This window comes from Apteryx mantelli, chromosome 15 (assembly GCF_036417845.1).
Source record: "Apteryx mantelli isolate bAptMan1 chromosome 15, bAptMan1.hap1, whole genome shotgun sequence".
Classification (NCBI taxonomy): Eukaryota; Metazoa; Chordata; class Aves; order Apterygiformes; family Apterygidae; genus Apteryx; species Apteryx mantelli.
The window spans coordinates 607,201-673,964 of NC_089992.1; the positions used below are offsets into that span (position 1 = coordinate 607,201).

Below are 66,764 nucleotides of genomic sequence, written 5' to 3' on the forward strand. Positions count from 1 at the left end.
GAGCGTGTCCTGCAGCCCTGGGGCCTGCGCGGAGCTGCGGAAAGGTCTGGCTCCGCAGGGCCGGGGGTGCTGCACACCCCTGGGTGCCGGGACGGCTCCCTGAGCCCTCTGCAGCCGCCAGGGACACCGGCAGAGTTCCCTGAGGATGTTTCTCATCCATTTCCTACGTTCGTCCCATGCCCAGTGCTCCAGGTCCTGGCAGGGCAAGTCCTGCTGATGTCACGGCACTGGAGATATCAGATCTTGGGAAAAGGCACTTTCTGTTCCCGGGACAGGATGGATCGCGCTTCCTCTCCCCAGCCCTCCATGGGACTTTGTGCCTTCACACCTCTCTCCCTGGCAGAGCTCCCAGGCAGCCCCCAGGCCAGCTCCCGTGCCTGGCAGGAGGGTGGATCTGGCTGCTTTCCCCGGTGAAGGCAGAGCTCGCCCTGCCCGTGCACGTGGAGCAACAGGTGCCCCTTGCCCTGCATGGCAGTGCGTCGGGCTCCGGGAGGTTTGCACAGCTCCCGGCTGGAGCCTGGGGTCCCTGCACCGTGGGGTGCAGGCGAGGCTGTGCCAGCCCACGGGACGAGCCGGCCGTCGGGAGCCGGCACTCGCCTGGCGCTCGCCTTGGCCTGCCGTGGCCGCGGTGCTCGCGCGGGCTGAGTGCTGCTCGCGATGCCCGAGGCCGCTCGGGGCCCCACGGTGGGAGCACCCCATGCTGGGCACACGCTATCTTGAGCCGGATTCATGGGTCCTGGAGTTTGAACTCCTCCGGTACAATATAAACCTGATAATACGATCTTGGACTTTGTGAGCGCTGTGGGCAGGGCAGTTTCACCCCAGCGTGGCCCCGCGGCTCCCAGCCTGCCGACCCGGCGGGACCCCGGGTCCGCGGGCTGCGCTGCACCCTCCTGCTCGCCCTGCCGGTGCGGGGAGACCCGGCGAGCTCTGCCAAGCCACGGGCAAGCAGGGAGACGCCGAGTCCGGGCCGGGGTCCCGGGGTCCCGGGGCCGCTCGCCTGGCCCTGCAGAGAGCCGGGGACGTGGCCACCGGCCGTGACACCCGCTCTGTGCTCCCTTTCGCAGGGCCAGGCAGGCGCCAGGGAGGGAACGCAGGAGTCCTGGCCTGCAGCCCGCGCCCGTTCCCGCACCGCCTGTCCCTCTTGGTGCGAGCCGGGCTGCAGTAACGCTGCACTTCGCATCGGCGCTGCGGCGAGGTGGGGAGGCGGGTGCGCGGAGAGCGCGTCCCCGGGGGCCGTCACTCCCCCCCCCGAGCCTCATGGCCATTTAATACTTCACTCATTAACCTGGACTAATAAACCTTGTGGGAGCGAGAAGCTAAAAGCCGTGCCAGGCGGGCAGAGCCTCCTTCCCCAGCGCTGCTCCCGCAGTCCCACCATGGGGGCAGGCTTCTTCATCAGCAAGAGCGTCGGCATCGTGGCCATCGTGCTGGCCCTGGGGGCCGTGGCCACCATCATCGCGCTCTCGGTGGTGTACGCGCAGGAGAAGAACAAGGTCTCGGAGCCTGTCGCCCCCTCCACCACCACCACCACCGCCACCACCACCACCACCACCGCCGCCCCCGACAACCTCTGGAACCGGTGGAGGCTGCCCACGACGCTGAAGCCACAGAGCTACGAGGTGACCCTGAGGCCCTTCCTGAAGCCCAATGAGAACCAGATGTACATCTTCACGGGCAACAGCACTGTGGTCTTCATCTGCGAGGAGCCCACCGACATCATCCTCATCCACAGCAACAAGCTGAACTACACCATGCAGGGGAACTTCCACACCTCGCTGCAGGCGGTGGACGGCTCCAGCCCGCCCGCCATCACCAAGACCTGGCTGGAGACCACCACCCAGTACCTGGTGGTGCAGCTGGGAGCACAGCTGCAGAAGGGCCACTACTACAAGCTCTTCAGCATCTTCACCGGGGAGCTGGCCGATGACCTGGCTGGCTTCTACCGCAGTGAATACATGGATGGGACGGAGACCAAGTAGGTGGGGGCAGAGAGGGACGGTGGGGGGCAGGGAAGGGGGGAGGGAGCCCAGGGAGAGCGGGTCTGTGGGGAGGGCTGCAGCGAGGCACGGGGCTAGCCCAGGGACAGCAGAGCCAGGTCGGGGGCATCTTGTCTCCCGCTGGGACTGAGGAGCGAGGAGGCTGCGGGCACTGGGGAACCTCTGTGTCCCCGTCCCCCCCCCGGGCACAGACCACCCTGGGTCGTGCCTGGAGCGGTTCCCCGTGTTCCTGCCCGCGGGTCGGGCTGGCGGGCAGGGAGCAGGGTGAGTGCTGCTCCCTTTGCTGTGCCGAGGGACCCCGGCTCTCCCGTGGGGCCACGGGGGCTGGCCCTGGCGGGTGGCCCGGGCTCAGAGACCGCCGGCTGCGGGTGCTGATGGGGGATTTGCTTGCAGGGTCGTGGCCACGACGCAGATGCAGGCGGCCGACGCGCGGAAAGCCTTCCCCTGCTTTGACGAGCCTGCCATGAAAGCCAACTTCACGGTCACCATCATCCACCCGACCGACCACAAGGCGATTTCCAACATGCCCCCCAAGAGTGAGCGGGGCAGAGGGAGCCGCAGGGCTGGGACAGGGGGCCCGGGACTGGCTGTTGATATCCCATCCCTCTTCTCCTCCTGCAGGCACCCGGCAGCAGCAGATTGACGGGGAGAGCTGGAACGTCACCGAGTTCTTGACCACCCCCAAGATGTCCACCTACCTGCTGGCCTTCATCGTCAGCCAGTTCGACAGCATCGAGAACACCTCAGGCAACGTGCTGGTAGGGCCGGGGACGGGGCAGAGCCCGGCGGGGGACGGGGCTCGGGGCGCCGGCACGCGCGGGATGGGGCAGAGCCCGGCGGGGGGCTGAGCCCGGCGTCTCTCCTCTCCAGATCCGCATCTGGGGCCGCCCCCAGGCCATCGCCGAGGGCCAGGGCAGCTACGCGCTCCAGGTGACCGGGCCAATCCTCAATTTCTTCGAGAGACACTACAACACAGCGTACCCGCTGCCCAAGTCCGGTGGGTGCTGCGGGGCTGGTGGGGCCGCGTGCCCTGGCCGGCGTGCAGGGTTGGGGGGGAGCGGGATCACGGTGCCGGCTGTGGGAGCGGCAGCCGGTCCGACCCCCGGGAAGCACCGCGCCGACGGACCGTCTCCCTCCCGCAGACCAGGTCGGCCTCCCCGACTTCAACGCGGGCGCGATGGAGAACTGGGGGCTGGTGACCTACCGGGAGAACTCGCTGCTCTACGACAACGTCTACTCCTCCATCGGCAACAAGGAGCGGGTGGTGACCGTCATCGCCCACGAGCTGGCCCACCAGGTGCCCGGCGGCCCCCTCCCGGCCCGCTCCGCTCCACGCCGTGCCGTGCCGTGCCGTGCCGTGCCGCGGCGGGCTGCTGACGGCTGCTCTGCTCCATCCGCAGTGGTTCGGGAACCTGGTGACGCTGCGCTGGTGGAACGACCTGTGGCTCAACGAGGGCTTCGCCTCCTACGTGGAGTACCTGGGCGCCGACTCGGCGGAGCCCTCCTGGCGCATCGTGAGTGCGGGGCGCGGGGCGCGGGGCGCGGGGCGCGGGGTGGGGGGCCGCCGCCGCGGGCGCTGACGACGCCGGCCCCCCCGCAGAAAGACCTGATGGTGCTCAACGAGATGTACGCGGTGATGGCGACAGACGCCCTGGCCAGCTCCCACCCGCTCTCCTTCAGCGAGGAGGAGATCAACACCCCGGCCCAGATCAGCGAGGTCTTCGACTCCATCGCCTACAGCAAGGTGGGCGCCGGGGGGAGCCGGGGGGTGCCGGGGTGCTGGGGGGCCGCCCCCCGCGCCCGTCCCTCACCGCCTCTCCGCAGGGAGCGTCGGTGCTCCGGATGCTCTCCGACTTCCTCACCGAGGACATCTTCAAGGAGGGGCTGCAGGTGAGGCTCCGCCGGCGCCGGACACCCCTGGCCCGGGAGGGAGGGCAGCCCGTGGCGGGGGCTGGTGCCCCCCCGGGCGCCCCGGTGCCTGGTCCCTGCCCTCCACCGCTCTCTCCTCCGGCTCTTCCAGTCCTACCTGCACACCTTCGCCTACGGAAACACCGTCTACACCGACCTCTGGACTCATCTGCAGATGGTACGAGCAGGGCTGGACGGTCTCCCCCGCCCTGCCGAGCCCCCCCAGCCCCCCGCGCGGGGACCGGCCCCACGGCGCTGCCGACCCACCACGGTGCCTTCTCCCGCAGGCCGTCAATAAGCACGGCGTCTCCCTGCCCGGCTCTATCGACCGCATCATGGACCGCTGGACGCTGCAAATGGGCTTCCCCGTGGTGACCGTGAACACGCTCGACGGCAGCATCAGCCAGAAGCACTTCCTCCTGGACCCCACCTCCAAGGTGGACCGACCCTCCTCCTTCAAGTGAGTGGCCCCACGGGCCGGCGGCAGCGCGTCGAGCGGTCCGTTCTCTGCTGCTGCGCGGCGGGGGGGGGGGGTGGTGGTGCGGAGGGGCGAGCGGCGGTGCCACGCTCTGCCTGTCTCCCCGGCACAGCTACACCTGGATCATCCCCGTCGCCTGGCGGACGTCCAGCAGCGCCGACAAGAAGTACTGGCTGGAAGGCGTCTCAGGTCTGCGGGTGCCGGCGCGGGTGCCCGGCATGGGGGGCGCGCTGGGGGGCGAGCTGCGGGTGGAGGGGGGCCGGGCCGGGCCGCGGCCGGGTCCCCCCCCGCGGCGCACGGCCCCCGCGGACGCTCCTCTCCCCCCTGCCCAGCCACCAACCAGGAGTTCAAGGTGAGCAGCCCCAACTGGCTCCTGCTGAACCTCGGGGTGAGCGGCTACTTCCGCGTCAACTACAACCCGGAGAACTGGGACGAGCTCCTCAACCAGCTCTCCAGAAACCACACGGTACGTGGGGCCGGGGGCCGGTGGGGCTGGGGGCACGGCGGGGCCGGGCTGCACCCCGTGCCCGGGCTGCCCCGACGCACGGCCGTCTGCTTCCTCCCAGGTCATCCCCGTCATCAACCGGGCCCAGATCATCGACGACGCCTTCAACCTGGCCAGGTGAGCGGTGCCGACCGCGCGGGGGGACCGCGGTGCTGCAGGGGCGAGGGGGGGGGGGGCCCGGGAGCCTGACCCGTCCCTCGCCCCTCCGCAGGGCCAAATACCTCGGCGTGACGGTGGCCTTGAACACCACGCGGTTCCTGAGCAAGGAGACGGAGTACATGCCCTGGCAGGCGGCGCTCAACAGCCTGGCCTACTTCGAGCTGATGTTTGACCGCAGCGAGGTGTTCGGGGCGATGACGGTGAGCGGCGCGGCGCGGGCGCTGGCTCCGCGCCGGGAGCCGGGCTGGGGGTCGCCGCCCACCGGCGCAGCGCTGACCGCCCTCCCCGCCTGCAGAAATACATCCAGAAGCAGGTGACGCCCCTGTTCCAGCACTACGAGAACGTCACCAAAAACTGGACCACCATCCCGGACGGCCTGATGGACCAGTGAGTGCTGCGCAGCGCCGGGGCCGGGCCGGGGCCGCGATCTGCGCTGTCCCCCCAGCTCCTCGCGGGCCATGGGGGCTCCCCGTCCGCGCCAGGACCACAGGCTGGCTCGTCTCGGGCCCCCGTGCTGGTCCCCAGTCCCGTTCTGCTCCCCCCTCCCCAGGTACAACGAGATCAACGCCATCAGCACCGCCTGCTCCTACGGCATCTCCGAGTGCCAGCAGCTGGCCACGGCCTTCCTCAACGATTGGCAGAAGAACCCCAGCATCAACCCGTGAGTCCCTCTGCGGGGGCCGCGCCACGCCGCCAGGCTGGGCACGGCGAGGGCTTCCCCATCCCGTCCGACACGGCCTTTCCCTCCCGCAGGATCCCCCCGAACCTGCGCTCCGCCATCTACTGCAGCGCGGTGGCCACCGGCGGCGAGACGACCTGGGACTTCATCTGGCAGAGGTTCCGCAACGCCACCGTGGTGTCCGAGGCGGACAAGCTCCGCTCGGCCCTGGCCTGCAGCACCGAGCCATGGATCCTCAACAGGTGGGACGGGGGTCCCCGGCGCGGGACCGTGGCGCTGCCGCCACCGCCGGCCCTCACCCCCGGCGTCCCTCCCCAGGTACCTGCAGTACACCATCGACCCCAACAAGATCCGGAAGCAGGACGCCACCTCCACCATCAACAGCATCGCCAGGAACGTGGTGGGGCAGCCCCTGGCCTGGGACTTCATCCGCAGCAACTGGAAGATGCTTTACAGCCAGTGAGTGCCGCGTGAGGGGGGCCGTGGGGCCGGGGCGGGAGGGCATCGTCGGTGCCCTGTGGGGGCGGCAGCGGTCCCGGTCCCCCCCGTGTGTGCCGGGACCCCGGCAGCCTCGGTGCCGCTCTGCGCCCGAGCAGCGCGGTGCCCCCTGCTCAGCCGTCCCTCTCCGCTCCCGCAGGTACGGAGGCGGCTCTTTCTCCTTCTCTCGGCTGATTTCTTCAGTGACCCAGCGGTTTTCGACGGAGTTTGAGCTGCAGCAGGTGAGTCCCGGCTCCGGCAGGGTCCGTGGGATGGGGGCTCCGGGGCCAAGGCTGCCTCCGGCCCGGTGCCACGCGGGGGCACGTCGCTGCCCGCTGCCTCAGCCCCAGCCCCGGGGACGGGCATCCTGCCCCAGCCCTCGCGGGCCCAGGCGTCCGGCAGCCCCCGTGCCCACCCCGTGCTGCAGGTGGCCAGGTCCGGCGATGCCCTCGGGCGCCGTCGCCGCGGGGGCCCCCACGCCTGCTCCAGCCCCTCTTTCTCCCCCTGCAGCTGGAGCAGTTTAAGGCGGACAACCAGGACGTAGGCTTCGGGTCGGGGACGCGCGCGCTGGAGCAGGCGCTGGAGAGGACGAGAGCCAACATCAACTGGGTGAACGAGAACAAGCAGGCGGTGCTAGCCTGGTTCCAGGGCGAAACCGGCTCCAGCTAACCGCGCCGCACCGCCGCGCACCTTCCTTCGGGACTGGCTGCTGGGCTGGCCGGGGCGGGATGGGCTCTGCAGGGGACCGACCCGGTGCTCCCGGACCCCGCCACTCTTGTCGGCCAGGCCGGACTCTCACCCGCTCCCCGGATGCCCCCCACACTCCATCCTCCCTCTGCCCCCCGCCTCCGGACACTCCAGCCCGGCTGCCCCCCGCCGTGCTCCTTTGCGGCTCCCGATGGGAACGCGCCGCTGCCCTGTCCAGCAGCCGTTGCCTCTGGCGATGCCCAGCACCTGTGTGACGGGCAGAGGACGGGCCGGACTGCGAGGGGCTTGGGGCTGCTGGCGGGGCCCCGCTGCCCCACGGCTGCTGGAGGCCGAGGCGCTGCCGGGCTCCGTGAAGGCCCGTGGGAGGTTTCGGATGCTGCAAATAAAGGGTTGCACGCGAGATTTTTGCCGGCGGTCGTGCCAGGCGGGGTGGGGGCACGGAACACGTGTGGGGGGGCTGGAGGGGGCAGGGGTCTGGGCAGGAAACGCCTGGGACCCCGCGGCGGGCACCGCGCAGGGGACCGGGGAAGCAGAGCCCCCCCCGGCCATTAGGAGCCTGGTGCTAAGTGGCTCTGGGGGCTTCGCAGACGCCAGGCTCCCCGGCCCCTCCGTCTGACGGCTGCGTGCGAGCTCTCCTGCTGGGCCCCGGCCAGCCCCGCGCCGCTCACGCATCCGCTGCCGGCACCCTGCTTTTGGGCACTGGCTCCCTGGGCAGAGTGGTCCGGGCAGAGTGAGGGCGTTTCTCGGGGTCCCAGCCCGGCTGGGTGCCGGGGCCGTGGCGGTGGTCGGCGGCCGCTGGACCCGCCGGCATGGGGTGCACTGGAGGCAGCCCAGCTGCAGAGCACGGCTGCAGCGCCGCGGGCACCAGCGCAGCCCACGCGGCCCTGGTCAGCGTCTGCAGGGTCTGTGTGGGGACGCTGCCCGGCTTTGCGGGGCTTTGCCCAGGGAGAGCGCCAGGGCTTGACGGGCAGCTCCGGGCTCCCCTTTCCAGGGGCCGGTGTGGTCGTGGGATGCAGTGGGCTGGGGAATCCCCTGAGGATCCCCTCCGGCACCCCAGGTCCAGGGGCATCTTGGAGCGTGGGGGCCGCTGGGCTGGATCACTGAGCCCCAGCCCGGCGGCAGCGAGGGGCGCGCGGTGCGGGTTGGAGTTGAGCTCTGCCCTGCCGCGGCCGTCTGTGGCCACCGGCCGGGTGCTCTGGGCAACCCGCCCCTCCCTCGCCAGGGCCTGACGAGCGGGACACGCAGGGACCCCGCAGTAACGAGACACAGTGCGAGCAGCAGTGCACGGCAGCTTTAATGAGGATCCCTTCCCCGGCGCCCAGCGCGGCACAGCCAGGCTGCCGTCCTCTGCGCTGCCCGTCCAGCGCCGGGCGCGGGCTCAGCTCCACCATCCCCAGCACCGTGCCGGGGCGCAGCCAGGTGGGCCGGCGGCTCCCTGGGTGCCCGGCGTGACGAGCGGGTCCAGGGCCTGCGGGCTGCCGAGCTGTGCCGAAGGAGAGCTGTGTCAGACCTGCCGCGGGATGGGACCGTGCCCTGTGCCCCGCGCCCTGCGCCCCGCGCCACCAGGCTGGCTCTCCTGCAGAGCCGGCTCCCCATCCCGCGGGGAGCATCCCCCCGTCCCGTGCCGAAGCGCCGGGTGGCTCCATCCCACGACGCCCCCCCCACCCCGGCTGTCTGCCTCCATCCCGGCTGCCCCCCAAGCAGGGAGCAGGGACCCGTGGCAGGGGCAGGGGGCTGCGCGTACCTGGTAGCGAGCATCAAGCTGAGAGCCGTGCGTGGGGAGTCCGCGGGGCCCCGTGTCCATCACCGCCGCCCTGGGGGCTGCCGGCTCTGCGCAGGAGGAGGAAACGGTGCCGGTGCCCGTGACCGCGTCTCGTCTCCGGGAGGGGTCCAGCGGGGTGGCTGCTCCGAGGCCACGGAGTGACGACGACCAGGACCCCGAGTCTGAGCCAGGGGTCCCGAGCAGCTCTGGGGGGGTCCCAGCTGCGGGGCCACAGGGCAGTGACCCCCAGGTGCCCGTCCCCATGCTGGGGGCCCCGTCCAGCTCCAGGGGAGTCCCAGCCACGGGGCTGCAGTGCAGCAACCCCCAGGTGCTTGTCCCCACACCGGGGGCCCCGTCCAGCTCCGGGGGGCTCCCTGCCCCTGCGCAGTGAGGAGGGGGCAGCCAGGAGGACGCATCGATGATGAGTGCCCCGTCCAGCTCTGGGGGGGACCCAGCCATGGGACCATAAGGCAGCGACCCCCAGGTGCTTGTCCCCACTCCGGGGGCCCCGTCCAGCTCCGGGGGGGCCCCGGCCGCGGGACCATACGGCGGCGACCCCCAGGCGCCGGGGGGCGAAGCGGGCGGCGGCGGCGGCCGGCAGCAGCCCAGCCCCGGGGGGCAGAGCGGGCAGCGGCGGGCGGCCGCCCCCCGGCGCCGCGCCAGCGCCTCCTCGCTGAGCCCCAGCAGGGCCGAGAGGTGCCCGATGTAGCGGGCGGCGAGGCGCAGGGTCTCCACCTTGGTGAGGCTCTGCCCCGCGGGCGCCAGCGCGGGCGGCAGGTAGAGGCGCAGCGTGCGCAGCGCCCGCGCCAGCTGCCTCATGCGCAGCTTCTCGCGCTCGCTGGCGCTCTGCCGCGGGCCCCCGCCGGGGGCCCCGCACCGCCCCGGCCGCCCCCCGGCCCCGCGCTCCCGCAGCAGCGGCGCAGGGGAGCCGGCCATGCCCGGGGCTGCGCTCCGCCGCCCGCCTCTGCGGCAGCCCGCAGCCGCCCCGGCTTTATGCGGGGCCCGAGGTGTGAAGCGATGCCGTTGCGGGCCACCCGGAGGTGTCAAAGCCCAGGGAGCGCGGGCTGGGGCCGGGGCCGGGAGCCTGGGAAAGCTGGGCCCATTTGCGGAGGTGTCAGTTCTGACTCCTCCGGCCCTTAATTGGCGCTGCCCGCCGCTGGGAAGTGTGCAAGGATCAATTCACACGGTCGTGAGAGATGCTAACGTGCCTACCAGCCCTGCCAGAGCCCGCCTGCAGCCCCTGGCTCTCCTGGCCAGTTTGCACGGTGCTGGGCTGCAGCGGGGACTTGACCTTGCAGCACTGGGAGCGAGGTGGGAGAGCTGCTGAGCACCCTGAGCCGCCGGCTCTGGCGCCCGGGTGGCTGCCAAGCCAGCCCCGTGTCCTCAGGGGTGTCCCCCCGCTCTGCACCTCAGCAGGGATGATGCCCAAACAGCCCCTGACTCTCTGCACAGCTCCCACCCACGGTCCCTGAGGGCTGGGGGTCCTGGTGGGCTCCCATCTCTATATAACTGGCTCAGGGATGCTCAGCCAGGCCAGTGCGTTTGGGGCAGACTGATGTGCTCCCTTGCTGGGATGCACCGTGGCAGTCCCTCCATCCTGGCCGTGCTGCCTCGGCCTCCCCGCACCCTGTGAGATGCAGCCCTGCCTCTCTGAGCTCCTTGCGAGCTCTGGAGAAGCTGTAGAACAGCCTGCACTGTCTGCGGGGGCCCAGCCCTGTGCCCTGCCAGGCCGCTCGGCTGCATGGAGCAGGGCTCTGTGCACGCCTGGTCCAGCCAGTGCAAAGCCCAGACCCTGGGCTGGAGACCCCAAGTGGGACTTGCACCTTCAGCCCTCTCCACACATCACTCCATAAGGCCTGGCCTGGCTGTTCTCTTGCCAAGTCCCTGCTCATCGCACGGCTGCGTATCCCGCTCGGCTCTGCCCTGTGTGGGGTAGCAGGTTCCCATCGCCCCCGCAGCCTGTGGAGGCAGGCTGGCCCCATGGCATCGTGCGCTTTGCAGTGGTTAGGCTGGATGACGGGGCAGGCTGGCTGCTGTGGGGCCGGGTTTTGGGGTGGCTTTACAGGCAGGCCGGGCCCCGGCGCCGTGGTGGTGCCAGCCTCATGCTGGTCCCACATGTGCATGTCCTGGGGGTGGGGGGGGCTCTCAGTCACGGGATGCCTGCTCCCTCCTGCACACCCTGCGCGGCTGCGGGAAGCACCAGGCCGCGGCGCTCGGCTCTCTGGGATGCTCGGGGCCAGGGAGCCTGCCTGCACTCTGCAGGCTGCGGGAGCCTAGCGAGGGGTACCAGGGGGGCAGCTGCTAGCCCAGGTTTGGGGTAGGGAGCTCTCCTGTTGCATTCAGGGCTGCTTTTTGGTGCGCTTTCTGCAGCGCTCTCCCCCAAGCAGGGCACAGCCTCCCCGCACCGTCCCCACCAGCCATTCCCCTGCCCCAGGCGGAGGCAGAGGAGCGCACAGCGAGGGGCCGGAGCTTTGCAGGTGCGTGGCCACAGCCACTCTCTGTCCCTGCCCAGAAAGGCCTGAGTCCTTCTTGCCCCTTCTTGCAGAGGGAGCAAAGCCAGGGCGTGGGGCTGGGCAGGGGGGTCCTGGGAGAGGATGTGCTGCCGTGCGAGGAGCAGAGGAGGACGCCGGAGCTCGGAGGAGGAGCGTGCAGGAGAGGGGAGGGCTTGCTGTACCTGCCCAGCAGCTCTGCAAGGTGCCCGGATGTGTCCCCAGAGGTGCTGGTGGAACCAGCCCATGAACTCCTCTGGGCTCAGGCACGGTGCTTATTCAGGGTCTGCTCCAGAGATAGGTGGCCTGGGTGGGCGGCTGCCCATGTCACAGGCCGGAGGGACCCCCGGGTCCCCCACGGGGCTGGGGGCTGTGACCTCTCCCTGCGGCAGGGGCCCAGCTCTAACCCCACGTCCCAGCACTGTCACGGCCCCGCCGCGCTCCAGCACTTGTCTAAACACAGAGGGAGGTGGGAACCGGCTGCCCAGCGGGGCCGCAGAACTCATTACCCGGGAGCTCGTCAGCTAATGAGACCCAGGAGGGGGCCTGGGAAAGGGGCAAGGCAGCGCCGAGGGGCGAGCGCTCCTGGAGGTGGCTGTGCGCGGGGAAGGGGCGCCTGTGCGTGGGGCCGCTGGGCTGCGCGCCCCTGGGCTGTGCCGATGGCCATGCTCTTGGCTGCCCGCCTGCAGCCCCGTCTGTGGGCAGCCCAGCTCTGGGCAAGGGGTGCCGGCTGCTGTGCCTGCAAAGATTAGTCAGGTTTCTGAGCGTGGAAACACTTTGCAGGCTCTGAGTTGGAGTCAGACACCGGCGCGCTTGGACCTTGGATGGGGGGAGTGATACAGCACTTCTTCTAGTGTAAGAGAGGGCAGGAGTGGGTAGCAAGAGCTATTGATTCTTCAGTCATTTATCTGTTACATTTGAAATGTAGATAGCTGTCAATGTAGCTGCCAGTGTCCTTATGATACCTGATAGGTGCTGCTTGGGCTACGGCAAAGGTCTGGGGTGTTAACCGTTAACAGGGCTCGGCTGGGTGGTGGGTGCAGGCAGCAGTTAACCCCTGCAGTGAGGTGCGCTGCGCATATTTGCCCAGGCCCTGGCAGCAGCCGAGGCTGCAGCAGGGGTTGTCAGTGCTCCGCCTGGGGCTGGGCACGGGTCAGAGAGCAGAGCTGTGCCTCGCCGGCCACGGCTGGGTACAAGAGCATGTGTGGCTGCAGGAAGGGCTAGAGGCAGAGGAGTCCCCTGCTCCCCACGGTGTCCGCACCAGTGACCCACCAGGGCTCGGACAGGCCCCAGGATGACCTGCACAGGGTGGTTTTGAAAGCCAGAGCTGCCCCCCACACAGGTTCCCAGCTGGGCCCATAAGCACCTGGTGGCAGCGTGCTGCAGCCCGTGGTGGGGCGGCTGGTGCAGGGGCCAAGCCGCGTTGCCGGCCCCGGGGAGCACTGAGCCTTGTCCTCCACCTCCTCCTGCCGAGGAGGGTGCGAGCACAGAAGCTGCAGGGGTTTGGCTTGCTGGAGCGCACAGCCCGGGGTTAGCGATAAACAGGGCCAGACTTATCGCACTGCCTCCGTGGCATTGCGCAGCATTTCCAGTGATAACTTAATAACCTTCATGTGACTGTTTGGAAATGTGAGCCCCATCAGTGACAAAGCCTTGGCTCATCCAGCATTAGCTCCAGCTTGGGTGGGGAAAGTCCCCCTGACATGTCCCTGGGAGGGGCTGGCAGAGCCCACGCACCCCACGGCCAGCCCCACACCCTGTGATTGCCTCTGTGCTCTGCGCCCAGCTCTGTGCCCCATGGCCAGCCTGTGCCCTGCACTCAGTCTGGTTCCCCATGCCCACCTCTGTGTCCCTTGGCCAGCCTGTGCCCTGCACTCAGTCTGGTTCCCCATGCCCACCTCTGTGTCCCTTGGCCAGCCTGTGCCCTGCACTCAGTCTGGTTCCCCATGCCCACCTCTGTGCCCCTTGGCCAGCCCGTGCCCCACACTCAGTCTGGTTCCCCATGCCCACCTCTGTGCCCCTTGGCCAGCCTGTGCCCCACACTCAGTATGGTTCCCCATGCCCACCTTTGTGCCCCTTGGCCAGCCCGTGCCCTGCACTCTGTCTGGTTCCCTGCACCCTGCTCAATTCCCCCTGTCCGGCCCAGTTCCCCATGGCCAGCCCTGTGCACTGCATCCAGCTTCATGTCCCATGCCCAGTTCTGTGCCCCATGCCCAGCTCCATGCCCTATGCCCAGCCCTGTGCCCCACACCCAGCTCTGTGCCCCATGCCCAGCTCCATTCCCCGTGCCCAGCTCAGTTCTCTATGCCCAGCTCAGTGCCCCACAGTCCTGGCCCTCCAGGGTCCCTGTTTGGGTGTTTCCATGTGTACCTGCTCAGTGGGAAATTGTGAGGGGTGGCTGTGCACACCGCTGTGTCCCTGGGGGCTGTGCACTCCCGGTGACATGGGGGGCTGTGCACACCACTGCATCCCTGGGGGCTGTGCACACCACTGTGTCCCGGGGGGCTGTGCACACCCGGTGCTATGAGGGGGCTGTGCACATCGCTGTGTTATCAGGGGGCTGCACATACCTACATGTTACGGGGCCCGTGCAGCCCCCCCCCCCCCCCGGGTGGAGGCTGCGCTGTGTTGGGGGCCTGTGCAGCATGCCGAGGGCTCGCAGCCTGTGTTTGGGAAGCGGGTCCCCCAGGCCCTTCCCTCGGAGCCCACTCCCTGATGTGTTTTCCTTGCGCGCCGCAGTGCTGGGTTTCCCTGGAAACCTTTACACCAGCCGTGGGGAGCGACACCTGCGCGGGGCCTGGGAACGCGGCGGGGGGCCCCCTCCCAGCCCTCGCGCCCCGGCCCCCGGCGAGGGGCAAGGCCCGGCGCGGGCCGTGCTGGGGAAGGGGCCGTGCCCCCCCCCGGGCTGCGCCCCCCCGGGCTGCTCCGCGCCCACCGCCAGGCTGCTGCTGGGGGTCCTGAGCCCCCGAGGGGCTGCCTGGAGCTCTTGCCACCGAGTGCCCCCTTTCTCACGGGGGATGCTTTTGCACAGGGGCTGGGAGCGGAACCGGAGTCCCGAGTCCGGGTGCTGGAAAATGCGGGGTGCTGAGAGGGGCGCGGGCTGCCCGGGCGCCGGGGCCGTGCCGTCCCTCACCGGGGCTCCGGGGCGCCGCGGGCTCTGCCGTCGGGGGGCTCCGGCGGGGCCGCGCGGCCCAGCAGGCGTCAGGGCTCATTAGTGGGAGCGTGTGAAACGCCATTAGCGGGGGCTGCGGGGGGGCTTCCTCCTCCCTGTGCCCCGCGGCGCCGGGGGAGCGCGGCCCCGCTCCCGGCCCGGGCCGCCGCCAGCGGGTGCCGCGGTCCGTCCCGCGCGGCCCCGCCGGACCCAGGGCTCGTGTCCGGGCCGTGAGGGCCGGGCCGGGCCGGGCCGGGCCGGGGGCACAGCGGCCCGCGGGGGGGGGGGGGGGGGTAGCAGCCTCACAGCGCCGGGGTAAAATTCGTCACCAGCGTGTTCAAAGGCCGGCGCCCCCCCGGCCTTTGAAGTGCTGACGATGCCGGCCGAGGTGCCACTTCACACCTCGGGGCCGGCATAAAGCCGGGGCCGCCGGGCGCCGCCGGCACACGGCCCCGCCATGGCAGCCGCCGGCCTGGAGCTGCTCCGCGCCTGGGGCGGCCGCGGCGCCGCGGAGCCCGACGGCTACAGCAGCAGCAGCAGTAGCAGCAGCGGCAGCAGCAGCAGCAGCTCGCCCGCCGCCTCGCCGGACTCCTGCGGCCGCTCGCCGGCGCGCGGGCCCCGCCGCCGCCCCCCCGCCGCCCCGCGCCCCCGGGGGGGCCGCAGCCCCGCGGGCGGCGGCGGCGGCGGCAGGAAGGGCGCCCGGGGGCCCGGCGGCGGCCCGCGGCAGAGCGCCAGCGAGCGCGAGAAGCTGCGCATGAGGCAGCTGGCGCGGGCGCTGCGCACGCTGCGCCTCTACCTGCCGCCCGCGCTGGCGCCCGCGGGGCAGAGCCTCACCAAGGTGGAGACCCTGCGCCTCGCCGCCCGCTACATCGGGCACCTCTCGGCCCTGCTGGGGCTCAGCGAGGAGGCGCTGGCGCGGCGCCGGGGGGCGGCCGCCCGCCGCTGCCCGCTCTGCCCCCCGGGGCTGGGCTGCTGCCGGCCCCCGCCGCCGCCCGCTTCGCCCCCCGGCGCCTGGGGGTCGCCGCCGTATGGTCCCGCGGCCGGGGCCCCCCCGGAGCTGGACGGGGCCCTCGTCGTCGACGCGTCCTCCTGGCCGCCCCCTCCTCGCTGCGCTGGGTCACAGAGCCCCCTGGAGCTGGACGGGGTCCCCAGTGTGGGGACGGGTGGCTGGGGGTCACCACCCTGTGGCTCTACGGCCGGCACCCCCCCAGAGCTGGACGGGGCCCTCGTCATCGATGCGTCCTCCTGGCTGTCCCCTCCTCACTGCGCAGGGGCAGGGAGCCCCCCGGAGCTGGATGGGGCCCTCGGTGTGGGGATGGGCGCCTGGGGGTTGCTGCCCTGTGTCCCTGCAGCTGGGACCCCCGCGGAGGTGCCCGAGGCTCTCGTCGTCGACCCGTCCTCCTGGCCGCCCCCCCCTCACTCTGCAGGGGCAGGGAGCCCCCCAGAGCTGGATGGGGCTCTCATCCTTGGCGCATCCTCCTGGCTGTCCCCTCCTCACTGCGCAGGGGCAGGGAGCCCCCCGGAGCCCCCCAGCAACCCCGTCCTGGACGCGGGGCTGACGCTGCCAGAGTTTGCGGATGCCGGGATGATCACCCAGGTAGGTGCGCTCTGTCGCGGGGTGGGATGAGCCCAGATGTCCTTCCTCTGCGTGGGGCTGACGAGAGGCAGAGCTCAGCCTTGGAGTGCCTGTGGCCTTCACTTGGGGCCGTGCGGGGGGGCTGGTGCTGGGGTGGTGGCAACGCTGCCTGGGAATGGGACCAAGAAGCATCCCCCTTCCTCCCTGAGACTGGTGCTGAGCCTGCGGCGGGTGCATGCCTGGTGTGCGCTCCCTCAGCCTCCTCCGATCCTCCCTGGAGGGTCTCCCCATGTGTTTGCTGGGGTCTCCACTGGTGGGATGGACCTGAGGCCACAGAGCAGCTTGGCCCTGACCAGGTGCTGTCCTGGTGGGTGGCTCTGGGCTCTGCTGGTCTGTCCTCCTGGTCCCACCAGGAGACCCCCAGGACCCTGCCCTGAACCCCCTGCACTGGCCGGTTGCCCCGTCTCACCCATCCCTCTGCTTCCCCACAGGAACTCTCCGCGGATCTGCTCTCTCTCTTGGAGGCTCTGCTCCCGCCGCAGCCCCAGGACTGACCCGTCCTTGCCAGGACTCCGGGGACTGGAGCCCCAGACGCCGTGTGGCTTTGTGGTGCACCAAGCAGATGTGTGTGGCTCTGCAGGCTCGGGGGACACGTGTCCCCTCTTGGACAGTTGGAAGGTGGCGGGGACGAGGTGCCTCTCGCGTGAGCCCGGATCTGTGCTGCACGTGCTGGGGCTGGCCACGATTGTACATAAATAAACCCTTGTGCCCATCCTGTGTGTCGCCTCTGTCCCCGCAGTGGGAGCCGGGCTTGGGCGGGCGCAGGGCATGGCTGGGGTGCAGCATGCCAAAGTCCCTGCAGCAGCCCCCAGACAGTGGCTTGGGGCTGGGAAGGAGACCGGAGAGGCCGGTGGAGCCAGTGCAATTCCTGCTCTGCAGTGGGGCACCGGCCTCCCTCCGGGAGTGGGGCAGGGGCGCCGGGCACCGATGCGGAGCTGCTGTGCCCCCGCCGTGGGGCTGCGGGGCTGGGGGGCTGCAAGGCCGTGCAGCTGCGGCCAGGCAGGAGGCTGCAGCCCTGCGGGACGGCATCTGGGAAAGCAATTGCTCAGAGGTATCAGGAGAGACACCTCTTCCGAAGGGCCGTCTTCCGGCCCCGGGGAGCTGGGGCCTCCCCAGCACCCCCGGCTCGCGGGGCAGCGACCAGCCTGGGGTGAGAGCATGTGCATGGGGGGCTGCCGGGGGGAGCCCCGTCTGCACCTCCTGCACTGCCCGCAGCGATGGGCTCCCCGTGGGGTGCCGGCCTGCGCTCGGGGCCAGGGGCGGCCGGAGGGTCCCTCATGGGGACCCCGTCAAAGGGATTGACAGCCAGATGCTAATGTGCCGGGGGGCCCTTCTCCTCCCGCTCCAGGGGCTCTGGAGCAGGGGGTCTGCAGGGCTAATGAGCCCCACTTATCTGTGAAATGACTTGCTAATAACGTTAATTCCTTCTGCCAGGGGGACAGAGTCTTTGAGATGCAAGAGAGCCACGTTCCCCTCCCCCAGTCCTTGTGGCTCTGGCCGTGGGGATGTGCTCCAGCCGTGGGGATGTGCTCCGGCCGTGGGGACAGCCACGGGCTGGGGGGCAGCGGGCAGACGCTGAGTGGGGAGGGACCTGTGGGTCTCTGGGCCCCAGCAAACTGCACCCAGAGCAATGAGCCGTTGTGCCCCCACTGCACCCAGCTGGATGCCCTGTGAATCGAGGCTCCCGCTGTGCAGCCGGACCCCCAGCCCAGACCCCCAGCCGGACCCCCGAGCTGACCGTTGCGGATCCCGGTGCCTGTTCCTTTGAGCTGCGAGTGTGGACAGCTGGGGAGCGGCGGGGCAGCGGGATGGGTCTGATGGAGAGTGGAGCAGCTAGGAGGAAGAAAAAGGCCAGAGTGGGAGGAGATGAGCCCAGGGGCTGGTGGCAGGGGAGCAAGCAGCCGGACCTGCCTCGGGGCAGTGCTGCGGCGGGTGCGCCACAGCGGGGCGGGATGCGCTGACCGCGGGGCGAGGGGACGTGGCTGCACCCGGCCCCGCTGGGTCCAGGCTGTGGGGTGGCCGCAGAGGGGTGGTGTGCGAGGCAGGGAGCTGCGCTGCTCTCCAGGTTTGGGGCCTGGCAGCGGCAATCGCAGCCCCCCGGGAGCACGTGCCGCAGCGCCCAGCCCGGGGCTGCAGTGCTGGGGCAGGTTCTTCCCCGGGGCTCTGGGCCTGGCCCAGCCAGCGGGGCTCCTTCCCGCGGCTGCAGGGCATTTCCCTCCCTGCCCAGCCCCAGTGCCTTGGACGTGCGTCACCCCGGCCCAGGCAGGGCAGATCCAGGGGCTTTCCTGGGAGCAGCAGCACAAGGCGCCACGCAGGGGACACCCCAGCCCCATGTTGCAAAAGGCTTCAGGCTTGAGGGGGACTTGTCTTCCTGTTCAGCTTTAGGAAGGGGTTTGGGATGACTGTGCAGTGGGAGTGGATGGAGCAGGACAGAGCTGTGTGCCTTGGGACAGAGGGCACTCGGAGAGACCTTGTGGCAGAGCTCTGTGTGTGTGTGTGTATGTACATGTGTGTACTGGCATGCGTGTGTGTCTGAATATGCATTTGAGCCTCAGTGCATGCGTGTGCACGAGGGCCTGTGCGTGCGTGTGTTTTTGCATGTGGGTGGTGCAGGGGTAAAGGAGCAAGACGTTCCAAGCGGGCTGGTTACGTCAAGGAGCAACCTGAGCCACCAAGGGCATCCCACCGATCGCCTGCTGCGCGTGGCCAGGGACAGGAGTGGAGGTGGCTGCAGGCGGCAGAGCAGCAGCAATACCTGCCCTGCTCCCCGCTCTCCCAGCGGCGAGTGCAGTGCTCTTGCTCAGTGCTCGGCAAGCTGGGCCCCCGGCCGGCTCGCCGCGGCTGGACGCAGCGCTAATGCAGGAGCCCTCAGAGGAGCAAGGTGGGAGAGTGTGAGCGGCAGCCGGGACATGGCCCAGTTCAGCGGAGGAGCTGGGCCGGAGGCTGCGGCTGGAGGTGAGATGGGTGTGGGGCTGGGGGTGCCCGGTCCCACGGAGCCCCTTGCCTCGGGCTCTCTGGGGCTGGGAGGCTCTCTGTCACCGTTGCAGGACCAGGAGGGATGCTCCAGGGTGGGGAAAGGGCCGGGCAGCAGGAATGGCCTGGGGCGGGTGGTGGGTTGGGGTCAGCTGAGGCTGCCTCCCTTGGTCCTGCCTGCTGCTGCCGAGGACCCTCCCAGCTCTGCGGGGTCAGGAGAGCAGGGATGCAAGGAGCAGCTAAGGACGGGAATGCAGCGAGCTGGGGCAAGGGTCCCTGAGGCAGAGGCTACAGCCCTAGCAGAGAGCAGGGCTCCGGGGGGCTGGGGGCTGCCTCTCTCCTCCCATGCTGAGATTGACCATGCTCCTGCGGAGCTCCCATCCCCAGAGACCCCCCAGATAGGCCCAGGTGGGGGCTGGCCCGGTGCTGACGCTGCCTGTCGCGGCAGGAGGGAGCCGGCAGGATGCCGAGCCCGCGCTGGGGAACGGCAGCGGGGCAGCCGGCGCAGCGGCCTGCGGCAGCCTGCTCCCCCCGGAGAGGGGCTGCGCCTGGAGCCCCCGGCCCAACGGCAGTGAGGAGGCCCTGCGGCTGCCCACCTTCTCCCCCGCCGCCCAGGCCCGCGTGGTCATCACCTTCGCCCTCTTTGCCCTCGCCGCCGGCTGCAACCTGGCGGTGCTGCGGGCGGCCGGGGGCCGGCGGCGGGGCCGGCGCTCCCACATCCGGGTGCTGCTGCTGCACCTGGCGGCGGCCGACCTGCTGGTGACGGTGGTGGCGATGCCGCTGGACGCCGTCTGGAACATCACCGTGCAGTGGCGGGCGGGCGACCTGGCCTGCCGCCTCCTCATGTACCTCAAGCTGCTGGCCATGTACGCCTCCGCCTTCGTCACCGTGGTCATCAGCCTGGACCGGCATGCCGCCATCCTGCGCCCGCTGGCCATCGCCCGCGCCCGGAGGAGGAACCAGCTCATGCTCTACGCCGCCTGGCTGCTCAGCGCCGGGCTCTCCGTGCCGCAGGTATCCCATCCCTCGCACCCCCCCCCCCTTCTGCCCCGGTCCTGCAGCTCTGCTCCCTCCCTGGACCCCAGATCCCTCGTGCCCTGCCAGGGCGTTGCAGGGATGCGGCAGGGTCCCCGTCTCCTCCGCGGCCCTGGGCAGAGGCCGCCGGCCCATCCGTGCTCTGCTTCCAGCTGTTCCTCTTCCGCACGGTCACCGTCCGCTCCCCGCGCAACTTCACGCAGTGCACCACGCGGGGCAGCTTCGCCCAGCCCTGGCACGAGACCCTCTACAACATGCTCAGCTTCGCCTGCCTCTTCCTGCTGCCGCTGCTCGTCATGGTGTGCTGCTACGCGCACATCCTCCTGGAGATCTCCCGGCGCATGGGCTCCGGCCTCTGTGAGTGTCCGTGCGCGGGGCCGCGTCCCCGTGTCAGGGGCTTTGCGGGGGTCCTGGGAATGGGGGGGCCGGGGAGGCAAAGGCTAAGCGGGGACCCCTGGCGCTTCCCCATGGGCATGGGGTCCCCGTCCCGGCCAGCTGGCTAAGCCGGCTGCGCTGCTGCGTTTCAGTCTCCTCCAGGGACATGTCCCTGCGGTGCTCCAGGAACAACATCCCGCGGGCACGGCTGCGCATGCTGAAGATGAGCGTGGTCATCGTCGCTTCCTTCATCATCTGCTGGACCCCCTACTACCTGCTGGGGCTGTGGTACTGGTTCTGCCCACGGGCCATGGAGAAGAGGGTCTCGCAGTCCCTCAGCCACATCCTCTTCATCTTCGGCCTCTTCAACGCGTGCCTAGACCCCATCACCTACGGGCTCTTCACCATCCCCTTCCGGAGGGGCGCGGGGTGCGGCTGCCCCTGTGGGCAGGGTCCCGCGCCGGAGCCGCCCTCCCCGGCCACGGGCTCCTTCCACTGCTCGGCCTCCTCCCTGCGGGCCAAGCGGAGGCAGGAGGCGCCGGGGCTGCCGGCCGCGGGCAGCGCCTGCGAGAGCAGCTCTCTGTGAGGCCACGGCCGGGGAGCCTGGGGCAGCCCCACTCCCCACCGAGCATCCCGCGCCGCCGCCTCGGGCTCCGGCTGGCACGTGCCGGGGACGGGACTGGGGCCGCAGCCGGGGAGCAGCAGGCAGGACGGGTGCAGGACTGGCCTGGCGGAGGACAGGGTCATCGCAGCTCTGCTCCTGCACCCCAAAGCACCTCTGCAAGGGGTGGGGAGAGCTGGTCCCACTGCCGGGCAGGTGTGCGAGTGCCCCTCGTCCCCTCTCCCCTCCCTGTGCCTCCAAGCTTACTGGAAAGCTGCTGGAGCAGAGCTCGGCAGAGCAATAAAACGTCCTGCGGCTGCCTCTCCTTGCCGGGTGCCTGCGGCTGGGGCGGGCTGGCGGGGAGGGGTCTGGCCCCAGCTGGCCCCCAGCAGCTCCTGGCAGCTCCGCTCGCTGCAGTGGGGTGGTCCGGGGGGTCGGAGGGACCCTGATCGCCCCCAGGAGGAGGGGGGAAGGGGCAGCGCCGGGGAGTGCAGCAAGTTTGGCCGGGGCTCGGCACCGTCCTCTCTGCAGAGGGAGCGGGGGGCTCTGCTCAGCCCCCGCCGGGCCCCTGGGCAGTGGAGCCGGGGCTTCGGCAGGCGCGAGCTGCTCCCCACTCTCGGGCCGTGGCTGGCGCTGTTCGCAGGACACCAGGCTCCGCGAGCCCGCTCTGCACCCGTCTGGCAGCTCCTCTCTGGAAACGGGAGCCGGTTGCTCCTGCCGAAGGTCGTTGTGAGTCACGGGAGCTTGCCCGCTCCCGGCTGCGTAGCAACTGCTCCAAGGCCGGAGCTGCCGCCGGACGCGGGAGCTGGCAGGAGGCCAGCCGTGCCGGGGCTGCGAGAGGCTCGGCGATGTGGCCGGAGCTGCTGCTCCACCGCCCCAGGGGAAGGATGCAGCCCTGGGCGCTTCAGCATGGGACCCACGGCCGAGGACGGGGGGGTCCGCGTGGGACTGGGGCCGGAGCCCCCCCAGCAGCCTGGGCTTGGCCAGGGGCTGCCAGCACAGCAGCGCTCCTCGCGCCCTGCCCTCCACCCAGAGCAGCTGCTCCGAGCCTGCAGGCAGGCAGGCAGGCAGGCAGCAATGCCGCTGGTGAGGGATGGCGGATGGAGAGCTGAGAGTTGGGAATGGCTTGGTCTCGGGGCCACCGTGTTCCCCTGACCTCAGGGAGCGGTTAATGATAAAGCCCTGTGACCTGCACTGCTTGTGCGTTTACACGTTTGCCAGGAGCCGGGATGCACCCAAGAGGCAGCGTCCGCACGTGTCCCAAGTGCTGCCGGGCTGCACCTTGCCGGGGATCCTGCCGCCTTGCTCCCCAGCGCTCGCGTGCCACAGCCGGTCGCTGGGCTCCCTTGGCCCCTGCTATCCCCTGCGGACAAGGCCCAGCCTGTGGATTTGCTCCCAGCTGGCACGTGGCCTTGCCTGTGACCTGGCTGTGTTGGTGGGGACGCAGGGAGAGGTGCCCCCTGCGAGGGGGGTCTCCCGGGGACTGGCTGCTGGTCCAGGGCCGGGCGTCCCTTCATCCGCTGCTGACGATGCCAGCCAAGCCTGCGCATGGCCCGGGCTGCCAGCGGGCAGGGAAGGGAGGGAGAGGAGCTTGGCTGTGTTAAAACACTTCCTCTTGGAGGGAGGTCTGCCAAGGACCAGCAGGGAGACTGGCACTGCTCCGGCTGGTGCTGATCCCGTATCCGGCCCTACGCGCAGGCTGCGCTGCAGGAACCCTTCTCTGTGCCCCGGGCTGCCGCTGCAGGGCTGGATGAGGCCCCTGGGGCTGTGCCAAGCCGGCGGTTCTGGGCACGGCCTCAGAGAGGTCTCAGCTCTGGGAACTGCTGTGCAAGCCCTGCACTTGCTGCAGGGGCTCTGGGGGCCATGGGGGGCAAAAGACAGAGCCAGCAGCCCCCAGTGCCCTTGCAGCCTGGTGCTGGGGAACCGGCAAGTGCTCAGGGACATCGCTGATGCCAGCTGGACTCCCTGGGAGGCAGCTGCTACCGTGTGGTCATCTTCGGTGTCTCGGGAGGGGGCTGCCCGGAGGGGACAGCCTCTCGGGGGAGCTGGTGAGACAGCAGCAGCACAGGCACAGGCTGGCATAGCCGGTGGGGCGCAGAGCTGTCAGCTGTCCTGCTGCAGACCCCCAGCCCAGCAGCCATGGTCCAGGTGGGACTGGTGCTGCAGGACTCCCCAAGCTAGCCCAGACCCTGGTGTGCAAGCGGATGACTACACAGCCCTGACCTGGCAGGGAGGCAGATGGATGCACAGCCCCGACCTGGCGGGGAGGCAGATGGATGCACAGCCCCGACCTGGCGGGGAGGTGTGTGGATGCACAGCTCAGATCTGGCGTGCAGGCAGATGGATGCTCAGCCCCGACCTGGCGGGGAGGTGGATGGATGCACAGCCCCGACCTGGCAGGGAGGCACGTGGATGCACAGCCCCGACCTGGCGGGAGGCGTGTGGATGCACAGCTCGGATCTGGCGTGCAGGCAGATGGATGCAGAGCCCCGGCAGCGGGCCGGGCTGGCGGCAGGGGACTGCTCCCGTCTGCGTTCTCAGAGCTCCCTCTGCTGCGCAGCGACGCTCAGATGCGGCGGCTCTGCAGCGAGGCTGCGGGCCGAGCCCAGGCCGGCCCAGCCGGGCTCCTCCAGCCCCGTACGGCCCACGCGAGGCTGGCAGCCACCCCGCAGAGCCCTGGTTTGCAGAGTGGTGCAGCCGTGCAGGTGAGCTCAGCTGGGCTCTTGGCACGCGTGGAGGGGCAGGAGCACGTTGGCCCGTGCGGACTGCGCTGTGCACTGGCGGTGACTGCAATCCAGGAGCTCTGGGAGGGGATTAGTGGCCTGATGAGGCAGGAACTGGCAGGGCCTGCTGCAGGCAGGGAAGGAAATCTCCGTGCTGGCTGCTAGTGTACCTTGCTGCCCGTGCCTGGGAGCAGGATCCAATAACGGGAGCAGGGACCATGATCTCATGGGTTTATTATGAAGAGGCAAAGTAGCGTTACAGTGGTGCTGCTCTGGCTCAGGAGGAGTGTGATTCCTGTGCACGCCTGCTGGCGGGCTGATGGCAGTGTCTGATGCGCTAGTCTCCAGTGGGGTCACGCACAAGTTGCTGTGGGGTGATTTGGGAACAGCAGGTCACCGGTGTGCTGCACCCTGCCAGCATCACTGCTGCGGCCGAGGGAAGCAGGAGGGTCTGTGTTTGGGGGAATCCGGTGAAAGGGTGGTGGTGGGGTTGCAGTCTCAACATAGCAGGGCGTTCTCACTGCTGCTTGGGAAGGGGCTGGGGGCTTCCTGCTGGCTGTGGTCCCTCCCTTGGCACAGATGGAGCAGAGCTGTGCCTGCTCCTGCCTGCTGTTTGCTGGGCACAGCGTCATTTGTGGTGCCCAAGCCCCAGGTATAGACTCATGTAATTACGAAAATTTCATCTTCTATCAGGTATATTGCTAATTCTTCCTGCTGAGAAGGGCCTGGGAAGTGCTTCGTTGTGAGGACAGGGGCTTGGAAAGCAAACGAAATAACCGAGCAAAAGCCCCTGCTGAAACCTCACCTCTGTTTTTAGAGGCAACGAGGGTTTCCTGGAGCCCTGGCTGTGGGCTGGCAATGCTGTGCTTGTGTTGGTGAGTGACGGGGAGCCCGACCTGTCTGCTGCGGACACGCAGAGGAGCTGTGCTCACGCGTGCCAGCAGCCCTGGGGGCCCGTCCTGTGTCCAGCTCTTCCACAGCCTCTGGAGGCACAAATCCTGCAGGTCTCCTCCAGGCTAACAGCACATCCTACGGCACTGGGAAGGTCAGTCGGAGGGTGCTGGGGGGGGGTCTGCTCTGGCCCCATCCCCCTTGAACTCCTGTCGGGGGGGCCTGGACGCAGCACCCTGCCCCCCTGGCCTGGGGCTTTGCTGGGTGCGTGCAGGCAGTGTGTGGCTTTGCTGGGCGTGGGGCTGCACCTTGCAGTCGCATTTGGCTCTGGAGGGGCAATGGGCATCGGGTAAGAGGACAGACTGTTGATGCAAAACCTTGGCAAGTCCTCCCTCTTCCCCGGAGAAGTCGGAGAGCAGGGACAGACAGGCTGGGCGAGGGGCAGGGAGCAGCAGGCACCGTGGAGCCAGCGGGCGATGGCAAAGAGGGAAGTGTCGCTAGCGGGGACTGCTCAGGGAGGCCCGTGCCCACGACCGTTTGCTGTCTAGATCAGCAGCGTTGCATCATCCCCTGCTTCTTCCCCAGCCCCCTCCCTATGGCAGCACCTTGCAAAGGACAGAGGCAAACATGTGACCCAGGAGACTGCTGTCTGTCCGCCCCCTCCTGCCTCCCACCCTCTCCTGCAGGTCTGGGCACAGGAACGTCTTCGGCTCCTAGGTGCCGGCTCCACCACTGCCTGGTCTCTTTTCAGTGAAGAAGCTTTTGAGCAGCATCACTTGGCCAATGCTGACCACAAAGAGAATGATGGTTTCCCCAACCGACCAGTACGAAACCCGGCCGTTGAGGTCGTCTGCTCTGTTCCGGTCCTGCGCTTCCCGCAGGCGATAGTGAGTCTGGGAGTCTATCACTGTTTTCAGAGCTTCATGGATCGTGACGCAGGCAGACTCCATCTGGGGAGACAAACAAGCTCCATTTCTCCCAAGTCCTGACACAGCATAGCTTGGACCTGGCACTTGTGGTGAAGGGAGCTGAGGACCATCCCTGGGCGTTAGAGATGGGCAGATGCTCCCTGTGCTGCTGGTTTCTGCCAGCAGGAGAGGGTGAGGCCCCTGCGCCAGAGCAGTTCTGCTTGAAGGGCAAACGCTCGAGATCAGGCCCTGATGGAGGTGCCTGCTGGGAGCATCTGGGGCCCAGCTGCCCGCGGCATCGAGCACCTCGTGCTCTGGAGGGAAGGGGGTGCTGGGGCAGTCTGACTGCAGGGCAGGGATACCCTGCTGTCCTGAGGGTACAGAGCGTGGAGCCTGGGAACGGTGGGCCAGAGCCCACTGAGCCCACCTAGGGAGCCCCTCTGCGTTTGGGGCTGGAATTCAGGGAGGGGGTTTGAGTCCCAGCCCCGAGCACGGCCACCCCTCCTGGCTCATACAAGGGATGGAAAAGCCTCGCTGCACTCTGCCCTGTATGGGGTGAGCCCTGGTGAAAACCACGGGGCTGCAGGACTTGAGGAGGTTCAGACCGGCTCTGCCTTTGCTCAGAGCACCCTCGGCATCTGTCTTTGTGCATCTGTTCTGCCTGTGCTAGCAGCTCTGCTCTCGCTCCAAGAGGACAACTGTGCCTGCAACCTGCCGGAGCAGTTAGCTGGCAGTTGGGCACTTCTGCTTTTGACAGAGGGGAAGGGGGATGAGTCCTGACCAGCCATCCCATGGGTTTGGGCTGTTTGGCCACAAGTGGGAGTTGCAGCAGGACCTTCTTCCTGATGTGAGAAGAGAGTCGTGGTGCACAACAAACCTGTGTCAAGGCAGTGACTCGGTTGCTCATGTCGGGCAGGATCGGCGGCTCATCGCCAACTTGGAAGCTGAAGTAGACAATTTTGTGCGAGAAGGTGGAGAACTCATTGCTGAAGCAGAAAGTGTAGACGCCCTTGATTTCAGCTCGATGTGGGAAGCTATCGTACCGCTTCTTGGTCTCCTTATAGATAGTCCTGCCGTTGGGGTCCTCCACATAGCAGTCCACATCGTAGTGTCCCCCTGTGACCACCTGAGGAACGAGACACACGGGTGGCACCTGCAGAACTGCCCTGGGAGTACCTCTGCTCCCCAGCGCCCTGCTCTGTCCTGGGGCCGTGGCCTCAGCAGCACAGGGCATGGGGCTCACGGCTGCTGAGGGCATGCGACAGGCCGGGGGCGCAGGCTGCTGCAGCACCCAGGGAAGCTCTGCGCTCCGAGGTGCCTGGAGCTCATGCACGATACCTGGGCAAGGGGGACAGCCTGAGCCGGCCCTAATGGCTGTGCTGGGGCTCCTGCACCTGCCGCTGCTGTGGGCACACCTCGGCACTGCTGAGCGCCTCCGAGACGAGCACTGCTGGGCGTGCGGCCAGGGCTGGGAACAGCTCCCGGTGCGGCGCGGGGGGAGCTGGGAGGGATGTCTGGCTGGGGCGTGTCGGGCAGGTGCAAGTGGAGCCCTGCCAGGGCTGTGGGGCACGCCGTGGGGGCACAGGGCAGGGGCGGCAGCACAGGTGCAGGGGCACGGGTGGGAGCAGGGGCAGGGAGAGGGGCACGGGCTGGGCAGAGGCGTACGGGCAGGGGTGTACAGAGCGGGATAGGGGCAGGGCAGGGGTGCAGGGCCATCGGGTCAGGGTCGGGGCGCACGGGCAGGTGCAGGGCAGGGGCGCACGGGCAGGAGCAGGGTCAGGGTCGGGGGGACGGGCACGGGCACGGGCAGGGGCGCCCGGCGGGGCCGTACCTGGTAGTCCAGCGTGAACTTGAGGCCCCGCTCCAGCTCCTCGTGGAAGCAGTGCTTGTCGCTGTCGGGCAGCTCGAAGGTGAGCTCGGTGCCGGCGGCGCGGCCCGCCTGCAGCGCGCAGAGCAGCACCGCCAGCGCCCAGCCACCCATCCTCGCCCCACACCGGCCCCGCACCGGCCCCGCTCTGCTCCGCGCCGCGCCGCTCCGCTCCGCCCGTCGGGGCCGCCCAGGCCTGACGTGGCAGCCGAGCCGGCCGCGGCCGCTCTTCCGGCGGGGGCCGCCCGGGGCCGCCGGGCTGCGGGCGGGGCCGGGCCGGGGGCCGCGTGTGCCGCGGGGGGGGGGGGGCGGCAGCTCCGCCGGGGGAACCGGCCTCGGGAGGGGGCCGCCGGCACCGGGGCTGCGCGCGCGGGGCCGCCGGCACCGGGATGGTGCTCGGGGCACTGGGAACGGGGATGGTGCTCGGGGCTGCGGGAACCGGGATGGTGCTCGGGGCCGCGGGAACCGGGATGGTGCTCGGGGCACTGGGAACGGGGATGGTGCTCGGGGCTGCGGGAACCGGGATGGGGCTCGGGGCTGCGGGGACCGGGATGGTGCTCGGGGCTGCGGGAACGGGGATGGTGCTCGGGGCTGCGGGCACCGGGATGGTGCTCGGGGCACTGGGAACCGGGATGGTGCTTGGTGCACTGGGAACCGGGATGGTGCTCGGGGCTGCGGGAACGGGGATGGTGCTCGGGGCTGCGGGGACCGGGATGGTGCTCGGGGCACTGGGAACCGGGATGGTGCTCGGGGCCGCGAGAACCGGGATGGTGCTCGGGGCACTGGGAACGGGGATGGTGCTCGGGGCTGCGGGAACGGGGATGGTGCTCGGGGCTGCGGGCACCGGGATGGTGCTCGGGGCACTGGGAACGGGGATGGTGCTCGGGGCTGCGGGAACCGGGATGGTGCTCGGGGCTGCGGGGACCGGGATGGGGCTCGGGGCACTGGGAACCGGGATGGGGTCAGGGCTGCGGGGACCGGGATGGTGCTCGGGGCTGCGGGAACCGGGATGGTGCTCGGGGCTGCGGGGACCGGGATGGGGCTCGGGGCACTGGGAACCGGGATGGGGTCAGGGCTGCGGGGACCGGGATGGTGCTCGGGGCACTGGGAACCGGGATGGGGCTCGGGGCTGCGGGGACCGGGATGGGGCTCGGTGCACTGGGAACCGGGATGGTGCTCGGGGCTGCGGGGACCGGCCGCGGTACTCCGGGTAGTGGAGACCGGGATGGTGCTCGGGGCATTAGGGACCGGCCCCGGTACTCCGGGCACTGGGGAACCATACGGCGCTCCGGGCATCGGCACTGGGACGGTGCTCGGGGCCAGGGGGCCGGGGCGAAGCTCCCCAGGGCCGTCACCGCGACCACCCCGGGGCGGGGGCTCCTGCCCGGGCCAGGCTGGAGCGGAGCCGCCCCAGGCGCTGCTGTGGTGCTGCGGCCGCGGCCCGTCCGCGCTGCCGGGGCCCCGGGAAGCGCTGGGGCAGCAAGGGCCGTCCAGGCACCCCGCTCTGCGTACCCGATTGCTAACTGCCCCCAGCACAGGGCAGTTATAAAGGAAAATAATTCATAGCTCAGGAAATCGCAGTGATGGATTTAAGGACAATACTAAACTTTTTATTAATATAATAATAATAATATAAAAATTCTATGCTGTTACATGACACTATCTTCAAACATCTTTCTGCATATTTATGTCTATATGCACACACACACACACACACACACACACTCATTTAAATAAGTGAATTAAAATATTCCTGTATATTCCAATAAAGGAGCACTTGTCACGTTCCCAGTTCCAATGCACAGAATGCAGGAAGCTCATAACATGTAACCTGCATTTTGCAGGCACTGTTGTCTTAGGTCACTAACAAAAGACATCAAACATTACTTTAAAAACCCACAAAATATTGGAATATTTAAAAATGAACAGAAAAAGTGAACTACAGGATTCAAATTCACAATCTAAAATATAAGACGAACTTCATTGTTATAGGTAAAATATGCCTGAAATTCATTATAGAAGACATTTGACTTACAGAAAGTATAAACTTTAAGGCTGTAAAAATATAAGCCCACCTTTGATCTAAATAGCATATTTAAATCTAAAATGCACTTTCAAAGGACATTCTTGTGCAGTTAAAAACAACATACAATGCTGCTTTATGCAGGAACTGTGCAAAGTTTTGCAACAGTCTGGAGGACAGCTAATGCACTGGCTAAGGTACTAGCTCATCATGAGTGATTTCAGAAGAACTAACGGAAGCATGTATTTGGCTGGTCTAGGCAATGGCAGAATAACACATCAGCCTAAGTGGAGTGAGACTGCTGTCACTTGCTTGTCAAAGCGAGGCTGTGCTGTCTTTACTGTGGGCGCTGGGACATGTAAGATTTCATTGAATAATCCCACAGGAGTTATTCTCATTTGGGTTTAAACTAGTGGCACAACATTTAAGGTAGGCTACAGATCCGAAACATTCACTGAGTTAATAGCACAAGACCGTGGGTTGATTTTCCTCTTCGAGTTGGTTCTGTGCAGTGGGGTTTAGCTGAGATTGACAGCAGCTGCAGCACAAGAAGGCCAAAACCAGCCCAGAGACCAAAATAAATGTGTGGTGGGGAGTGTTCCCCACAGCCAGTGCTTTGGTGAGGCCAAAGCAGTGGGGGACATGGTTGGGAGGGGGTTGAAGGTGCAAGGTCTTGCTGCCCTGATGTTGCAAAGCTGCCATGTGCTACTTGTGCAGGCCGGGTCCTGCAGCTGGGTGCTGCACAGCTCCATTTGTAGGACTGGGGTCTGGGTCCCCATGCACAAAGAAGGATACACAGATTCCCACCGCCAGCTATGCAGACATATTTCCTGGCTGCATCAGGACCAGGCTGTGCAAAAAGCTGCTGCAGACACCAACACCGGGCAGGCTTGTCTTTTGGCTGCCCCTTCTTCCTGCCTGAGTCCAGGTCCCTGGGGAGGGAGTCCTTCCCTTCCTTCCTCGCTTGGGTCTGCTTCTGCCACCCTCCAGCGTGACTTCTGTAGTCCCTTCAGAAATGCTCTCCTTGTGCTGGCATTGGGGGCCATGTAGCAGTCTGCCTCAAACACGGACAAGCCCTGTCCACACACCCAAAGGCAGATGGGGGTTGCCTGTGTGGATGGGGAGGTGCACAGCGCTGCCTGAGGGCAGGGAGAGCTCAACCCACCTCTCCCCTGCACGGACCCAGACTGGGCTTGCTCAGGGCCAGCCCTGCAGGGTGAACAAGGGCAGTCAAAAGCAGCCTCGGCTGTCATTGCCATTGGCCCCAAAGGACTGTTATTGCAGTGGGGGAGCAGAGCAGAGAGGCATCCTGGCCATGGTGCTGTGCCCGCAGGCTCCCTCTCTGCTGGGATGAACCCCCTCAAGTGCGGCAATGCAGCTCTGAGGCAGCCAGGGATCAGGGCCTTGCCTGGGGACCGACGCTGCAGTGCCTCAAGCACAGCCCCGCCGGGAGCCCACCTTGTGACGGCAGCCTGGGCCGGGTGCGCAGCTGACGCCCCCATCCTTGGCAGAAGCTTCCCATACAGACAGAGCTGGGAGTGCTCCTTGGCCAGGAATTCAGTGCTTGCAATTGCTCAGTGTGATGGGAAATGCCACTGAATCTGAGTTGCTTTAGAGAAACTGAGGCAAATCCATTCCAGATGCGAGCCCACTGAAGACACTGGGTTGCACCAGCAACAGATTTAACTCAGCATCTGGGGTTTCAAAGTGCTTGGATATCTCTGAGGCAGAGAAGATTGTCTCCCTTCTCCAGCACAGTGAAGGTATAAATACATTCAATTGCTAAGGAGGGTTATTTCTGTTCTTCCAGGCTCTCACAGCATTAAGCTCCTTTCCTTCCTGATAGGCACTTCACAAATACATCATCCCCCTGGCTCCCTGACATGGGGCTCCCAGACTGGCTTCTGTGTCAGAATGAGTGGGATGGAACAGAAATGGATCATAAATAATCAGCAATAAACGAACTGCAGCCAGGAGCCTTTTTATGTGAAGCTTGACTATATCTCAGATGTTCTGAGAGTGGATGTCTCAGATAGTTGCTCTTGGGGGAAGTCCAGAAATGAATTAAGAGCAGAGGATACTTTAAATGTTTGGGCTTGATTCCCTGTTGCCTGTGATTCCCTAGTTCTCTTTACAGGTCTGGAAACTGGGCGCAAGCATCTCCTCATTCAACCCCGTATGCAGGTCTAGATACCCCCTCAGCTGCCAGTGCTTCCCCCAGAGCTGGGTGAGTGCTGTGTTCAGGAACCATCATTTACATTTCTACAGAGAGAACATTGATTTGGTAAACTTTCTGGAAGATAAACTGTCATGTAACTACAGAGCCACTATTTCCTCAAAATCAGAGAGTTGCCTCATCTGCTCCACTTGCATGGAGTGTCTCCGGAGGAGCTTCTTTTTGGTTCTCAAGTCACCCCTTTTGGGTGAGCTAGGAGCAACGGGTACCAGGGATTTTAAGCCAGCAGTGAGTGGGGAGGAAGTTTTGCTGTTGGAGCCAATGTCAGGGATTGGGGGGTTGGGGTTCACATTCAGAGGTGGCAGATATCCTGGTCTTGTGTGAGAGATGTGATCTAGCAGAAGGGTCCCAGACCCTCGCCTTTCTAGCAGTTTGGGCGGTCGGCGCCGGACTGTCCCGGGAGATGTGCTGGCGATGCTGTCCAGGGACTCTCGTGAGCCATTGAACAAAGCCAGATGGGAACCGTTGAGCTTCCTCCTCTCCGAAGACACGTTCCCTGCATCGGCTGGGCCAGTGCTGGAGCTGCAGGAGAGCTGTGAGTCGGAGTCATAGTGCTCCATGGCCAGCCTTCTCCAGTGCAGCGTGTCCATTGCCACTGCTGAGCCCACAGCAGAGGAGTTGATGCTTTCTGACTCCGCAGGGACTGTGCTCCTTCGGGGTAAGCGCTGATGGGCAGCCTGACTCTTCTCATAAACTGTTTTCCTCGCGACTGACCCAGAAGCTGATGGTGTCTTCAGAGCCTGCTCATCTACCAGGGGGAAGAGAGACGGGTCTTTGCTCTTGCTGCTATTGGTCCTAGCTAGAGGAGCCTTTTTGGAAAATGACAGGTCGCTGATGCCCATGATTACTTCATCGTCTGTGCAGACCCGCTTAGCATCATCATGGCTCGTGGAAGCAGCCAACACTGAGGGCGCAATGAGACCCCACGGTTCTGACTGCAGCCGTTTCAGCTGTGGCAAACGGGCTCTCTTGGGATTGCAGGTTTTCCTGCTGGGAGAGGGTGGCTCGTTGGGAACCTTGGCAGAATGGCTGTCCCTGGGATGTGCTGGGTGTGAGCCAAAGATGCTGCTTTCCTTCTCAGCAGGGGAAGGTGCTGAGACAGCTGTTTTCAAGTTGATGTCAGAGGGTGTTGTGCAGGCCTCGGCGGGTGGCTTCTCCTTGAACTCCAGCGATGGGGGAACGTTCAGGTACTGCTTAGCAGTCTTGGTGCCGGAGGCTGATTTGTCCATGGTGATAATGATCACCTCTTTCCCTTTCGCTTTGCAGGCATTCAGGAGATGCTGCAGCACGTCCTTGTCATCAGCGTTGATGGCGTGGACCAGAGCTGACGCTCCAGAGTGGTCCTCTAGGCTGGGGTCTGCCCCATTCTCCAGCAGCAGGGAGACAACGTCTCCCCCAGCGCCTTGGATGCAGGCGTGCATGAGGGCTGTTTTCCCAGACTTGTCCTGGATGTTGGGGTCAGCTCTGTTGTCCAGCAGGTACTTCACCATCTTGGCTTTGTTAATGCTCTGCTGGTCAACATGCTTAGTGATACAGGCCACCATGAGGGCGGTCTCCCCTTTCTCATTGCTCTCGTTGATGTAAGCCCCCCCTTCCAGCAGGAGCCTGGTCAGCCGGAGCCGGCCGAGCCACACTGCCTTCAGGAGGGAGTTCCCACCCATCTGCAGCTCCGTTGCCTCATCCATGGCCCTGGCTGGTGCTCACTGGCAGGGAAAGGTGGTGTCAGCCTGCAACTGAAAGTAACGGAGAAGGACAGGTGAGTGCCTGCTCCCCAGCCCTGGCTCTTGCTCCCTGCCTGGCTTCCCAGGAGACACCACGCTCAGCACTGCTCTGCATCCTGCTGGCTCTCTGACCCTGGCCACTCCACACCTTGACAGGGCAGCAGTAAGAGCTACCTTGAGTCTTCCCCTCTTCTGCACATTTATAGCACCTTGCACATAGGGTCTCGTGCTGCCTGCGGGGCTTCTTGGGATGCAAGCCAAGTGAACTGGACCAGGAAGAAAGGGTGGATTGCGGTCATGCTTGTTCTCCTTTAGGATCTCTTGGATGTGCTGATCTTTGTCAACTGGGAGGTGCCCCTACCCTGCTTTCTCGCTGCTCTACCATGCATTTACTTTATGATATTGGTCCCTATAATTTTACTCACTAATCTCATCTCAGAATGTACCATATTTTCCCAGGAAGCACCATCAGCCATGAAGCAGTTTCTGGCCTTGCTCTGTTTTAGGCATGCCAGAAGACATGGCTACCAGGGCCCTGAGTGCAACAGCTGGCCTTAATTGTTCTGACCAGCCTCACCTGAGACCTCCCCACCCACGCACCCTCTGCCCATTGGCTGGGAGCTCCATTTAAATTTGGGCCCAGAGCCCCTGCTCTGGCTTGGACTATGCTATGGGTAAGCTTGTGTTCAGCCCTGTCAGACCAGACTTGTTGACTGGACTTGCCTGGTTGGCCTTGGGCCTGGCTTGTTCCTTTGCCTGATGATCACTGGTGATGGGAGCTGTTGCTATCGCCAACCCTGCTCAGCTGCTGTGGGACTGTGCCCTGCTAATGCATCCTCAGCTTCTGGCTCATCTCATGGACCAGCCCTGCTCTTGTTGCTCCTTGATAATGCCATATCTTAGTTCATCTTGCATTGCTCTTTTCTACCTCTGCTTTGCTAATGAATGTGCTAATGTTTGCCTGAATGCAGCTGATTTCTCCAAGTGCCAGATAAATCAGAACGGTCTGGATGCTGACATGGTTCCTGCTCTGTCTTCTAGTTCCCTCAGGCTGTAGCAGAGCCCACTGGAGATGATGTGAGCACCTTTTGTGGCTTCTTGGACTAGGGCCATGGTCTTTGCTTCCTCACCACAGAATGAAATCCTAACCAGCTGCAGTCAAGCTGTGCATAACTCCATGCTGCTTAATGGTGATGTGAGCCACTTGTGTAGGAGAATAAGATAAGAGAGCAGGTTCCACTGACAGCAATCTCTGCAGGAGGACCAGCTCAGGAAGATCACTGGGCATGGTCTCATCTGACAAGCACTTCCCTGCTGCTGCCTGGCAGGGGCTGGCTACAGGAAATTTAGCCAGGTAAGGCTCCCGTGCATTGCTCTACAGCCATGACATGCAAACTGAATGCCTTGTGGCCCTACTGCCTGTGCCCTTGAGGAATGACACCAGTCCCCTGCAGCTCTCAGACCTGGTTGGCTCTACGCATATGATAGGGGCAGCAGCTCAGAGCTGTGCTGGAGGGGCCAGAAAATGCCCAGTACTGTGGAAATGTTATGGAGGTACAGAAATGGACCATCAGCTAGGGAGTGTCCAAGAGCCCTGCCATCTGTTTGCTCTGTGCTTTCATTCCGCCTTCCTGCCTGTCCAGCTGGGTGCAGCAGTTCCCACTCCTCAAGCCATGCCCAGCCCTTCCCTGGAGTATCCCCATCTGTGGAGGGACCAGTTTGAGCCTGCCTGACTTGCTCTGGAGCGCTTTGCAGCCTGTGTTCATTGGATCTCTCTGAAAGCCTTCCTCCACCATGAGCACAAGCTGGTCTGTCCATCGTCACAAGCCTGTACCCTTGGTGCCCCAGGATGAGGTGTGGATCCTGCAGCTCTAGGACTTGCTGTAAGTGCTTAGCTCTGGGACATCACATAACCCTCCCTCCTCAAAGGCCACAAGCGGTGTCACTTCCCCTTCCCACAGGCATATGACTGAGATCCCCACAGCCCCCAGACTTATTTTAAAGTTGCTCTCCTGGTGGCTCTCACCTCCATTTCCCCTTGTTCCTTTTCCTCTGTCGCCTGTCCACAGTGCCACTGGAAGGTCCCAGCCTGGGGGCAGATGTCTCTTGTTTTTGCAGTGCCTTGTCCCTTCCTGCTGTCCCTCTGAGAGTCGGCAAGGTTGTCGGGCTCCTGGGCTCACTCAGCCCTGGGGCTGCAGAGATAGCAGGGCAGAGAACGGATGCACTTGATGCAGGCGGCCACCCTCACCTCTGAGCAGGTGATCCTCTCATCTGGCTAGTGCCATCCTGCCGGGGGTCTGGCTCTGCTGCGGGCCCTGGGCCATCCCGGGGCTACCCAGGCTCTCGAGCCCTGCTCCCGGTGCGGTGACTCGGGGAACCCCGGGACCCGCTCCGCGGGCACCGGGAGAGGCGCCGGGGGCAGCAGCAGCTCCGCGGCGCGGGCACCGGGGCGGAGGGGGGGGGGTCCCGTCCCTGTCCGAGGTGCTGATCCCGGGGGCGCCGGCCCGTCCCGACCCCTCCCGCCGGTCCCGGTGCGGTGCGCGGCGCCCAGCTCCCGGTGTCGGCTCCCGGTGCGGTGCCCATGCTCGGCTCCCGGTGCCGGTACTCGGTGCGTGCGCGGCGCCCAGCTCCCGGAGCCGGTACCTGGTGCCGTGCCCAGTTCTCGCTGCTGTGCCCGTGCTCGGCTCCCGGTGCCGGTACTCGGTGCGGTGCGCGGCGCCCAGCTCCCCGTGCCCCTGCCCGCTCCCGGAGCCGGTACCTGGTGCCGTGCGCGGCGCTCAGCTCCCGGGTAGATCCTCGGTGCCGTGCGCGGCGCTCAGCTCCCAGCGCCCCTGCTCAGTTGCCGGTGCGCAGCTCCTGGCGCCGGTGCGGTGCCCGGTTCCCGGTGCGCGGAGCCCGGCGGCCCCGCGCCCCCGCCCGCGCCGCCCCTCTGTGCGCTCCGGGCGGCTGCGTCACCCGCCGCCGCTGCCCGGTTCTCCCGGTGCTCCCGGCGCTGCCCGGCCCGTGGCTGCGTGGGGAGGAGGGCGCGGGGGGGGGGGGGCGGCGCGTCCGCCCCCGAGTGGGTGCGCGGTGCGGCGGGGCGGGGGTGTGGGTGCGCGGGGGTGTGCTTGTGCCCTGTCCCTGTGCGGGGGCGCGTCTGTGTCGGTGCCCGCGTGCGCGCGGGGGTGTGCGAGTGCCTGTGTGCGGGGGTGTGTGTGTGTGTGCGCCCGTGTCCATGTGTGCCCGGGAGTCTGTGTGCGGGGGGGGGTGCGCCCATGTGTGCGGGGGTTGTGTGTCCGTATCGGTGTCCATGTGTGTGAGGGGCTGTGTGAATGTGGGGGTGTTTGCATGCAGGTGCCAGGTGCAGTGGTGTGTGTGCGCATGTGTGTTGTGTGTGTCTACGCTCCCGTGTGGGGTTTGGGCTTCTGGTGGAGTCTGTGTCCGGGGGTGTGCAGGAGCTGTGTGTCTGTATGTGTCTGTCCATGTGCATCGGTGTGTGTGTGTATGTCATCTTGTGGAGCTGTGTTCCTGTGCTTGTGCGTGTGCGGCTCCATGTCTGTGTGTGTTTGCATGTGTGCCCATGTGCAGGGGTGTGTAACTGAGCAGTTGTGCACTCACGTGCCCATGCACACGGGTGTTCACGTGTCCATGTGTGGATGTCAGTGTGCCCATGTGCATGGAACTGCGTGCACACATGTACCCTGGTGGCTGTGAGTGCTCATGTGCTGGTGGATGTGTGTTGGTATGTGTGTGCTGTGTGTGCTTGTGCATGCCAAGGTCCTCCTGTGCTGAGTGCGCATTACCGTGCCTGTGTACCACCATGAAGACAGTCCAGCATGGAACAGGCTGCCCAGAGAGGTTGTGCCATCTCTCTCCTTGCAGGGTTTCAAGACCCAACCGGAGGCCATCCAGAGCAACCTAGTCTGATTCCCCCAGCTGGAGTGGAGACTTCCCAAGGTCCCTTCCAGCATTAATTGCCCTGTGATCCCATGGTCCAAGTGCATGTGTGTGGGGTCAGAGTACCTGTGTGCCAGACGTGTGAGGTCACCTGCATGCAGGTGTGTGTATGCAGGTCTCCATGTGCGAGGGTGCCAGTGGGGGTGTGCCAGGTGCATGAGTGGGGGCACCTGTGTGCCGAGCAAATGTGGGGGTGCCAGGCTGCCCTGGGGTGTGGGGAGCCATACCTGTGTGCTCTGTGTGTGTGCGGGATGTGTCTGCATGGGGTAGTTGTGTGTGAGGGTGTGCAAGTACCTGTGCACGGGTGGACATGTTGGTGCACTTGGCACAAATGGGCAACCACATGCGGTGAGGTCAGTCTGGCTGAGGGCTGATGCGTTTGTGGGGTGGGAGAGTGTGGGGCCATGGCACTGGGGGTGCATGCCGTGAGCGGGTGTCTCTGGTGGTGAGGGAGGTTGGGAGTGTGCAGGTGTGCATGCTGCCTGCGAGCACGGGTCTGCGTGTGTGTCTGAGCATGTCCGTGTAGCCATGAGTGGGTGTTCACGGCAGAGGGTGGCTGGGGATGTGGAAGGCCATGAGGAGGTGGTGGGTTTTGTGGGGGAGTGTGGCAGTAAAGGGGTGTGTGCGTGCAATTGTAGAAATGCCTCTTCTGCACCCAGAAAGGAGGTTCTGGTCAGTGCACAGGCACCTCCACTGCTGTGAACCAGCTTGGACGCTTCCCCCACACCAGCAAGATGGTGCCAACCCCACGGAGGCTGTGCACGTGGGAGGCTGCCCCTGGAAGCTCCCGCCACCAGCACGGGCAGGTGAGGCTGAGGAGGGGTGAAGAAGGGTCTGGGGATCTCCAGACAGCTCGATGGGTGCTCGGAGCAGTGTGGGTGCTGGCCACAGGGTCTCTTCGTGAAGTCGTTTGCCATTTCTGTGTGTACTTGCAAGCCTTCCTGCTTCCTCTGTAAGAAACATGTTAGTTTAAAGCTGCTCTTGGATTTCTTCCCAAGCTGATCACAGCTCTCTGCAGGGTTACAAGGCAAACCAATGGCCCAGGAGTCTGACATCCATCCTGGGGGCTGGGGCTGCTGCAGAGGTAGGCAAGGAAAGGGCTCTGCGCTATAGCTGTGAAATCCTACGTTCAGGGCACCAGACACAGTTCTGCAGCCAGGAGCAGGGGTCCACAAACAGGGTCCATGAAACCCCTCCTGGACTCTGCTCCGATGCCGTTGCCTGGGAAGAGGGAACCTGTGCTGCTGGGGCTGGGTGAGCCTTTTCCAGGAGGAGCTGGGTCAGGTCTCTGCCCAGGATCATCTGGGGCTGCTGTGTATCTGTTGGGAATTGCTGCTTTCTATGGCAAAGCTCCCCTTAATGTTTTGTGATAAGATGTTGAGGACACGGACCTTCTGCTGTCACCAGAGGGGACCTCTGGTCCCCGAATCTCTCATCCAGGCAGAGCACTGCTTTCCTGCAGGCTCCAGCCCATTTTAATCCATGGCTGCTGAGAAGGCTGGCTCTCTAGGAGCAGTCCCAGCACAAACAGGTAACTGGCTAGAGGATGGGGAAATGTTCATAAATGCACAATAAACACAAAGTAATGCCTGGCTTTGTAATTTAGCACACGACTACTGCTGCCTGTAATGGTATTCATCACAGCACTCTGCCTTAGATTAGACTGATATTAGGGGAAATTTCTCCTGTGATTACTGAAATATAATCTCAGATTGCAGCCTTTGGTAAAAGATGGTAATAGCAATAATAATCAGAGCTGGTAGAAAAATGAAGTAGGTCTTATGTTAGCAAGTATTTAGGAAAACCTTATGGCAGTTTCTTTGTTAACTCAAGTAAAGCAAAGATGTATCAGTAACATGCTAAATTGCCCATATCAGCTCTGCAAATGTATGTGTTTGTCCATTTATTTTCACAGATGCATGCACGCACACCAGCGTGTTTGTAGAAAAGCTCTACATATAAAACAAATTTAGAGTCGCAGAAGTTGCCTTGGCAGGATAAGAACAGACTCTCCCCCAAGCGTGTGGGTTTGTGCTCCCTTCTGCTCAGAATATCAGCATCAGAGAAAGCCATCGCACATCCCAGCATGAAGCAGGTATTCTTGTACCGGATCAAGAAAAGAAATTCACACATCTACCCGGGTGACTCGCAGATTAAGGGAAGGATAAGGTGTAATTACAAAAAGGGAACAAGCGGTGGGGAAAAGAATAAAGGTCCTCTGGCACGAAGGGCCGCGGAGCGGACGGCTGCATGAGGGCGGGCGACGGGCCGGCCCGAGCTCCGGGCGGCCACGCGCACGGGGCGATTTGCTCCTGCTCGCGCTTCCTTTGGAGACGAGGAGCTGCTGCTCCTGCCTCACAGCATTATTTCTGGTTTCTTGCTAAACGTACTTCTGTAATGTGGGATTACATAAATGTTTGACATTTTACGGCTTAAGAAATATCAAGAAAGTCTCTGCTCTCTCTTGCCTTTGACCTAACTGCAGGTCTAAAGGCATCAGGGACAAAAGCTACAGCTTCGCCAGAGGTCAGAAATAACCCAGCACAGGTGAAAACCAGCCCCAGAGCACGTGTCCATGCTCAAGGGTCCGGGCTGGGGCCAGGCCGCGTCTGCCCCCCCGGGGCACCCAGTGCTCGGTGCATCGGCTCCGACGGAGCGCCTGGACTGGCAGCACCCTGGAGGCGGGCGGCCGGGAGCACCACCAGCCTCTTCATTGAGAGATTCGGCAGGGCCCTCTGCGAACGAGGGGGCTGCTGCGTTTCCAGCACGTAGCGTGAGCGGCTGCACGGAGAGAGACGGCCGCGGCTGCAATCGCCTCCCTTCGGCGGAGGGCTGCCGAGAGGCGGTGAGTCACACGCAGGCGTTCGCCAGGCTCTAATTATTCCTCCTAGTCGCCATTCTCTCAATTAGGAGACGGTGTAAGCAACAAGTGACGAGTAACCGACAAACCCCCGCGCTGCAGGGGACCTTTTCTGTTTTGTGCTTTGCAACTCTCCAAACTAGCAGGCTGCTCCTCGGTGAGAAACCTCCCTCGACTGGCTGCGGGCTGGAGCCCGGGTCGGCTCTCCTGCCGCGGCTCCGGGCTCTCTCGTTGGCTGGGGTGTGTGGCTGGATTGCTCCACAATCCCGTGCCGAGAAACACCTATGTTACTGGGGCTGCTGGGGTGGACAGACCTGGCTGGAGAGCAGGAGCCACTTTTCATTGCAGGGGTTCAGACCTCAGAGTTTGCCTTTTTTCTCCACCAGCCCAAACTCGGGAGCTTTCAGACATCCATGGTGAGAGATGCTCCAGCTCTGCTCCCAGCAGGGAGGGACCGTTGGGGCCAGGCAGGATGTGGCCTGGCATCCCAGTGTGTGCAGGGAACCCCATGGTGCAGGCACCACCGCTCATCCACCGCACTTACCTCTGCGGAGAGGAGCTGCCCCGGCAGGGCTGCCGGCGGGACACCCACGCTCTGTCCGCCTTGGAGGCCGGTGGTCCTCGGGATGGCTCTGCCGGGGCTGCTCTTGCAGGCCGTGCCGCTGGGATCACAGCCTGGAGACTGCACGCCCCATGGAAGGGACTAACTGCTCGTTATAGCCCCCTCCGCTTCTGCACAGAGCGGTTCTGTATTTGCCTTCTGCTTCCTGTTTTGTTGAATAATTCATAATGAGTGATTAACTGGAGATGTGTCCTGCCCCCCTTTCCTATTCACACATTATCTAGTCACAGGTTTCATTTTTTTCAGAGCTATTAGTTATTCATAACGATTTGCTGAGTAATGTCTGCACTGCTCCTTGGGCTGCAGTTTACTCATTAATGAATAACGGTGGCATTTGGGAGAAAGGAGGCACAGCGAGCTCTCCTGCGAGACCCAGCAGCCTCGGGCCCAGTTTCTGCTCCTTGGCCGCATAAACCTGACTCTTGCCATTGCACATCCAGTGCCAGATCTCCAGGCTCTGAAATGGGATGAGAATATGGGATAAGATCTGCCTAAAATGGGAGATTTTAGGTAAATGGGGGGGTTTTGGTTGCATAATCCTGTCACTTCCTCAGTTTTTTAGGGGCAGTGAACACGAAGGGGGCTTGGATGAACCGAAGTGGCATGCAGAGATGCCTGGGAATTGCTCTCCGTGTGCTCTCAGCTCCGTTTTCACCCTCTCTGTCCTTTGGGTCTGAGTATTTCTAAGTCGCCTTTGACTTAGATCAGCATCAGTGTAGTTCATTCTTCTTTCTCTGCTAGCACAGATGCAAGCAGCACTGTCTGAGATTTCCAGAAATGATCTGACGGGAGGATGAGGGAGGCAGAGAGGCTGGCACTGACCTGGGGGGCAGCAGCCTTCAAGAGTTCATTTACTGCTCCCGTAACCTGGTGCAAAGTGGCTGCAGACGCTGTGTTTCTTTGCAGGATCTTGTAAGGGAGAGCTGCCGGCGTAGGAGAGGCACTTTCTGAACTTTAGAGACCTTTGTTATAACTCAGAAACACGCTTACAGGAGGGAAATGCCAGTGGGCTGGTAGTGTCCCGGGAGCGCCCTGGCTCCGCGGGGCTGGGCGACCTCCTGGGCACGGCTGCTTCTCGGCGCGAGGGGTCTGAGCCCGGTGCATGAGCGCGTCTCACCGCCCTGGCAGGATGTGCGTCCTGGGGCAGGCGTAGCTGTGGAGGACGCTGCTGGTGGGAGGCAGTGCCCATCCCACGGGTACCCGCTGTTGGTGCTCCCCGCAGGACAGCCCTCGTCAGCACCCGGCGCTGGGGAGGTGAGCGCTGCCTCGGGCGCGGAAAGCGGCAGGGAATGCCCCGGGCAGGGAATTGCCCCCGTCTGCTGCAGGCTGGGCCCTGGGTTTTGCCCTGGCCCGTGCGGAGCCAACACATACACCCACCTCCTGGCCCCATGTTGGCGGTGTCCATGTGGGGGCCGCACTCTGAGCTCCATCCTCCTCGGCCGAGCATCCGTGCTGTCCCCCAGGGATGCCATGGCAACGGCACTGGCAAAGGCGGCTGCCGGAGGAGAAGCCGCAGCTCTGGCTCTGAGAGTCGCACTGAGCTGGGAAGCACTGGGGCAGGATGTGGGGCCCCCCCAGGCTGGCTCGGGGTGGGAGGGAACGTGCTGCTGGAGCAGGACGTCTCCTGCCTCCTGAGCCGCGGCCGCTGCCTGCCGGGACACGGCCAGCTGGTCGAGGAACTGAGGGTGCTTGTGCCCGGGTGTGATATCCTTGCCTCGCTGGATATTCCACAGAATGCCAGGCTGGGATGGTGGAGGAAGAGTGAAAAAAGCAGGGAAAGAGAAGAGCACGGAAAGGGGGGAGTGTGATAGTGTAGCTTGCAGCCCTGGGGCCCTCTCGGATGCAGCAGGCTGAGCAGCACTTGCATGGCACAGAATTGCTCTATGAGCCGTGTGCTGGCCCCTTTCCCCCAGGCAAATTAAATAATGTAGGGCTTTCCATCACACTTATTTTCACCTAGCCCTTCAGCTCCAGGCTGAAGCCCTGCTGCAAACTGGCCGGCGGCAGGGAGGGAAAGCGATGGCAAGACAAAGGCAACCTGCAGCTTCCTAGTGAAGGCAGATGAAGAGGCAAAGCCCAGCAGGGTCCTCACCCCAGGGCTCTCCTGCTGCTTTGGCTGCGCATGGTAAAGCTCAGCAATCACAGGCAACTGCTGCCTGCGGGCCGTCGCGAAGAGCGGCTGAAGCTCTGCTTCGGCGAGCGGCTGCATTGATCCCCTGCCGGTCACCCCGAGCGAGAAGAGCCAGGTTGGGCTGGATCGTGTTAGCGCAGGGCTCCGCAGCCCGGTCGGCACCGCTCCCTCCAGCTCCCGGACCTCATGGAGCTGTCAGGAGCGTGTCCCAGCGGCTCTGGCACTGAGGTGCTCAGAGCATGCGAGGGTTTGAAGGAACACAGTTAGCAGCTCCATGTTTTCCTGCTAAGCCGGGCAGACCTGCTGCATCCACCCTGGTCATCGTGCACTGGTCTGCTTGTGGAGGTCAGGGACATATGGATCCCCCGTGGCAGGGCTGGCTCCCAGGGCGCCCCGGCTCCCCGTTGCCTCCCCAGCCAGACCTTGTGCTTGGGGCTAAAACACATGCATGATGTGCCTGCAAAGCCCTGACCTCCGCCGGCTGCTGCAGGTGTCTGCGGCGGTGCCGCATCCGGCGAGTGCCACTGTCCCCAAGGACCCTGCATATCCTTGCGTTGCACATGCAGCAGGTCGTGCAGGTGCAGCCCGGCAGACGGCGGAGCCAAACCCTCCCCGCGGTGCTGCCGGCGGAGCGAGGGGCCCGGCCCTTTGCGGAGTCCCCCAGGGAAAGGGTCCCCTTCGGGCAGGTGCCGAGCGCAGGCACCCACCCGGCGCTGCAGCACTTGTGCTCCCTGTGCCCGAAGCCGTCGTCCTGGCAGAGGGCTCCCGCCTCGCGTGCTGCACCTTCCGCCGCGCAGCCAGGCCGGGACACAGTAACAGCAATAGCAGGGGTGGCGAGTGCTTCGCTGGGCCGCTCGGTGGTCTCACCGCCGACAAACGGGGAGCCCGCGCTCCCTGCCTTGCTGCAGCTTTTTGAGGTTATGATTAGAACTGGCCCAGCCCGGAGGAGGAGGGAGCTGCTTCCAGCAGCTTTCTGGGACCGTAATGGGACTTTCTGGTTTGCATGTGATGCAGCTGTGGTCTCCAGGGGTGTGCAAGCAGGGGCTGTAGCGACGCTTCAGGAGGCCACGAACGCAGGATCAGGACAGCATGACTTCGGTGGTCTCAGCTCCGGGCACCTCTAAAGCCCCAGGCAGAGCTGCAGCAAACACAGCCCGCAGCTTGGGAGAGCCCGGTCAGGCTCCTGGGCATGAGATTTCTCCTCCAGTGGCAGCTTCCCAGCTCTGGGAAGCAGAGGCAGCTCCTGCAGCCGGGCTGCAGACACAGGTGCAACGCAAGCACGGCTTTGCTCTCTAGCCGGGCTCGCTAAACAAGGGCCGTCTCCCTGGGGACCGCGTCCCGCCGTCGCTGGTTCTATTTTGGGTGCTGCTGCAGAACAGCTGGTGATCATCTCTTACACTGTATGGAGACAGCTCTGCGCAGCTATTTCTGCCAGCTCATCCATGCACAGCATCTTTTTATAAACACGCTTATCCTGCAGGAATAAACACCGGTGATGGAGGGAGCGTTCGGGGCTGGTGTTTCGGAGGAGTCCGCCAGCTCCGTCACCGCCGCCGCCCCTGCTCTCCGCCTGCCTGGCCCGCGGGAGCCTGCGGCTGCTCTCGGCTCTTCCCGTTCAGCAGCCAGCACATGCATGGGCCCATCGGCCCGGATCCATAGGAAACACCAGGGCGCACGGCCAGGGGCTGCCGTCAGGCAGCTGGTGCAAGGGCTGTGTCCATGCATTTGGCGCCAGCCGTGCTCCTTGCTGAGGTTTTCACCGGTGAGGGGGACCAGCAGGTCTCACGGTGTCCAAACCTTTCCCTCCCAGACTTGAGCAGGGCCAAAATGGGGCACAGATCTGCACCTGCTGTAACTCTGACCCTGACTTCTCCTGCTGGAAAAATCAAGCAAGTTAAGTTCCAGCTTCCCATGGTGCAATGATGATTAATTAATTAATATCCATGAAGGCCTTTGCAAGGGACAGTCCTGCTGCTAACATCCCGTGTGCGGCCATGAAGCGCTGTACGTGTGCTGCATGCAGTCAGCTCCACTTCCCCTCCCGTGTCCCAGCTGTGGCTGGAGAGCGGCTGGCCGCGGGCAGCGCAAGCGAGGCTTGGCCCGCGTGGCACGCTTTCGCTCAGCGTTTGAAGGCGCATTTCACAGCGCCGCTGTGTCGGGGGCATCTGCTCTCGCTCTCCATGCAAAACGGCACGCTTTGGGCAGGCTGCTCTCTGGAGAGACCCCGCTGTGGCGAGGCGCGAGCTGCCTACGCGGCCCTGGCGCAGCTCTGGGACGGGCACTGCGGTCGGGGAGTGGGGAGCTTCATGTCCCCATGCCGGGCAGGTTCATCTCCCTGTGCCTGCTGCAGCCGCGCACAGAGGAGCTCCGGGTCAGAGCGGTGTCCATGATGGGGTGCAGGGACGCAGAGTCCCCGGCGCCGAGAGAGCAGAGCCCGCGGGGACCTCGCAGGGGAGCTGCCCCGTGTCGGCCAGGCTGGCACGAGGAGGCAGAGCCGGCCCCGAGGCGGCGGAGAGGCTGGCAGCTGCTGCTGCTGCTGCTGCTGCTGCCCGGAGGCCTGGCAGCGCTCGCTTACGGCTCGTGCCGGGGAGGGACAGCGGGCAGGCGGCTCTGCAGGGCTGGAGCGGATGTCAGGACCAGGAGACCTACTCCTGTGCCGTGCACAGAGGTCACACCGCTCTCAGCACGGTGGTAACCGAGCCCTCCTCGCGTTTGCCAAGACGCTGCCTGCTCATTTCCGAGGCTGCATGTTGCAAGCCTTGCACAGCTAGACGCAGCCTGGCACAAGGGACGGATCCAGCTCTCCTGCTGGCTCATCTCCAGCTCTGTGGCGCCCTGTGCACCGAGCTCTCGGAGATGTGGCCCGTGTCAGACAACTGCGACGTTTCCTCGGTTGGCTCTAGAAACAGCCCGGAGCAAAGCCGGGAGGGGACGGGGCCGCGTGCCCTGTGCGCTCGCCGGAGCGCTCGCTCCCCGCGCTGAGCTCTTGTGGGTCTGCGCCCCGCGGCCTCTCCGCCAGCGGCCGCTTCTTGGCACCTCGGCCCCAAGCGCGGCTTGGCTGCAGATCCTGCTGCTGCCGGGAGCAGCGGGGGGAGGCTGAGCCCCGCAGCCCCTCCGGGAGGGGATAAAGAGCAGCAGGGCCGGGGCTGCTCCCGGGTGCTGCGGCCCCCCCGGGTCCATGCGCATCCCTCGCGGCTCCTCTCTCCGCCTCTCTGAGCCCGGCGGTCCCGCGGGGCGCTGCAGCGGGCTCGGCCCCGGCGCCCGAGCTCGGGGCTCCCAAAACGGCCCCCGCCGCGGCGAGCTCTCCGAGGTGGGAGGCAGCCGGTGATACAGCGCTTCCGAAAGAGGCTGCATCACCGCAAGTGGGTCTGACGTTTCTATAGCAACCGCTGGGTAAAAATAGTTTAGGAGCGCGTTAGGAGCTGTCAGGCCTTGGCAGGGAGCGCTCTCCAAGCACCGGGGCTTGCGGAGCAGGGGCTGGCGCTCCCGGCGTCCCCGGGAGGGACGGAGGAGCCGGGCTCGGGGATGCCTGCGCCCGAGGGCTGCGGTAGGGCAAAGGCACCCGCGGGAAGAGGAGCCGGGCTGGCGACGTGGTCCCTGCCCAGGCTCCCGGCGCCCTGGCGGTGCAGAGCCCCAGCTGCTCCGTGCACAGTCCCAGCGCGGGGCAGAGGCAGCAGCCCCCGGGCAGAGACGTCCCTCTGAGCGGGGCATCGGGGGGGGGGGCTGCTGCTCCTCTGCACGTGCCAAACCTGCCGCTGCTGCGCGGCTCCGGGTCGGGGCGAGACCGGGTGCTGCTGGGCATCGCACTGCGCTGCACTGCGAAACGCTCGCAGCCCCTGCTCAGGGCTGCCGGGAGGGATGTCGCACATCCTGGCCCGTCCCCGTCTTGCTCCAGGTGTGCCTGACGACCTGCCGAGTACCTAAAACGCATCACATCTGCTTCAGCTTAGGGCAAATTTCCCTCCTCCCTCTCGCTTTCTTCCTGAGTCAGTGCTGCTGCCGGGCAGGAGCCCTTTGCCCTCGGTATGGGCTGGGTGGCCTCTGCCCCCCTTCTGCTGCTTTCTCCTTGCACCACTGGGGCAGTTTCTCGCCTGGCTCCAAGGCAGCTCTTCTGGCCGCGGCCTCTGAAGGTACGGTGGTGGAAGTTTGTACGTTATGAGGTCTTGCGGATGAACAAGCTTACAGGGTTTGCCCTGTCCCACTGGCTGTTCCTAGACTATGCACGCACACAGCCACTGTTGCTCTCTGACCAGGGTTAAAAAGCGCCGTCCCTGCCCCATCCCCTGTTAGGCTGGTGGGTCTGCTGCCCCAGTCGCGTTCTGCCTGCGTTGCTCTTCCAGGTTGCTTTGACTGCTTTCCTTTTCCCTGTGTTTTGGGGTTGCTCTTGCTCTGCAGACACTCATGCACCAGGTCTCAGAGCAGCGCACCCCAGGCCAGGATTGTCAGACACATCCTGGGTCTGCGCAAAGGAGCATTTTCTATCCAGCCTTGCAGAGGTTGGAGGGTTTCAGAGCTCCAGCATCAGAGGGACACAAAATCAACCTAAATCCTCCCTGTGCTGTGCTGGTGTGCTCGCACTGGCGAAGGGCGTTCCCGGGTCCTCGGACGCTGCTGGGCGCAGGGGAGCGCTTGCTCGGCGTGGTGCTGACCTCCCCGCGGAGGCTCGGCAGCTCCCTGCAGCACCACCGTGCTGCATCGCTGCAGGGATGAGCTGAGCACCACGTGCGCGGGCACCGCAACCCACTCCGGCCAAGGAGCGCACGGAGCGACAGGACCGTGGCTGCGGCCCTGGTGGTCGGGGCATCTCGGTCAGTTGTGGGGTGGATGTCACTGTCCTTATCACTGAGCGGCCTCGCGAAGCAGAGGGGGTGTTGTGCTGCATGATACTGCTATCCTTGCAAGGAAACTAATTTTAGGAGAAACAGTGCTTTACTGACATCCCAGAGGTGTTGCTATAGTAACTTGAGGAAGGGCCGTGGTGGCAGGAGCGGATGGGTAGTGCTGCTTTCCCGGGCTCCCGGCACCGTGGGAGCTCTCCACGGGCTGTTCCCACGGGAGCGCGTGGCAGGCACGAGGACACAGGCGCAGGCTTCGCTCCACCCGTGCAGGGCGCTGACGGCCCGTATCCGTGAGGTGTGGATGTCCCATCAGCTTCCCAGCTTTTGGCTGCAGCAGGAGCCCGACTTGGCACAGTGGGGTTAGGAGCTGGCAGGCGAATGCACTGTCCCCCTGTAAGGGATCGCGCCGAGGTTTGGGGCCCTCTGGGGCATCCTGCCACGTGGCTACCGTGCCCTGACCCCAGCCTGGCTGGGGGCTAACATCTCCCCCGGCATTGCTTCCCCGCAGAGACCTGGACCCTGCAGGGAAACACAGCTGCTCCCCTTTGCAAACGCTCCTCCCAGGCCCCGGTTCTCTGCCAGCTCCGCTGAGACCAGGCGATTCCGTTATTGCTTCATTTTCCACCCTAAGAAACGAAGCACAAAGGCGCCCCATGCTGAGGAGCAAAGAGCTGGTGAGAGTCTCTGCAGAGTGCTGCCGTTCTGCTCTGCTCTGCTCTGCTCTGGAGAGTTCAGCCGCCGTCTCCTTCTGATCCGTATCTGAAGCAGGAACAAAGTTTAAAGCCTTCCTGTAAGCGAGTAGCATCTAGAGATGGGTGAAATCTGGGTCACCCTCCATCGTCTGCTCAACAGTGCTGTGCATTAATTAGACTTTGACTCTAATAAGTTGTGTTAAGGTCTGAAAATAGAAATGCCACTGCTATGTGTCACTGAACAGTGTGTGCTTCTCAATTTCTAATTACCGTTTGACATTTTGCACGATTAACTGAAACGTTCTGGTCCTGAGTAAGATAACTGCAGTTTTCTGTCCTTCGGGTTTTGACCGCGTGGCTTCGCGGGGCCGGTGGTGAGCCCGGGCTCGCTGACGGGCTCCAGCCATGCCGGGGGATGCAGCTGCGCCGGGAGCCTTCCCACCCGGAGCTGCCCGGGAGGCCGCGGTGTTGCCGCCTCCATCTGCAGCCCTTGTCCTCCCTGGGGAAGGGCCTTGGCTTTACGCAGCCGTGACGGATCAGCCACCCACAAAACCTCATTTCTGCAAGGATCCGAGCCCTCCGCTAGCAGGAAAGAGGGGCCTCTCTGCGCGGCAGCCCCGGGGTGGGAGAGCAGGGTGCCGGGAAGGGATCCTGGATGGAGGGAGCAGCTGGGCACCTGGTGCTTTATACCGGCCTCGTCCTGCCCCGGGGCTTCCCGGCCCCGCTGGCTCCATCGCCTGAGTCCTGAACTTCTGAGCTGAAGGTTCACTTTGGGAAAATCTGCACTTTCTCTTCTGTTCTTTCATGCACAGGTCATAAGCGGGGTGGAAATGTGTTTTGAAAGCTAGTGCAGAAGCATTTGCAAACCTACTCCCGTCCTTACAGAGCGGCGTACTGGGAGAGCTCTTTTCCTCCGAGTCTGGGTTAATGGCTCAGTGCAGCGACTCATCCAGGCTTTCTGGGCGCACTGGTGTAAAAATACACCCGCCACGAGTGCACTCGTTTCTTTCTCTCCTTCCTTCTCATTTCTTCTCTCTGGTCTCTGTCATTCCTACAGTTGGTGGTTGCCTTGACAACATATCTGTCTCCTTGCACTTTTTCATCCTTTTCCCTTTGTAATCTATAAATCCTAGCATCTCCACGCTTTTTTCTCGGCTGTGCTCTGGAGAATCTGTAGAAAAGCCCTTTGGACAGCCGTGCATCAGAAGGCATTGAAAAACTTTCTGTTTGGGGCTGCAAACCGTGGCACCAGGGCGAGAGCGTGCTGATGGCTAGCAGGGGAAGAGGAGGGCACGGGTGCCGCAGCACTGATTCAGCTTATCGCTGCAAACAGCATCCACCTGCCCGCTCCCGGGAAGGGCTTGTGCATCCTCCGACAGCGACTGCTTTACTTCACCGTGTGGTCGGGGCGTTACTGTCCGGTTTCCAGCAGCAGGGCAGGATGCTTACTTGGCTGCAGCCAAACCTGCACACGGCCGAAGTCGACTGCAAATCCCACCGGCATTGATGCAGCTGGGATTTGCCTCTCGGCTGCATTCATCGTGCAGATGATGCCACGGACGGTAGAAGCAGCAAAGATAACGGGCGTTAATCCAGCCTTGTAATGTCCCCTCCGCCTCCCGTTAGCTCTCCCCGATGGGCCGGGGGTAAATGACCCCGGAGAGCCGGGGGGACGAGCAGGCGCTGCCCCGCGGGAGCGATGCCAGCGCACCCGGGACGGCGCCAGCCCCCCGACATCCCTGGGGCTGGGACAGCGGCAGCCCTGCGGGAAACCCGGAGCCGCGGGCCAAAACGGGCTGAGCGCCTCTAGCAGGGAATGGTTTCACACAGATGCTTTTGACTCCGTTAGCTCCAGTAGCTAATAGGCACGCGTAGGAGGAGCTGAATGGCAATTCAATTTGTGGTGATTATTTGCCAATTAAGATTAGCACAGGCAAATGTCTGGAAGGGGAGGAAAAAAAGTCTCTTGCCAGAGGAGCGGGGTGGGAAAGGCAGAGGAGGGGAGCTGGAAGCAGATGGGGGTGCTGGGGCTGCGCCGTGCATCTCGGCACGATCCGGGAGCCGGCATGCAACGGCCGGGACGCCAGGGACCCCCGGGAAGTGAATTGTCACGGTGGGAAATAACGTCCATGGGTTTTTGTGAGTCTTTCTGGGGATTTCACTTGTTTCTCTGCTTCAAGCTCTGGGAGTAGATGTTGCTTCTCCAACTCTTGTAGGGTGACACTGAAGGTCTGAAGTGGCTGTCTTTAAAGCATTTTCCCATGTATGCTTTGCAATTTGTTGGGAACAGATAGATGCAGACAGTAGTTTTGACCCAGCACTCTTTTTTTAAATTTAATATTATTAAACTAAGTTTTATAAATATTCATGGAAATGAAATCAATGCAAAAATATTCCATTCTCTCATTTTGTCAGTTTAATTTTAGAAACTCATTTTCTCTTGAGCTCTCTACTGAGAAGTCATTACAATGCTTTTTGGATTGCGTCTCACTTCCAACCCTGTGAGGATCTTCGAATGTAATAGCGCATTAAACAACAAAAGCAAAATGTCAGGGCCTTATCCTCGAACTCGCACCGCGGCAGGGTTTCGAATCGGAGGCTGAAACGCTGCAGCGCAGGGAGATGCTTTCTGACAGGGAGCAGGACACCCTGCACCTGCGGGGCTGGCTGCAGCGCTGCCTTCCCGCTTAGCAAGTCCTATCAGCTTGTTTTTACTTACTGTTATGGAAACAGTAAAGCACAGGAGGATGTTTTCCCCTCTAGGCTCATTTCCTCTTTCTCCACGCTGAAGCGGGCAGCCGTGGTCGAGGAAAGCCGGCATTCCTGGGCCGCTCCGCGTAGAGCGGGCGGCGAAGCACGCGTGTTTGATTCGTCTCTAATATCGCTCTGCGCTTGCTCTCGTCCGAAGGCGACCCAGGTCATGAGCTGGCATCCACATTTCATCGGCCCCTATCCTCTCTCAAATTCCCATTCCAAGCGTTTTTTGTGCTCCAGGTAGGTTAGGTAAACACTGGCCCTGCTTTTCTGGCGCTTCTGCTTTATGAATGTAGTACTGAGAGTCATCGCAGCAAAGAGTTTTTCATTTAAAAATCATTTTGATTTATGCTCGTTTATATAGAAAGCAATTTTACTTTGACCTCGTACAAATCTTGCCTGATGAAACATTCATTTTTGTTATTTTTTGGGACAAGGGAAGCTGATGGCAGTCAGGAAGGACGCGGATTAATGCGCTGCTTTATTGGGAGCGTAGCGTTGCAGGAGGGTAGGACTCGAGCAATCAGGCGCTCTTGTCTCAACCTGGAGCGCCGCTTGTCAAAGCGCTGCCTCTCCGTTTACCCACCTGCCGAAGGAGGTCGGTTGTATCTGCACCTTTGCTGCAGGGGCCTCGTAAACCGGAGTTAGTTACTGCAGAGGCTTTGGGATCCTTGAGTGCCTGGCACAATAGGAGTATTATCCGTAAGAATTTGTCCTTCGCATTTCTTTCCTCAGTGTCGTGTTCTTGTCCCTGGAAAACGGCTCGCGCTAATCCTGCTCACTCCCCTAATCCTGCTCGCTCCCCTCCAGGCTCTGCGCACACCCGGATGCCAACGCGAGCCCTGAGGAGGCCTGAACTTTGCTTAGCGGTGCAAAGCAAACAAGCAGGCAGGGAAGCGGGGCTTGGGAAAGCTTATGAAATAATCCTGGAAGCAGAGCTTTCCCTTTCTGCGTAAAACGCTCAACATGCCGTTCCAGGGCATTAACCTTTAAAAACGCACGGTTTGCCCCAGTTGCTGGCTGGCAGGTGGGAAGGGGAATCAGACGGGGCTGGGGGTCCATCGACCTGTGTAGAAAAGAAGTCGGTGGTGGAGGAGCAGGGAAGTGCTTTTGCTCTCCTACCGTGCACAGAAAGACAACATCCCCTCGCCAAGGCCCCGGGGCCAAATACCGCTCTGCGGAAGGAGCCGGCGTCCCTGTGGAGCCGAGTGCCTCAACCTCCCCTGGGGGTGGAGGCTTCCGGCGCGGAAGGATGGTGCAAAAGGACGTTAATTTTGGAGGCGAAGGCTTGGGCAGACCAGGCAGGCTGAGGACAGGGCACCGTGGCGGGAGACGGCTCCCGGCCAGCGCCGCGCCTGGGCTTGCAAGCATCTGCCGGTGGCGATGGGCATGGAGAGGCTGAGGATCACCTGGCTGGTGCAGGGGGCAAAGGGGGGCTGGCGGGGCCTGGGAGCCCTGCTGTGCCCAGGGAAATCCCGTGCCGGTGGGAGCTGTGGGAAGGGATGCGGAGGGTCGCGCGGTCCCTTCTCCCGGCTCCCACATGAGGTTCCCCCCCCCCCAATCTGCTAGAGGCATCTGTCCTTCAGCTCCCAACTCTGCCAGAGTTTTGGCCACCTGGGATGATGTTTTTCTCATGTTGCCTCAGAATTGCACCTTCTTCTGGGGGAGCAGGAAAACGGCAGCGGTGCCTCATCCTGACCAGCTGGACGGGGACCCTGGGATAACGGTCCGCGCGAGGGGTACGGGGCAGCCGCGCGCTCCCGATGCCGCCGGGCTGCGGCTTCCTGAGGCTCGCGGCTTCCTTGCCTCGTCGTTGCATGTGTGTAATTAATGCGCCAATTGCTTTGGCCCGTTTTGTGCTGTAACGGGGCAGGTCTACAGGGGGTTAAACACAGCATTTGGTTAACTCCCAATTTTTTCTTAAAATGATGTAAATGAAAGAATTGTTGGAGGAGCTGTAACAAAGCATCTCGCGGTCACTGATACAAGCCGCCGCTGAGGATGAATGACGAGGGAAGGGATGGCTCTGCTGGAGTTTGTTACCTCTGGATTTCATAGAGTAAACTTCAAATGGAAAGCAGCAGGAATTCAGCAAGAATGCAATAAAATAACAATTTATTTGCTTAGCTGGGGTGATGTAGCAGGGAGAGTTTTGTTAAAGATTGTGGGTTGAATTACTTGCTGAAAATACACCATGTGATATTCATAACTCTTCCCTCACTTGCTCGAGAATCACCCACAGACGGATCCTGCAGACACACTTCTCCCAGGGTCTGTGGGAATGTTCTGCTCACTAGGTTTGGTGGATGCTGTTTTCCTTGTTCATGGCTTGATTTTCGCGGTTTGCCTTCCCTTGCGTGGTAAGGAATGAACAGCAGACTCACCTGAGCGGGAACGCTCTTGTTTGCACAGAGACTGATGAGCTCTGAAGTGCAGAAGAGCCATCAGCACGCGGCGGCCCAGGCCAGTGCCCTGTGCCGGGGTGGTGGGGGCACCGGGGGGGCTGCTCCGTGCCTGCAGAGCTATTGGCATTTCAGCTGGAAACGAAGATGCGCATTCATGCTGATCGAGGCTGACGATCCCCCCGATGCAGCCCGTGGTACGCGTCTGCCACGGCCCCCAGCACAGCGCGCGTTGCATCCTCTGCCGCAGCTGTAACATGTTACACGTTGCATCCTACGCTGCAGCTGTGTCACAGTGCACATTGCATCCTATAGCACAGCTGTACCACGCTGCGTGTTGCATCCTCTGCCACGGCCATAACATGGTACAGTGTGTGTTGCATCCTCTGCCGCAGCTGTGTCACAGTGCACATTGCATCCTCCGCTGTGGCTGTAACACGGTATGGTGTATGTTGCATCCTCCGCTACAGCCGTAACACAGTACGGTTATGGTGTGCGTTGCATCCTCTGCCACGGCCCCTGACACGCAATGACTCGTGGCAGGTGAGGAGAGGTGCTCAGGGGGCGGAGGGAGATGATTTGAGTTTGCATTACACAGAATGCCTGTCGGAAGGGAAGTGATCTGTATTTAACAACAAAGGCAGCATAATAACTTGCAATTACCTCTAAGTGGTGCCTGTGGGGGTGGCTCTTTTGCTGGTGGAGGTAAGGGGGAGGTTAGTGTTTCTGCTGCTGAGCCGCGTTGGGAGGAAGCGACGCGGTTGCCCGACTGCATTTCCTCCCTTGGATGAGTGATGCCGGTGGAGGCCAGTGTGCCTCGTGGCAGGAGCAGGCACCAGCACCCTCGGGGCAGGGCTGTGCACGCTGCCAGGTTTGCAGGACCTCGCAGGGCTGGGGGCACGGGGCAGCGAGGCTGTTGCTGTAACAGAGGGATCCCTGGGTGCTGGGGCCCTGCGGGCAGGAGCCCCTGTGCAGCGGGTGATGGAGGAGCAACAGGACCGGCTGCGCTTTGCAAAACCAAACAGTAGCAATGACAGTATGAGCCCGGGGGGGCCTGTCCTGACACCCACCCTCAGGCTCGTCCTGGAACCAGGCACAGGATCCCATCCTGGAGCTGCCGGTTCGGCTCCCCTGGGTTCGAGAGCTTCCCCCAGAGCAGGATTCGGCCCGCGGGGTCTCCCTGCCGGTGTGTGTCCTGCTCAGCAGTGCCAGGGGGTCTCTGCCAGCTTGGAGCACGCACCGGCTGTCTCCAAAACAAGCGCCAGCTCCCGCTCGGGGGGATGCAAAGCCACGCTCGTACCTGGTCCCTAGCCTGTTTCTGGCAAATTAAAACCAAGTTTGGACAAGGACACCCTATTTTTACTCCGGCAAGGCTCTCTGGGCTGCCAGCAGCCTCTGCTAGAGCCCGGTGGCGGTGCAAGCACCACGGCTGTGTAATGCTGCTGCTCTGAGCGTGGCCGGGGGGGATGCCGTCTCCCGGCAGGGCGGGAGCTTGGTGGCTCCGGCGGGGAAGGCGGGCGGCGGGGCTGCGCTGCTGAGCGTCTCCCCTCTAGTGGCACGCTCCCGGATGACAGTGCCGCGCCGGTGCTCCTGCCTGGGGCTGCACAGCGTGCAGCGGGGATGGGGGCGAGGATGCAGCCGGGGCCTGGGGTTTCGGGGGTCCCCCGGGAAGCAGCCCCACGCGAGACCCCCCAGTGCCTCTGCCCAAAGAGCTACCGGGCGGCGCTGGGCTCCCCGGGATGCGATGCGAGCTCCGGCGGCAGCCCGGCGCTGCAGGCTCGCTCGCATCACGGCTCCGGGCGCTGCGGGATTCGCGCTGTGGTTGCTCCCGGGCGGGAACTGAGCGCTGTGCAAACCCCGGCGGTGCAGCCGGTGCGTGGCAGCGAAGTGCCGTGTTAGCAGCTTTCCTGCAGCTGCCGTGGTTCCCTCTGCTCCCGCTGCTCTCTGCAGAAGTGCCGCCGCATCAGCGAGCGCGGGAGATCAGCCCTCCTTCCCTCCCAGCGTGGCCGCTGGGAAAGCGCTGCAACACCTCTCTGACAAGAAAGCGAATTGCACAGGCTGGGTTTGCTTTGCAAAGTCGGGATTCGCAAGTGGGGGGGGGGGGGGGGAGATGAGGCGCAGGCAGCAGTGCGCTTCAGACCGGGCTGCGATCCAGCGGCAAGCGGGGGGATGTTTTTGTGTGCGTCAGCGTGCGAGCGGTCCGTGCAGCGAAGGCTCATGCTGCCCGGGGCACGCTCGAGGACCTGCTCCGCCGGGGCGCAGCGGGATGGGTCTTGCTTGGCAGCTGGAAATGCAATGGGCCGGCTGTGGTCTTGCAGCCGGACCCAGCCACACACATCCTGCTGTGGCAAGGCGAGGGGTCCTGGTGGGGCTTGGTGTCCCGGAGCAGGACTCGGCACGCAAGCGGCTGCGGACAGTGCCGCCACCCCGTCTGCACCCTCCCCGCTGCACCCCTCTGCCCCCGCTGCTGCTCTGCTCCCTCCCGCGTCCGGCTGCCCCTCGATGCAGCTGCGCCTCTGGCTACAAGCAGCCGCGTCCCACTGCAGGAGCGGGTGGGAGGCTGGGGCTGGAGCGGGGCTTTGCATGGCCTCGATGTGCCCGTGCAGCGGGGACCCCTGTCCCACACCCTGGGGCCGCTGGGGAAGGAGACGGCACCGTGCCTGCATGCCGTGCCCAGAGGACTCGTGCAGTGCCCACCGCAGCACGCGGGGTCCCGGCTGCAGGTGCCGCAGCTGGCGGCGGCAGCAGATGCATTTGCACGGCTGCCTTAGGGCTGCAGCACTCTTAATATCTCTGCTGAGTGAAATTTCCTGACTCTGCTTTCATGTCCCTCGGGACACTTATGAAATATCCGGTTCTATTTTTTCTGAAGAAGTGGAATTTCCTATTTATGGATTTAATATAAGGGCTACGTGTTCTGTAAGAGAACAGGCGTGCGCCCCTGCAGCGTCTGCCGGCTCAGCCGAGCTCTCCTCCCGACGCGAGGCTCGGCAGCCCGTGCAGCACCTCCGGGCACAGCAGCCTGGAGCTGACGCTGGAGCTGTGGCCAGCGCGGGGAATTTGGCTGTCTCAGTAGTTTTCCAGCTAGCAGTAAGCTGTCCTTTCATGCCTAATAACGCAGCCTGAGAGGGATGAAAAGTGAATGCAGGCTGACAGTCCCCTGGCAGCCCTGTTTAGACAGGGATCAGATGAGGTCCCGCCCCGCTGCCAAACTCCTCGCGCACAACTCGGCCGTGAGAAAGAGCAAGTGCCGGCGCCTGCCCCCGCCGCCGGCTGCAGGCACGACCGCGCTGCCCGCGGCTGCTGCCACTCCCTGGACCCCAACGCTCGGGGCCAAACCTTGGGGCTGGCGAACCCCAAAGGGTCCTGCCTTTGCTCCCCTGGGCTGTCTCCCCAGCATCCTCGGGGTGCGCTGCTGGGCTCCCGCCAACAGGGGCTCACAGAGACCTGCTGCAGCATCACCTGGCCATGCCTGGTGGTGCGGTGCAGGGGATACAGGAGCGCAGTGCCCGGCTGTGCCTGGTAGCGCGGTGCAGGGCTGCAGACCCGCGGTGTGAGCACGGTGCCCAGCAGTGCGGTGCAGGACCTGCAGACCCGCGGTGTGAGCACGGTGCCCAGCTGTGCCCGGCAGCGCGGTGCAGGGCCGAGGGAAGCTGTCCCATGCTCCCCCCGGCAGGGCAGGGCAGCGCTGGGCAGAGCTCCCAGTGCAGCACCAAGGAAGGAACCAGGCAGCTTCAGCCTAAACATCCCGGCCACGGCGTCTCCTGCAGGGCACCGAAGTCTGCGCCTGCCCCGGAGGCAGGAAGATGTTTTCCGCGGCATCTGGGCTCTGTTCCCTGCGCTCCCTGGCAGGACGGTGCAGGGGGGCACTGGGGCCCCAGGGTGCTCAGCACTTGCTGATGCCTGTGCTGGGACCTCTGCGTGCTGCCACCCCCCGCACCCGCTCCCGGTCCCTGCCGCGCTGGGCCTGGTTGTGCCGCGCGGTGAGGAGGGAAAGTCTGGGCAACGTCCGAGCAGCACCGGCCCCCGTGCGGGAGCCACCCGAGTGCCAGCACAGGGGCTGCTCTGAATCGCACAAGTTCTTGGCGCGCGTTTTGGGCAAAGCGTTTTAATGGAGACAAGGAAGATCTGATGGAGCAGGATGGGTGGGAGCTGGAGCCGGAGAGGCCTCATGCCTGGCGAGCTGTGCTCGGCAGCGCGGTGCAGCCGGCCCTCGGCCCTTGGAGGGAGCCCTGGTGCCTCCCCAGACCATCGCAGCCCCCGCCGGCCCCGCACCCGGCAGTGACCCTTTCGCCGGCCGGCGCTCCAGGGCTTTGCCGGCCGGGTGCTCCGGGTGGGTTGCTCAGCCGCCCTGCAAAGTGGGGGGTCCCCGTCCAAGAACATGCATAAGCGGTGCCGTGGGAGCAGGCGGGAGAGTGCGGCATGTGGCAGCCACCCGGCGGTGCTGACTCAGCTGGCTCCACGGGGTGTGCAGAGCCGCCGGGACGCCCAGGTGTCCCCAGCGCGGGGCCGGGCTTGGGGCGCCCCGGGAATGCTGCACCCGGAGCCCCGGGCCAGCGCTTTGCAGCAGCCCTTTCGGCACGGCGGGGTCCCGTGAGCTGCGGGAGGGATCGCGCCCCACACCGGTGGCTGCCCTCGCTTCGGGGTGCAACCCGGTGCTGGCAGCGCAGGCTCCGTTCTGCTTTACAGCGCTCGGAGGCGCTCGGATGAACGCTGCATACGGGAAGTGTCAAGAGAAATAAGGGAACAGGGAAGACAGTTTGTGCAATAATTTATATTCCACAAAAAGGCCTTTTTCTCGCAGAGCCAGGAGTAACTGCGGGCTAAAATTCACACGCCTGAACGGAAACGCTGTGCGCTGGTCTGCGAACGTGTGTGTTTGCCAGCAGGTGCCAACGTCCCGCTCCGCATTTCTCGCGCCGATCTCCCCCTTCTGCTCCATCGGCTCTCGGCGCTGCTCCCAGCGGCACGTTAATTCCAGCCGCCGGGGAGCGGCGGGGGCGCCAGGAGAAGTCACCGCGGTGCTAACGCGCCCGTTTCGGTGCTGGCAGACGGCTGCGGCCCCGCGGCGCCTTCGCGTGAACACGCTGGGGTGCGCAGGCAGCAGGCACACCTGCGCGTAAATGAATATTTCCTGCTGGCTAGCACTTCCTCCTTGCTTTCCGAACTGACTAGTTTTATTCCTGTGCCTCACAGGGATTTTTGCCTTTCTGCTAACATAGTTTCTTTCACCAACTGCAGTTAGTGTCGCATTCCAGCCATTCACCTTCAAAACCATGTAAAATCCTGAAATAAATAACTTTTAATGGAAACAGTTCCAAACGCTAATAAGGCATAAGAATTTTACACTTAGTTTTATAATTACTCGTTACTGATTCCAAAGAATTTCAATAGCAGAACTAACTTCATTGAAAGCAAATCGTAACTTCTAAAACAGCATTGCAAGACCCCTTTTACAAACAGCATTTCAAGACCTTTTTTTTAAAAAAATGCATATTCCTGCCAGAGATCTGTTGTAGATGCTGAAAGATAAGAAGCAGGGAATGATTCGACCTGCCAGCTCACAGGGGAAAAATCTTGCTTTTAACCGTTGAGTCAGTTTTGCAGTCAGTTTTACTAAAAGCCAACATCTGCGGCACACGGCAGCACATCCACAGGAGAGAGCGCGCGCGAGCAGCTGCATCGCCGGCCCTTGCACCGCCGTCACCGCCGGCTCCTTCCCCCCGGCTGCACCGAGCCCGCAGGCGGCCCTGAGGCTGCGGGCACCGGCGAAGGTCGCTCGTGTCACTCGCAAACCCTTATCAGTTCTCCGTCCAACAGTTACAATGACGAAGCTGGGCTGGAAAAGTGATAAGGGGATGAGAATGGCTTCAGGAGACTTTTCCCCCCCGCTAAAATTTTAGAATGTAGAATGTGGAGGGAAGGAAAAAAAGAAAAAGCTAAAAAGGTAAAGTGGCAACGAGTAAAATAAAGTTAAAGACATCACCGGTGGCCTCTTCTCTGCAGCCCTCCTCCGCGTCGTCTTGCAGGCGGGCGCAGACGGAGCAGCTTTGCACAGCGAGCTCTGGGAGGTGCCGAGCCGGCCAGACTCTGCCGCCTCGGACGCGCTCCCGGGAGAGGCTTCGGGACCTGCTGCCTCGGACGCGATCCCGGGAGAGGCTTTGGGATCTGCCGCCTCGCGTCCTTGGGGCGAGGGAGCCCCACGGCTGCCCGCGCCGCCGGCCGTCCCGCAGCGAGTGGCCCCGCGTCCCCCGGGCTCCTTCCCTCTCCCGGCCGGCAGACACTCCCCATTCACAAATTTCATAACGCCGAGTCCCCTCCCTGCGGGGTGGGATCGGACCTTCTCCGGCCCCCGCTTGCTTCTGCCCCGCCGGGCGCCTTCGCCTGAGTGGCTGAGCGCGGGGTGGAGCGGGTCCGGCGGCGTGGAGCGCCGGAGCGGAGCTGCATGGGATTCCTCAGATGCTGTGGAAAGGGGCCGCGGACGGTTCCTGTGCCCCGCGGTCGCCCCAGCACGGCACGGCGTCCCGCGGGCCGGGAGGTCCTGCTCGGTGGCACCTCGCTTCCCAAGGGCGAGAATCCTATTGCGGGTGGCTGGGAAAGGTCCGTTACCTCTTTCCCTGCCCGCGCCAAGCTCCCATTGCAGGAAAATGCCCGGGGCATGGCTGGCCATGGCTATTTTAGCCTCGAGGGAGAGCCCTGCCACAGCGTCCCCATCCCTAGCCCCAAGGCAGCTCCCCCGAGTCACCACGTTCCTCGTTACTGTGCGGTTCTCCACCCAGCGAGCGATTCGTCCTCCTCTAGGCGCTCAAGGGCAAATGCTCAAAAGGCTTAAGGAGACCAGCCAGCCCCCGTGCGTCCTACGGGGCGGTTCAAGTGTCGCCACACGTCCCCTTGGCACGGGCTGGGGGCGCCGGGGTAGCGCAAGGATCCCTCAGCTGCTGCTGCACCGAGGGTGCGGAGGTGGCTCGGAGGCTGCGACCGTCCCCAGCAGCAGAGCGGGGTAGTGCATGGAGAACACCTTTCCCAAAACCACAGCTGCTCTTGTTTTAGCTCCAGAACAGCGATGTAGTTGGAGGCGAGGAATCTGGATCGCCACTCCCTGGCTCAGGCTTGTGCTAGCTTGACACCGTGCACCGAGCTGCCAAGCTGATGTGCGCAGGGATTAGCGAGCTCTTGGGGCATGGTCCTGTGCTAAGCACGTTATGTGATGCTCGGGTTGAGCTGGAGGTTCTTCCACGGCATGTGTCATGGCCAAGTGAACTCAGGAGACTTCCCTGGAGCCTGTGGTGGGCCAGTGCCGAGGTGATGCTCTTTGCTGAACAACCCCACGGCTAAGCTCCCCTCGTCTGTAGGAGCTCGCGGCTCACTGATCCCTCGACGTAGTAGCGATGCTGCCCTGCTGTCGGGGAGGGGGCACCTCCGTGTGGCCGGGGTCTGGCTCTGGGAATCACCAATGTTCAGCAGTGATGGAAAAATGGTGAATTTGGTCCCCCAGGCTGTAGAGGCCACAGCCCCTGAGCCATTCAGTACGGGGCTCGGTCTTGGTGACTCAACACGGGTGTTTTGGGGCTGAAATGAGGCTAGTACAACATCCACTGCATCTTTGCTAGCTCGAAAGGCCATCACCATTGCCTCCCGGAGCCGGGTGCTCTCCCTCCAGGTGGAGGGTTAAAGGTGGTGGACCGAGTTTGGACCCTTGCGTCCAAAGACAGCCACTTTGCCCAGGTGCAGTGAGGTTAGCACATCTCCCCCTTTTGCTCTTTTGACCAAGCGGCTACTGGGGAATTCTTAGTCCCGCGTGCAGCCTAGGTGAGTGCATGTACTGGGACCATGCCCAGGGGTAGCCGCGTCGCTCGCAGCAGGGACTAGAGAGCAAATCCTTGTGCTACAAGTACCCCTGGCCCAGCCACAGCTTCACTCTGAGCAGGGCGCTCCTGGTCTTTACTATTTCCTCTAGAGAGTGGGGTAGTTCTCATGATTTTTCATTTGTCTCATCTGATCGTGACTGCTTCATCTGCAAACAATATCAGCCCCAAACACATGTGTTGCTTGGGGCTGGGGAAGAGCTGTGCCAGTTTGGGAGATTTTAAACCGTGATTCTTTTGTGCTGTGTTCGGTTGTTTCCAGGGCCTCAGAGCCGTAAGCCGGGGGAAGGAGACGGGGTAGCTCAGGATGAGTGCAGAGGACTGACCTGACCAACAGACGATGGATGAAACGTTTTGCAGCACTGGCTGCAGCACTTTGCAGCTCCCACCTCCTCCTGCGGTGGCATGGAACGGTTTTGCAATGCTCAAGCTTTGATGTGCTGTCGAGCTCCTTCCCCCTTCACTGTGAAATGCTGTGACCTCCTGTCAGGCTGCGTGCAAGCATTTTCTGTCTGCTCTTTCCCTCTTGAGAGCGCAAGCTGTCGGCCCGGTGTGAGCGAAGGAGGTTGCGCCAGCTGCAGCAGAGGAGGCAGCTGTCCCCAGATCAGCTGGCCCGTGGTGACACCGGGCCTGGACATGGCCCAGGGCACTTAGAAAAGGAAAGATTGCATGAAACTATCAGCGTTGCATCTGCCGCAGCTGATTCATCCTCAGGGAAGGCTCAGCTCATCCTGCTAACGGCTTCTGCACGGGAGCCCCTGGGGACAGTACCGTGTCCCGGGACTGCCCGAACCCCGGAGGAAGCACTGAAGTGTCAGGTCGGGCAGAGGACCGCCAGCTCTGCATTTTACACAGAGCTTTGGTGGCCTCTGCAAACAGGAGCTCCTACCCGGAGGACCTGTTCTGGCCACGCAGGAATGGTGCCCGGCATATTTAACCACGGAAATACCTTCGGTTTCTAGAGGGTGTGAGAGGTTGGGTCCTATCACGGACCTGTTGCTGTACCATTACTTCTGCCCAGACAACCTGCCCTGTCCTCCTCACTGCCGTCAGGGTCTCCAGCCAGAAAGGACCCCGAAGGCTCAGCCAGATCTTAGCCCCCACTCAAAAACTCTAACGCTAGTCTTGGTTCGAGCACAGTTCAACGGAAAGGGAACAGGTCCTTACGGTTTACCCCCATCTGTCGGTCTGTGGTCCACGTTTGTGAGGAGCCCAGGCGGCTCTTCTCACCATCGCTTGCAAACCTGGAAGAAGTCCCCGTGTTCGCAGGAGCCCAAAGCGCTCGCTGCAGATATCTGCTGCTCCGGGGGAAGATGGTCCTGCGCGGGCACGCTACGTAAATCACGCAGCCTCGCGCCTTCCAGACGGACGGTTTATATAACTCTCCGGCACAGAGCAGAGCCTGAATTTCGGCTGCCCCCGTCACATCTACCGCTCGCGAGTCGCCCTCGGCACGTGCTGGATCTCAGCAGACTCGCTCCCGTGGAGGAGCGCCCCGAGCCTGCGGGGAGCCCACCCGCGCCAGGCGCGCCGAGGTTTCTCGCGTGTCCCCGACACCTTCCCTTTGGTCTGCCCGAGAAGCACGGTGTGAGCTTAACAACATCCATTTCTTCTCTAATGTGGCAGATTTTGTTTGCGCGGTTTTCAGGTAAGCTGAATTTTAAAGCAGAGGCAAGGAAATATTGCATACAAGGGGGGAGTCAATAAAACAGTCATCAGCAGTGACGCACCGCGTCCTCCCGCCGCCTCGACGCTTTGGGCAGCCTTTTCCCTGCTCCCGCCAGCTCCGACCTCTCTCTCCCCTCTCTCATCCCCTGCCCTTCCGGGGGTGGTGACCCGCTCCCAGAGCTTGCACAGGCACAGAGCGAGCATCAGCTTTGGGATGGGTGAGATCAGCCTCTTCTCCAAGGCTGCATGGACTTTTGTCTAGTTCTGCTGCTGGAGAACGCCGAGCTTTACCGAGCTTTTGCAACGTGACCGCACAAGCCCACGTTCGTCGGCGGCAGCTGACTCAGTGCAGCTGCACCTTTGACTCACCTTCTCGCCGCGCGGGTTTATTTGCACCCGTGAGCGTCCGTCCCAGCAGCCGCGCGAGCGCCCTGCCGGCAGCCCCCCGCCTCGCCGCCCCTTCCGCTATTCCTGCACTCCGGCGGGGTGTCCCGGCTCCCAGGAGCACCTCTCCGAGCAGCTGAACTCACCGAGGCACGGGAGCAGCGCCTGCCGCGAGGAGTGTGGGGAGCACCCCGCGCCGCGTCCCCCCGCCTCCCCCATCGTCCCGCGCCGCGGGCTCTGCGCTCCGGCTCAGCTCGCTCAGGAATGTTATGCGCTCGAACGCCCCATGTTTCACTAAGCCCTTCTCAATCGGAAGCTTGCCCCAGGCTCCCGGTGTCCGTTGCAGCCAGCGCACAGCTCGGTAAGCAGAGCACATCCCGCTGACTCAGTAGCCTGCGATGGGGTTTATAACCTCCCTGCTCATTTGAAACACAGGGCTGGAATATTTCCACTCGCTGGAAATAATAATAAATGTCGGCCAGATGCAGGTGACGCGAGGCCACGGCCGGCCCGCGAGCCCCTGCGCTCAGAGAGACCAGTGCTCCCAGGCGGAGCGAGCTGCAAGCTGCAAGCTGCAAGCCACCAGCCACCGGCTCCGCGGGGCCTCGGGCAGGCGGCGTCAAACCGCGCCGCCGTCTCCCCTCCCCGACCCAGGGCCTTGCAGAGACACTTGCTCCGACTCTTGCGCAAGGGCCCCGTTTAGCGTCTGGCTTCACTGGAAAGTCCAAAGTGCTTCATTTGAAACATCTGCGATGAAATGGAGGGGGAAAGGAGACAGATGTTCTTTCGAATTACAGTGAGGCCAGCTTCGCCGAGCTGCAGCAGCCACTGGAAACACAGAGGGAAAGCAACACCCTCTGCATGCACCCAAACGGCTCTGGTTAAGCACATGTTGGAATAACAGCTGCGTCCTGTTTGCCGCCTCGCTCTGGAAAGCAGGTCACCGCTCCTGGGAAGAGCGAGGAGAGCAGCACTCGAGGACGCTGTTGCGGGCAAGGCTGGACTGCACTGGGCTAACTGGGATCAGCCACATCCCTGCAGGTGTTCGAGGCGTCTGCACCCGCGAGCATCCGCGTCGGGAGGGATAGCCCCAATCTCCAGGGTGCCATCAAACCCAGCGATAGTACCAAAGGGCCAGTAAGAATATGCAGCTAAAGTGGCCTGGGGACCATTTTTGGACCATTTTTGGAGACCCCTGTGACAGCAGCTCTGGGCAGCGCTGCACAGGCAGGGACTGAGGCCGGCTTGACGCTGCCGGCTCGGGGCTCGTGCACGGCTCCCGCGCACGTCCGTGCAGCTAGCGTGGGTCCCTGCCCTGCGGCGCGGGCACCGGGGTGGCCCCATGCGAGGATGCGTGGGTGCTGGGGTGGCCTGTCCCTGTCCCCCGCCTGCCCGCAGGCCCCGCGTCCCTGGGTGACTTGGGCTCCGCGTTGCGTGCGCTCGGCTGCAGGAGGCTGCAGCATTTCCCGCCTGGCCCACGCTGGCTCTTCGCCGTGTCTCGCATGCATGACGCCTCCTGCCTGGGCATCTCCCCGCTCCCATCTACCGCTTGCACGAGGCACAAAGCAACCTGCAGGTTTTTCTCTCCGGCTACGGAAGGGTTCAAGCTCAAGGGTTTTGCAGCAGCCTCCCGGGCCTGTTTCACCGTTATCCCCAAGTGCAAGCCCTGTTCAGGAGCAGCTCAAGTCCTGCGGCATCGCCGACTGCGACGACTGCAGTGTCTCGAGCTGGTCACGTCGCCGATGACTTTGCCGCCTTCCCCGCCGCGCCCTGGCGCTGGCGCGTCTTGGTTCGGTGCCACAGGCAGAGCGGTGGGAAAGCGATGCGAGGCTCAGACGGACAAAGCCGCCCGGCTGGCCGCTGCCGGTCGGAGCCAGGCCTTTTATGTTTGTGAGCAGCCAGTGGACAAGCACAAAAAGAAAGAACAACCGTGGGTCCCGTGTTATTTTTGACAATTATTTAGTTGAGTAGCTCCCAGCGATGTGAACATTTGTTTCAGAGTAAACAAGGCTCTCTCCCAAAACCAGGTTCTTTGTAGAAGCTGCTCATTCATAGCACCAATGCGACTGCAAAGGGGGCCAATGCCCCAAATGTGGCTGTAGGGGCAGAAATTGGGACCCCAGTCCTGAGGGAGGTGGCTCCACGGGAGCCTCTGCCATTCAGCCCTCCTGAGCTAAACGCCTGTGTCCAGGACACGGTTTCCAGTCACAGCACAGTCATGGCCAGGACCACGCTGCAGGCTCATGGGGCAGCTGGGGTCCACGCCAATCGTGCAAAGCCCCCGAATGTGCAAAGCACTGTCTGTGCAAAGCCCCTGACTGTGCAAAGCTCCAGACTGTGCAAAGCCCTGACTGTGCAAAGCTCCAACCGTGCAAAGCTCCGACTGTGCAAAGCCCCCGACTGTGCAAAGCCCCAACCATGCAAAGCCCCTGACCGTGCAAAGCCCCAACCGTGCAAAGCTCCAACTGTGCAAAGCTCTGACTGTGCAAAGCCCCAGATTGTGCAAAGCCCTGACTGTGCAAAGCCCCCCGGGCTTCGTGCACGCACACTGTGCCCCTTTCTAGGGCAGGGAGCGCGCGGTCTCCTCTGCATGGCATTTCTGGGCACACTATGTGGGGGACAGGGATGACAATGTCTTTCCGGTCTGTGCTTTCTGCACAGGGGACCCGAAGCTCCTGGGGTCTGGGCTGCGGGGGAGGAAGGGGCCGGGGTCCCCGCCGTGTCCTTGGGCAGCCTTGGCCCCAGGCGGCACAGCGGCGAGGGAGGGAGGCCCCGGCCCAGAGAGCGCCGCGTTGCTGAGACGTGGCCGTGAACGCGGACAGCCCCGTGCTGACACCCGTTGCTGCAGCTGTCTGGGGCTGGGCAAAGGGCCCCTCCGCCGCCGAGCGGGACGTCCTGCAGCTCCGCATGGGTTTCCAGCTGGGTTTCAGCTGCCTTCGACACTGGCTGGCATCTGCGGGGGGGGGGAAGCTCGGGCCAGCTCATGGGGACAGCAAGGACCGGGGGGCTGCAGGGCTGCAGGGCTGGTGCAGGGCTCCCAGAGAGGGACCGGGGTGCAAAGGGGGGCTTCCTCCACCACTGCTCCGCCGGGCTGCCGGCCTCTTCGCCCCACATCCCTCGATTATCACAGTCGCCCTTGGAGGAGGGGGAAACTCGGCTTGCTCCTGCTGCGGGTGCGCGCGGCCGGAGGGGTGTCTGCAGCCCGCGGGCGGCTGCACCGGCTGCCGGCAGCCGCTGGATGTCACCTGCACGATGGGCTGCGCGTGCACGCGGGGCCCGGAGGCGACGCGGCCAGCTTTGCCGTGAC

General features: G+C 63.9%; 4 protein-coding genes across 4 annotated transcripts; 2 read left to right on the top strand and 2 right to left on the bottom strand.

Moving 5' to 3' along the window:
• The first annotated feature begins 1,104 nt into the window (after positions 1-1,104).
• Positions 1,105-7,314, top strand: ANPEP (alanyl aminopeptidase, membrane). Its single transcript, XM_067305685.1, has 20 exons — positions 1,105-1,978; positions 2,394-2,536; positions 2,622-2,758; positions 2,871-2,997; positions 3,143-3,297; positions 3,401-3,514; positions 3,601-3,744; positions 3,825-3,890; positions 4,021-4,086; positions 4,196-4,368; positions 4,499-4,575; positions 4,719-4,852; positions 4,953-5,008; positions 5,103-5,250; positions 5,346-5,437; positions 5,601-5,711; positions 5,804-5,971; positions 6,048-6,188; positions 6,367-6,448; positions 6,717-7,314. The coding sequence occupies exons 1-20, from the start codon at positions 1,380-1,382 to the stop codon at positions 6,873-6,875; spliced, it is 2,892 nt and encodes a 963-aa protein (XP_067161786.1). The 5' UTR covers positions 1,105-1,379; the 3' UTR covers positions 6,876-7,314.
• An 11,547-nt stretch (positions 7,315-18,861) lies between these two features.
• Positions 18,862-20,921, top strand: LOC106496832 (gonadotropin-releasing hormone receptor-like). The gene is made up of 4 exons (XM_067305781.1): positions 18,862-18,907; positions 19,374-19,939; positions 20,113-20,317; positions 20,488-20,921. Exons 1-4 carry the CDS (start codon positions 18,862-18,864, stop codon positions 20,919-20,921), a joined length of 1,251 nt encoding a protein of 416 aa, XP_067161882.1.
• A 2,955-nt stretch (positions 20,922-23,876) lies between these two features.
• On the bottom strand, positions 23,877-27,486 carry TMED3 (transmembrane p24 trafficking protein 3). Its single transcript, XM_067305417.1, has 3 exons — positions 27,290-27,486; positions 26,336-26,584; positions 23,877-25,500 (listed from the first exon to the last, which is right to left on the bottom strand). The coding sequence occupies exons 1-3, from the start codon at positions 27,437-27,439 to the stop codon at positions 25,264-25,266; spliced, it is 636 nt and encodes a 211-aa protein (XP_067161518.1). The 5' UTR covers positions 27,440-27,486; the 3' UTR covers positions 23,877-25,263.
• A 4,178-nt stretch (positions 27,487-31,664) lies between these two features.
• Positions 31,665-33,269, bottom strand: ANKRD34C (ankyrin repeat domain 34C). The gene has a single exon (XM_013957590.2). The coding sequence runs from the start codon at positions 33,267-33,269 to the stop codon at positions 31,665-31,667; it is 1,605 nt and encodes a 534-aa protein (XP_013813044.2).
• Between the last annotated feature and the right edge of the window lie 33,495 nt (positions 33,270-66,764).

Bases quoted from the DNA above. Each gene is read 5' to 3' on its own strand.
- ANPEP (XM_067305685.1), top strand. From the start codon at position 1,380: ATGGGGGCAGGCTTCTTCATCAGCAAGAGCGTCGGCATCGTGGCCATC. The intron at 2,537-2,621 runs GTGAGCGGGGCA...CTCCTCCTGCAG, and splicing joins TTCCAACATGCCCCCCAAGA to GCACCCGGCAGCAGCAGATT. The intron at 5,251-5,345 runs GTGAGCGGCGCG...CCCCGCCTGCAG, and splicing joins AGGTGTTCGGGGCGATGACG to AAATACATCCAGAAGCAGGT.
- LOC106496832 (XM_067305781.1), top strand. From the start codon at position 18,862: ATGGCCCAGTTCAGCGGAGGAGCTGGGCCGGAGGCTGCGGCTGGAG. The intron at 19,940-20,112 runs GTATCCCATCCC...CTCTGCTTCCAG, and splicing joins CCGGGCTCTCCGTGCCGCAG to CTGTTCCTCTTCCGCACGGT. The intron at 20,318-20,487 runs GTGAGTGTCCGT...GCTGCGTTTCAG, and splicing joins GCGCATGGGCTCCGGCCTCT to TCTCCTCCAGGGACATGTCC.
- TMED3 (XM_067305417.1), bottom strand. From the start codon at position 27,439: ATGGGTGGCTGGGCGCTGGCGGTGCTGCTCTGCGCGCTGCAGGCGGGC. The intron at 26,585-27,289 runs GTACGGCCCCGC...CTCGTTCCTCAG, and splicing joins AGTTCACGCTGGACTACCAG to GTGGTCACAGGGGGACACTA. The intron at 25,501-26,335 runs GTTTGTTGTGCA...TTGTCTCCCCAG, and splicing joins GAGTCACTGCCTTGACACAG to ATGGAGTCTGCCTGCGTCAC.
- ANKRD34C (XM_013957590.2), bottom strand. From the start codon at position 33,269: ATGGATGAGGCAACGGAGCTGCAGATGGGTGGGAACTCCCTCCTGAAG.